This window comes from Hetaerina americana, unplaced genomic scaffold, assembly GCF_022747635.1.
Source record: "Hetaerina americana unplaced genomic scaffold, ioHetAmer1.1.p SCAF_10, whole genome shotgun sequence".
Lineage (NCBI taxonomy): Eukaryota > Metazoa > Arthropoda > Insecta > Odonata > Calopterygidae > Hetaerina > Hetaerina americana.
In genome coordinates this window covers 62012711-62084799 of record NW_027286070.1, presented here as the reverse complement: position 1 = coordinate 62084799, position 72089 = coordinate 62012711, and the positions used below count along the sequence as shown (strand labels likewise).

The 72089-nt window shown below is 36.2% G+C and overlaps 2 protein-coding genes and 1 non-coding gene across 3 annotated transcripts; 1 reads left to right on the top strand and 2 right to left on the bottom strand.

Annotated features, from left to right (window-relative positions):
- Positions 1–27872: 27872 nt before the first annotated feature.
- Positions 27873–49285, top strand: jhamt (juvenile hormone acid methyltransferase). Its single transcript, XM_071597866.1, has 5 exons — positions 27873–28055; positions 37034–37511; positions 38836–38968; positions 41604–41751; positions 49029–49285. Exons 2-5 carry the CDS (start codon positions 37147–37149, stop codon positions 49205–49207), a joined length of 825 nt encoding a protein of 274 aa, XP_071453967.1. The 5' UTR covers positions 27873–28055; positions 37034–37146; the 3' UTR covers positions 49208–49285.
- Positions 48807–48878, bottom strand: TRNAA-CGC (transfer RNA alanine (anticodon CGC)). The gene has a single exon. It is a non-coding gene; the product is annotated as a tRNA-Ala (tRNA).
- A 5719-nt stretch (positions 49286–55004) lies between the features above and the next one.
- On the bottom strand, positions 55005–67953 carry mRpS10 (mitochondrial ribosomal protein S10). Its single transcript, XM_071597854.1, has 5 exons — positions 67789–67953; positions 67492–67656; positions 66126–66259; positions 59089–59290; positions 55005–55227 (listed from the first exon to the last, which is right to left on the bottom strand). The coding sequence occupies exons 1-5, from the start codon at positions 67795–67797 to the stop codon at positions 55165–55167; spliced, it is 573 nt and encodes a 190-aa protein (XP_071453955.1). The 5' UTR covers positions 67798–67953; the 3' UTR covers positions 55005–55164.
- Between the last annotated feature and the right edge of the window lie 4136 nt (positions 67954–72089).

Below are 72089 nucleotides of genomic sequence, written 5' to 3'. Positions count from 1 at the left end.
ATATATATACCTAGTTAATATTTTCACTGCCTTCATAAATTTGAAGGATTTTCTTAAGCAGTTCGGATTTTTTAAAAGGAACTAATATTTATTTGTCAATATTTCCCATAATATTCGCTTTGAGGAAATAACATTCTGCCCACTCAGAGCTTATGGTAAATATTAGACCAATGTATATTATTAGTGCACCTCAATCTTCGTGATTTCACGTAAGTTATCCCTTTTCCGTCGCCAGTATGTTTACAAAACTTTGGAATTGTTATTGGCCACACTATCCATTCTATAATATGTACAACGCATATTACATAATAGGTGCATAATTAGTGTGTCTAAATTGCACATATCGTGTAAATATACCTGAAGGTTACTTCCATTATAAAATACAGAACTGCAACTAGAAACTATTGCATTCATAATTATGTATATCATAGCATGATATGATTTTGAAGTTATACATAAACGAAGTAACTGGAACAAGTGGTATACGAGTACCCAACATTTTGCCATAGCTAACAACGAGATATTATTGCAATCAATGCATATTTAGTGACGCCTGCGTTCATTTTTTCGCCAAAGAAAAATCTAGCTTAATCGAAAGCACGGGCATCTAAAAGAAACCGATAAAATAATAATAATAAAATAGAAATATTATGTATTTATAAATCGCAAATATTTCTACCGATACAATATTAGAATTTATTTAGGATTCTAGATTCAGCTGATTATAATTATGTCTTTAATCGCTCTAAGTTTGCTGTATATTTCATTCATTTCCATTTATTTGCTATTTTAAGCGAGAATGCTACGATGTCCTAGGTTACAAGCACTTTCCCATTAGTGGCCTACATTATTTTCCTCAAAAGATAATTTGAATCTAATGCACTGATGCCGAGATAATGCTATGTCATGGTAATGCAAAAGTCCTTTGTTAAGTGATAAATCACCGCATGATGCTGTTTCACGTGGTCCATTTATCTTAAGTAGGCTGAGAGACATTAATATGACTAGTGATTAGCGAAATTCCGCATTGAGAACCAATATATTAAGCAAAACATTGGGAACCTAATTGGATTCAATGATTCAATAAATCAACTCATAATCAATTCTTCAAGAAATTTCAGTGTAATTAACCTTCGCCAGAGCCAGGAAAATTACAGAGAAACGTAACAATATTACTGCTGAGTGCATTGACTCCATTATATTAGAAGCCACAACACTGAAAAGTCTACTTCAGTGACGAACAATCGAGCACGACGAAAGTGCTCACACTTATTTCGTTCCGATGTTAGCTATTTCTATTTAAGATGTCCATATTCTTATTAATTCCTGCAATTATTTATGAGTCCTTAAAAATAAATACACCTATACTGTATTCTTTAGGTGTATTTTATATATATATATATATATATATATATATATATATATAAATACACCTATACACCCACCTACACCAAATATATATATATATATATATATATATATATATATATATATATACAGAAACAGATATAAGGAAAAGGGATAGGAACACATATAAAGGACGAACACAATAAAGGTGGGGAAGGCGGAATCGAACGGATCACAAGAGTAAAAATATTTCCTTGACCGGGACTCGAACCTCGGATCTTTCCACTTGCCGGGCGGATGCTCTTAACCACTTGAGCTATCGAGGAAACTGAGATCCGTGGGTCTAATATGTCGCCAAGCGCCCCGATTCTTTAGCCAAGAGATGGCGTCAGGGGGCTGTTTCACCCACCAAAGGAGAAATAGACAATACACAAGAGGAAAGGACAGTGGTTTAGAATTCATACAACATCATACAGGAAAGGAAAAGTGCGTTTCGTGGCACGCATAGCCAGAAGAAAGAGATGAGCCACATTGGCCAAATACACATTCAAACACGAAATCCCGCCAAACGGCGAATAAATACTCATATATACAGAAACAGATATAAGGAAAAGGGATAGGAACACATATAAAGGACGAACACAATAAAGGTGGGGAAGGCGGAATCGAACGGATCATGAGTATTTATTTGCCGTTTGGCGGGATTTCGTGTTTGAATGTGTATATATATATATATATATATATATATATATATATATATATATATATATATATATATATATATATATATATATATATATATATATATATATATAGGAATAGCGTGTTCTAATCCTTACTAACTATCATAATTTTAGATAAAATAAGCATGCAAGTAAGTTCACTTTTCTTGATAAAAATAAAATGAAAATGCTTCCAATATCTGATCAAACGTATAATTTTATACCCACGTAGGCATATACCTTGGCCTTAAAATAAAACTTTTAGCAAAGAAATATTATCGTGACCATTTTTACCTGTTAAATTATTATGAGGCTTGTTTTTGCGAGGGATTTCTTTAAAAAGAGCAAGAGTTCAGGATTAAATGTGTTATAAAAACTTTCAGGCTGAGATTTTGTAGGCCGATGGGCAAATGATATCGGGAATTTTAAACTTTAAAATTAAATTATATAATTAACGATGTAAAGTGTAAGTTGAAATGAATAAAATATCCACGACAGAAATCAGTGGGAATTTAATGTACGTTCGACAAAAGAACAAATAAAATTCATCAAAATAAATATATTTTTCTAATTGGATGATTGTAATTTGTCATGAATAATTACAAGTAATAAAAATAAAAAAGTGTTAATGAATGAAAAATTAATTATTCAGTCATTTATGACGGGAAAAATCATAATTCAATACATGTATCAGTGTTAACTGTTCTTTTTAAATTATTGAAATAATCTTTAATAAATTATGAGCTTTTCCACGTATTTCAATACATACAATAAATATTAGAATTAATTTGTATTTATAAATATTTGAATAATATCTAATTTATCTAATCAAAAATAAATGAAACTTGAGTTTTAAGTGCCTCAATACGTTTAATATAATTTTTCCCTTATGCAAAATTTGGTATAAAATTTTTTAATACAGAAAACTCGAAAATACGAAATGTAAATTCAACTCAATATTTATAAAATTCCAAATATATTTTAATAATTTAGCTTTCTCATTTGCGTACATTTTGTCTCCTATGCATAAAACGGTACATATAAAGAGTCATTCTGAAAACAGATTTTACGCTGCTTTTTTCATTTTGAAACGGTGTTCAACTCTCAAAATTAGTAAACTCTAACGGCAGTTATCTCGTAAACTTATACAGTATACCCATATGTACCATAGTCATCCATTTACTACACGCGAGTTTTATAGGCTTCTATAAATTACTCTATTCGCAATTTCTAGGAACAGAATTAATTTCTTATTTTATAATTTATAATGAAATTTGTACATTGTAAATCTGAAGTCAGACTTCAGCCAATGGCAAAAGAATTTTTCTGCGAAGACTAGCTTTATTTATTGGTATGGCATTACGTTCAATTATAACGTTTTGAAAGTAGTGGAAATATATTATTTATTTATAGAATTTCTCACAATAGAAACTAGAACTCAATGGGACCCGACCAATGCAACATCCTTATTGTATATTTCTCTCACGACGAATTCAAAGGCGCCTTTTATCATTTAGATATCCAATTTAATATTCTCAGTCACTCCTCCATAAACTGGGTAAATCAGCAGAGATAATTCTTCATACATTAATAGCTTATTCGGAGAATTCATCATGAATTGCTTATTGTTAATAATTCATACATGATGAAATCTTCAGCGGTTATGCTTGTACGTCTATCATGTCCCATCTTTTGCCATTCATATAATGATCGACGGATATATTCTGTACAGAGGTTCTTTGGAAAATTTCATTTTTAATATGAAGACGAATTATTTTGAAAAATGGCATCAATAACTCAACTTTTCCGAATATTTTGTCGATTTTAAAGAAATGAAAACGACATAATAAAATGTTGAGCAGTGTGATAATGCAAACGAAATATCAGTAGCCTTTACTTTCATGTAAAAAATTGAATAAATTCAAAAAAACTACGCTCAATAAATTTCGGGAAGAGAAGCCTCTGGATTGCTGACAACAAGATTCGAATTCCGTTCCTTTCGCAAAGGATATATCAGCGCCATAATTCACCGGAAAAATATCAGCCAATGGATCCCGTATGAAAAATGAACGTGACGAGAAAATTTTTCGCCCGAGAGCATTAGAGCAGCCATTTGATAAGAAACACTCCGCGAGAGAATACTTTCGAAAACGACGCTCATTTTTTCTGAGGCCCTTTTTGGGAGCTATTGAAAGGGCGATGGGTGGGTACAAAAAAAAATAATCACGCGGTCGACGCAAATCACCAGCCACGCACGCGGACGGAGGGCGCTTTCTCAAAACTCGGATTCGCCAAATCGACCAATGAGAGAGATGGATCGCTCCGAGGGTCGAACTATTTGTGAAGGGATATGCATCTCCCGCCCGCCCCTTCCCCGCTCCCTCACCCTTTCTTCTCGAGGGTGAAAGATGAATGCTCTCGCTCTCCTCTGCTCCTCTCCACCAGAACAACGGTCCCCTTCACCTTTCCCAGCTTCCATCCTCTCACGCCCTTTCTTTCTTACTCTCTTTGTGCCCTCCGCACCCGCTTGTCACCTTTCACCAAAACGTTTCAAATGGCTTCGCTCTGCTCCGGTATTCTTTTTTCTTCGATGACTAAGTTTAAGCGATACTTCATTTTTTTAATTTGGATGGAGAAATCTGAACTTAAGGATAATCGCCCAAGGGTGATTTTATTATGAAATGAGGTTCCACATCTAATTTCTTAACCATGAAATACGGCAACGATTGTACGCATTACACGTACATTATGTAAGCACGAAGTCATGAAACAGGTCATCTTCCCTTATATCAACGAATATTGAAGAAATTAATGACGCAAACCAATCACATCTCCAAATTTTTGGTTATTGGTAAATGAGTCCAAGGCCATTTGCTGAAAACCTACAATGCATGGAATCATGCATTGAAAATAGATAATGGATCTTTGGTGGTAGTTCATTTCCCAGAGTCTGTTATCGTTTTCCAGACAAATAATAACCAGAAAATCACCCATTTAGGGTTTTTTTTGAATGCGTACTAAAATTAGAGATCACCTATGTCATTTATTAGCATATATACCGACTGTACCAAACGATCATTGCATCATAATTAATGTTTCAGTTGAATCGTTAATACACGATTCTAGCATAAAGTTGAATTTTAGCTTTTTAGTACATTCGTCCATAATTAGTATCTGAATCCGTAATTAGCTCTAAATTTCATGGAAAAGAGTATTTTGATTTCCGAAAATTAAATCAATTGCACTCCGAAAGTGGTTGGAAAACTACAATCCTTATATTCGATGTTTCCAGGCTTAACTTTGTAGAAATCCACTATGCTATATGCTATATACAATGCATATTTCCAACAAAATTGGTGGAAAGCATTGTGTGTTTTCACTTCAGTTAATCATAATTCCATAATGCTCACTAATCTAAAACGTATCCTTCTCTGAGGATTATTACAAATATTGTTATTAATTATAACAATTTCCTATTTATTTACTCTATGGTTCAGTGAAAGCTACGCTGAGGCGGTGGCCAATTCATTACTTCCTAAGGTAAGCAAATCCTGCAATAGAGTTCAATCCATGAATAGAACACAAACAGAGCATTAGATAATGAATTGATGCGTCAATAATACTCACACCCTTTTGAACGAGGACAAAAAACCCTTGAGATTGTGTTTGTAATATATTCCGAATGAATGTCATGCTGCCTATGAATATCAGATAGGTTTTATGTTATTAAATAATTTAAGTAAAGTTCTATGATTTTTTTCAAATTCCTTCTACAAAAGGACTTACATATTTCGTATATCAGTGGTATTTATTTATTATTTCCTCAGTGTTTTCACCATTATAACTCACAAGACACTTGCTCGACGCTCGAGTACTACAAGACGACTTGAAGACTAAAAGAGTAAAACCATTGGATAGCCATGAAGCTGGACTCATTCGAAACATTGGAAAGGATCAAATGTCTGTGAGGGAGCCACGAAGGAGAAGACGAGGGTGAACAGTGGGTGCATCCCGATGCTTTGGAATATCTTGCATGGCGATTCTCGATCGATGTGAGCTAGAAGTGGGTTGGAATTGAGATGAACGTGAGGAGGCCATCGAAGCATCGAAATTTTTCTAAAGGAGAATGAAAAGGAGTCTTAGCCGCGCTCAAATATACATCAGGGCGTGGCTGCAAGTTCGATTTGGAGTAAGGCACCGTCCACTTATGCTTACATATAACCCACGTAGTGAATTTAGGTGAGCCACCCATACAACAGCTTTTAGCACGGAATAAAGGGGTAGGTCAGAGTGCTACGTTACAGGGATCCATTGGGAATAAATTTCAATATTTGCCTGATGAAATAATCTGGGGTGGGAATTTTTCTGAGTTAGGAGTCAAATAATATTATTGCCTCCAGCCACTTTCTTTTTACTGTCCTAAACCTACGTCAATAATAGAGTGTGGCCTACAAGCGAAAATAAGACGTCTTCACTTACTTTGACCCTTAAAAACTACCCGATCTCCTTAACATATCCATTGCATAGAAGGAGAGAACGATTAAGTGTAACGTGAGTTGTATGATGGGATACTACACGGTGGAAAGGAAAGGAAGACGGAAGAGGAGAGAGATGGAAAAAAAGCGAAATAGGGTTGCTAGGATGTATAGAAATTGCTATTCCTGAATCACACCATCTCGAATATAGCATTCGAGACAGCCGCTCTTGTTGTCATGTATACAACAAGAAGAAGCTTCACACAAGTTAATAAAGGTTTAATCATTGAATAAAGATATCATCACGGAAACGAAACGGACCCTAGGATCACCACCAATATTACTCAAGAAGTTTAAAATACAAGGATATTTCAGCGATAAATCAAGTAATGAAAAATCCATTATTCGTTAATAATTCCCTCTATAGTCTTTCAAGCTCTCATTTAGATTTGATAAATAAATCCTTAGGCTCCCACATTGAAGAATGCTTGTCACAATTAAATCTTCCGAGGTCTAGAGACAAAGGGAATTCAGGGTTCCAGTGATCGACTATTTTGGGAAATGAAAGGCTTAATCACGGTAATAAACTTCCAGATATGGGCTACTTTATATTTCCAAAAAACACAGGAACCTTTCAAAAAACTACATATATTTTTTAAAATATATGTGCATACGTACTTAAATCGCAAAAAATGTCATACCTTAGTAGGGGGCCTTGTCAAACTATGCCCGCGCGCCACTTGTGCATTGTTGGTTTCGAGATCTATTGGCATCACTTTTGGCTTCTCAAACCTTCATACCATGCAAGAGCAGGGAAGAGTACGGCATGAAACTAGTTAAGAATATGTACCAGCAGCGAAGTCACGCTAACTAAGCTGTTAGACCATAAGTTCACGGGTATTCAAGTTTTTCGAACACCAAGTGGTGGTGGAATTAAAAGTTAAAGCTGTAACAGTGAAATGACTTTTGAATTAAGCATTCATTATGCATGTAATATACACGTGATAGGCTAATAAGTATGAGTTAGACTAATGAAGGGATGGTACAAGTTCGATTCCCGGGCTCGCTCACCTTCACCCAAAATGTGCATTTTTCTGGTACGGGCGAATGTAATAATACCCTCGTGCATATAATGATGATAATGTACGTGTGTAAGGTAAAATATGCATGTGTTTACTTGATATTTAGATTGAACACAGTAATAACAATATTTCAATATCTTCAATATTTCAACTAGGGATACCGACACCGACTGGTGTTTAATTTTGGACTGAAATGACTACCGGCAATACGATGTCACTGGAAGTAATATTTTAATTCAGGCATGTGAGAACATTCGTGAAACAATACAGTAAACGTACGCAGTGTCTCCTTGTATAATTTACATTCACATCCATGAGATTCTCCTTCAAGACATATATATCCCTCCTACAAGATTTATATAAACCATAAACACAGTAATCAACCCGAAGGTCGGTTTGGTATGTGATGGTAGAGTTCACCCAGTACTAAGCCCTATACGGCGTGTGAAATTCACACATCAGGGTAGGGGGGCCAGTTCCTTTCCCTGTGGCGGTTATGGTTTCCCAGGATGACCTGGTACCCTAACAATCACTTTAGCTTGGGTGCAGCTGCAGGTGCCCAGAGTGCCTTGCCCGGGAATCGAACCCGGGACCCTACGGTCAGCAATCCAACGATCTACCCCCTGGACTACCGCGACCCATATATATATATATATATATATATATATATATATATATATATATATATATAGAGAGAGAGAGAGAGAGAGAAAGGAATATATATTTATATATATATATAAGTACAGGTGGTTATATGTGTGTGTGTATATATATATATATATATATATATATATATATATTCATAATTATAAATCTAATAATGCAATTTTCAACTAAATTTAAAAGTTTTCATCGAGTTTTATCGAGTCCACCAGCTGATTGATTCATAATATGCCTTAGTCATACATAAATATCCATAATTCCATAGTGAACAATAAAATTGTTCACCATGGAATAAATTAATGAGGTTAATTCAAACTCACTATTCATAAAGTCCGTGCAACAAATGAACAGCATTTAAAGATTTTTTTCTTGTGTTGGCTATTTACATATTTCATATGAAACTAAACGCATTGATGAAAAGTTTTATAAATAAATATTTTGTTCATTTTGATCAAGTTTAGCACACGTAAGGAATACCCAGAGAGCTATATATAGTAATACAGAATATTAGGCATGTTTTGTTCTTTATGTGAGGTCACTCCGCTCCGAATTAATATGCATATTACGCATGCATGGCCGGAGGTATAAAGAGGCAAGAACCTTGTGACCAAAGTGAGACATTACATTGGCATATTAGATTCAATGCGTTGGCATTTTTTCTTACTCTACGGTTGTTTCAGTCGAAGATTTCATCGATTACGCTGGAAGAAATATATAATAATAAAATGTAATTTCAAAGCTCATCTCAAGTGTTTATCATAATTTTTAATTTCACCGAATGATCAAACTTCTTACATTTTCAGAATTAATTTATTAAGGGACTACCAGTTTCCACATTATCACATATTACCTGATGATGTCACTAATATGTTGCAGCCAATAGTACGGTAATATACGAGGGTCATCCGGAAAGTAGTACCCGTTCGTGAAATAAAGACACAAAAGTAAATATTAACAAACATAAAAAATTTTATTTGAAAGAGGATACTTTAAACTACTTCTCAACATAATCTCCAAGCAAATTAAGGCATTTGTCATAACGTGTGACAAGTTTCTGTATTCCTGCTGCATAGTCCTTCGCCGCCAGCTCATTGAGATACGCGAGGGACCCATCTTGCACAAATTTTTGCATAATGCAGATGGTGTTTAACAATTTCATGAACAATTGTTCGAGAAACATTGGGAAAATGCTCACAGATGTCATCAATTGTGACGCGCCGATCGTTCCTCACGAATTCGTCAACTGAGCTCACCAGTTGGTCTGTAATGACAGACGGTCTCTCCGAACGCTCATCGTCGTGTGTGTTCCCCCTCCCCATGTTGAAGTTGCGACACCACCGCCGAACAGACGACTCGTCCATTACATTGTCTCCATACACCTCCTTTAATTGGCGATGAATATCACATGGGCGAACGTTTCTTGCATTGAGGAATTTAATCACTGCCCTCACTTCACAACTGGCGGCGTTCTCAATTTTTTTAAACATTGTAAACAATCACAGAAACAACACAGGCAATGCTAGCGTCACGCAACTTGGCTCAGAGAAGGCAGACAAGCCACTGAAGCTATCTGACCTCGTCCAGCGGCTACTCGCGTCGTCAGCACTTAATGCGGCACGAACGGGTACTACTTTCCGGATCACCCTCGTATTTCCCGTGAAAACATGCTAAGTTTACTCATTCAGTGCTCATGAATTTTCATAATAAAAAGCGTAAAACCGATGTATAATTTAGGATTTAATTAATTAGTACGAAAGCTTGATTAGCAGACAATTAATGCTATTCATCATTTCAATGCATTGTTTGGATCATAGTCTCGAATGGAGTGTATTACATAATAATAAAAATTTGTTCTTTTCCAGTAAAGTATAATTTTCACAGCATGCAGTTTGGAACCATTCACTATTAACGAAAAATACATCCGATTTCTTTTCATACCGGTGTAAATAGTAGTTTCAGGCAAGATTATATAAGCATCATTTCAAAAATCAACCGATGAAATATTAAAAGGCAAATATAAAAATTGTGACATTTAGTAAAAGATTGGAAATCTAGCTCTTAAATAAATGTGGACCAATTCATTGATTTAGTTTTCAAAATAACGGTGTGGCTTAACTTTATTTTTTTAATTTTTTTGATCTGACTAATTGCTTCATATCACTCGCATTAATTGAAATTGTATCGTACTTTTATAAATAATATGTGACATTGAACAGTGACATTCTGCAAGAAAAAAATATTATCTCTCCCTGCAGCAGCTAGCGTACTAATTATATGTATTAATAGTAGCATTGTTTAATTTTATTTTCTGCATGCATATTGCCTGAATTTAATTTAATGTAGTGCATAATGATGGAACTGGAAATAAAATATAATAATCCAAAAATCACTACCCGCAGAAGTCCTATTCAGTAATCAGCAAAGAGAGTTTTTTTTAGAAATATGTTACTTTAACTAAAGTTAAACACTTTTCACAGTTCTTACTGTGTGCACTTACTTCTTTAACTTTTAATCTTGGAGTATATCTGGGAATAGTCATTAGTCGGAGGACATTAAATGCAATTTGCGCCGCAATCAAAGCTAAATCCCTTTGAGTACGTGGGTGCATTAGAGCCCTGGAAAAAGTTAAAGAGTTCTCCGCCAAGCTTTTCGGGGCGCCACGTGCCGGAGTCATATCTAAGAGTAGAAAGAAGGAAAAAATCCAGTCCCCAATGAGGAAGCACTCATGGCAAGTTTTTAACGGCCAGATTCAATTAATTTAAAATACGTCCGATCTTTTATTCGGTGACCAAGCGATAAACGAAATATTAATCCGAAATGGCGGCCAAAAGAGTGGAATTACTATCATTGCGGAGAGCGTTAAAAGGTGTTACCGAACATAAAATTCAGAGCACTGCGAAGAGTCATCAAAGATAATGCGAAATGAAAGAAATAAAAATTCGTAAATACACCATGCCTCGGAAAATGACCTCTAACATCTGACCAAAAGTTTACCAATTACAGCGAAAATGGGGCAGTCGTTAAACGAAACAAAAATTTACAGAAATACGTGCATCAAAAAATAAAGAAAATTATATAAGGTTCAATACTGAGAATGAAACTAATCAGTAAATTATTTATAATACACAAGAAAACACTTCTATGATCTGCATGTATCAACCGTTATTCTAATATCTAAGGAGCCACTGATTGCGCCGAAGATTCGAGTAAAAACTCTATTTCTTTCATAAAAAGCGATCGTGAAAATACACGATCCTAAATCGCTGATGTAAACTACACCAGTTCATAGAAATATGACAAAAAATATAGCACAAAAAAATTACTCATATTTTCTATAACTCTTACGCGAACATACTTGTATATTCAAATTTAAATTATGATAGTCTTTTAAATCTCAGTTCGGGTTTGAACATATTTATGGATCTAATACTTTTACATGAATAACATTCATACTTATCAGTTAGATCTAATATAATTGCTAGAATAGTTATTGATATGTTAATTATGCTACTTTAAATTTTGAGGCAATTATTAGTCAATGGTTTGGCTCTTTGGCACATATGTGACATATGTTCCAAAAGGTTTCCTGAGAGGTAATAGGATGCTGACAGAGAGGAGAATGATGCGAATGGCAGGGAGAGGGATGAAATGATTAGGAATTTTTGACTGAAAATCAATCCGGTATTAATAATGTACAGCTAAAGAATCTGTTACTTTAATATCTAGTATGGGTTTTAAGAATATTTTTTGCCAGCTTAGTCTGGGCTTCAGACCACAGCAATGTGTAATGCTAGGATCCATCGAAAACCTACCTCGACCCGAAAGACTATTAATAATAGCATTGATGAAAGTTCAGCATGAAAATTCTATTTTAGAATATTTTCTGACATGTGATATTGCTATCAATGATACCAATGTCATTTGGCAAAAGCTATGGCCAGATTCAAAGTTAATATTAGTGAATTTCAAAAGAGCAGTTTCTCAAGGATTGATTAAAGAGCATTCTAATAGCAAACATGGGTTCCATAATGACTCCAAGAAAGTCCTCCACCATAGTTTCTAGTTACTTTGAACCCATGAACCATCTGGAGCAGAAAAAACTAAGAAAATTGGCAAGTACAGTACACTTTTAAACACAATAATAGAACAAATATTACTTGGATCACCTGCTATGTATATTTGCATCTAAATAATCCAAGGAATTTTTGTTGCATACATACCACGGACGATATTTTTCATAAATGCGAGCAACGTCTCTAAATTTATTATATTAACATAATATTGTACACCGAAGTAAACACAATTATATTTTTAGAAATAAATATCCATCACATGAAAAAAATATTGTTGCAGAATGGGATGTGTCCCATACCTTAGTAGTTTGTAATGTATGAAAATGTTGTAGCTTGTGCAGGTTTTAGTTTTCCCTTCTTAAATATGAACCAAATATCGAAACGATAGACAAAACTTGGTTCTTTTCTATCATTTCAAATTAAGTTTCAAAGGAAAATTCTAAGAAACTGCGGGATGTGCCGCAGTAGTAACTTTAAACGGAGTCATCCGCTAATATGCATTTCAATGCAACAACTTCAGAGTGTAAAAATCATTCAAGGCGAATGATTGTTGTAATAAGTTTCAAATGGTTAAGATTCAGAGGGCATGTTAACACAAGTACGTATTAAAAAGATAAAAATCAGTGGTCGAACAGATAAGTTTTCAAACAAAATTGTACGAAAAGACTTAATATTGTAACGCTCCCGATTTAATCCACATTTTTGGATTGTTTACCGTACTTTTTGCATTGTATTTAATTGGAAGCGACGGCATATGACTTAGTCGATATTCCTAATGGAACCATTTTTCCAGAATAACAACTCTCTATAGAACAGGAATGGTGATTTGTTTAGCATGTACCCTGTATTTTGATCCACCCAGCTGCTCGAATTTTTGATACTGATACGATCTTTATATTGGTGTTGCGTGAAGTGCGCTTGGAACTCCACAGTCCGTCGGAGATAACATGAAAGTTTGTTCGAGCCCTCCGTTAAAAGCAGGCAAAAAGAGGCGGACGTGTGTCCGCCCTTCATAATCAACCTCATTACTTCACTTGACTTGCTATCCTGTTGTTTTTCGCATGCACTGAATTTCAAAATAGACCGTGCAAACCGCCTACTTTAGAAAAAATCCTATAATAAAGAAACTGAAGCTCTTTCATCAAAATTTTGTAATCGGCAGTTTCTTTCCAGATTTCATAACAAAACGAATAAATTAGCTCAAGATGAACTTAATCCGACTTTTCCACAAGAATTGCCTGCAATTAATTTAGTTTTACAAGCATGCATCCAAAATCAATTCAGCAAGTATTTTTCACGCCAGATTGATCACCAATCACGCTGACTTCGATAGCTGGCATTGATTTATCATACTCTACCGCACCCCAGCTACCCTTCAAATAAAACATCGACACCTACCAGTAACTAGGTTTTTTGGTACAACGGCTGTTTTTATTCGACTACAACAGCTTAAAGCAAAGAATGTAAAATCCATTGTAGGCATAAATATATTGTATCCAAGAGAAAACGCATCATAAATATCTATGAGCGATGCTAACAAGCATTATTTGGATAGTATTATATTCTCTTAATGGAAAATATGAAACATCGTTGACAGTATCTCTCCTTTAACGTAGATACATTAGCTAAGTAATATTAATTATCACATCTGACAATTCGATAATATATTCCCATCATAAATGTTATTGCAAATAAAATGAATTGCATAAGCTTGTATTATTGTGTATGTAAAATATAAATGAGTATTAAGGGTTTTCATGAACTCAATAAATGTCTGCCAACTTTATAAATGAAATGTCACCGATTAATAATGCCTTTTTTACTCTAGATTCGTTGCATATTTAGCTTCATTACAGCAAATATATTCTTGGGATGGACTGCTCACATTGCAGGGTGCATACCAAAAGTAATGCTTTTATTTTTTAAGTAATTTATTGAATATATTTGCACAAACACTTAAAATTCCTCAAAGTACTGTTCCTGGGCCTCCACACATTTTCCAACGACCCTGCCATGACCGGTACGCGCCCTGAAAGGCGTCTTCGGAGACCTCTCTCAAGGTCTTCGTCACGGCTGATCGGATTTCTTCTATGGGCGAAAAACGGGTTCCTTGCAGGGCAGCCTTCATCCGAGGGAACTAAACTAAGTCTGCTGGGGCGATATCAGGACTATAGGGGGGTGGGGCAGCTTGGTTGGCACCTAGTGTTAGGCCAGGAATTCGCGGACTCGTAGCATGTTGTGGTAAGGCGCGTTGTCGTGAGGGAGTTACCAGGTAGCGGAGATGTCTTTTCTCATCCTGATGACCCTTTTCCAGAGTCTTTCCAGCACATCCACGTCGTAGGCTGCGTTACCTGTCTGTCCTTGAGGAACAAACTCCTTATGAACCACTCCTTTACAGTCGAAAAAGACAATGAGCATTGTTTTCACTTTTGATTTGCTCATTCCTGCCTTTTTGGGCTTGGGGAACTGGTCAGTGTGTCACTCAGAGCTTTGGCGTTTTATTTCTGGATCGTATTCAAAAACCCAGTGTTCACCACCAGTGATGACGTTGTTCATATAATCAGGTTCATTTTCAATACATTTCAAGAGTTCACTTGAAATTTCCGCTTGGTTTGTCTTTCGTGACTCGATCGGCGCGCAGAGGTTTACAATAATTGATGTCCTACCGCTTCCACAGCTTGGAGAGCACTGAGACTGATTTTTTGGTAAAGCTTAGCGTCCCCCCACCTATCTTAAGTTGTTCGATGCCACTTCGACCAATAGGAGCAGCGCGGGAAATTTAATTGCATAACTTTTGGAAGGCGCGCGATATTTGTAGAAATGTCGAGATTTATCCGATACATCTTAAGCAAAGAGGAATAATGGCAAAATATGGCCACAAGACATTAACAAATAAGATTGGTACCTCTTATGAAGCACCCGAAACCTCCATCTTTCCATTCCCTTAACTCTTTCCCCTTCTTTTCAACCACAAATAAACAAGTAAACAACGATTCATTCATGGTAAAACGGAGTAAATTAATACGCATTTTGGACAGCATTCGTAAGATGTGGAAAGTATGAGGAGATCAAGAAGGAAATATTATCAGGATAAAATTGTTTGCAGGACAATAAAGATTTCTGTAAAAATGTAATAATGTAATCATTACTTTTTAAATAATTAATGATTGAATTATTTTCCTAGTGAACTAATCGACTACTTCTTCATGACATGCAATGCAAGGCAAATTACATTCTTTTATACATTTAATAAAAACAATTATTTATATACTCTGATTTCTGATGACTTTTGATAAAATAACAGAAGAAAGCTAAGAAGGAAATCGCAATATATTGAAACAAAGCGTACTTATAAACGTATTTCGTTTCAAGGCAAAAACATTCCCATTTTACTCAAACTTCTTTTATCACAATGATGTTCCAAGCATTCCAATCATTGATTGCACCGCAGTAGCAACGATCTACTTACTTTAAATAAATGCTTGTTACAATAGTTACATTTGTTTTGTGTTTTTGAATTGTCAGCAAAATCCCTTTCCCATTGATATCGAGGCAAGGTTAAATAAGTGTTCTTAAAATGCTAATGATTTTTTCAAAATACATTAATTATCTTCTTTTTCTTTGTTTGAAAAATTACGCACACCTCTAAAATACACCAAATGCACGATTTAAGGGAAAATCATCCGTTCTTCTATGAGAGAGATACGCACCAACGAAAGCTCAACCTCGCTTCTCAGAAAACTACGAATCAAACACAAAATTATGAATGCAAATACATGATTATGATAAACACAGTTTGAAAGTTCTTTCACAAGCTTAATTATTTTGGCACTAAGTGGAGACACTTCAAAATCGGTCTCCCTTCCCATCCAAACCGAGCGATTTGGTCAAAATAATCGAGTTCACTTGGATACTAATTAGGAACTCGGCAACTCCATCATGGAACCATGCTGGCCACATTCAATAGTGAGTTCTTACAAGATTGAGTATGATGCACGGAAAATTCAGTCTTCCACGTCGACTCCTACGATTCAACTCCTGTGTGTATTCTCGGCTTCTCTTTCGATGATGCATCGAAGGATATACGAGTACTCGTACTATGGAGATATCGAATGTCTTTGTCTAATAACAAACGATAGAGCCCTAAGGCCGTAGTCTTTGCAAGTATTCAAATATACTTCTGGGCTGTCATTCGTCTAATATAATAAGTAACATATACCTAATGATAATACTAAAATTTGAGAAAAATTTTTCAAGTACTCATTCATGTAATCAAAACACATTTTAATGTGATTGTAGCTGACTACTTGGAAAATACCATTAGAATTTGACACTTAGTAATCCTGACTACTGCTCTACTGGCATAATCTAATTACAATCTGATTATATTATTTTCAGATTTGATCTGAAAAGAGTGAGGACAATAATTACGCAGAGTGAGGAAACTCGTCACGTTGGGTAATTATTATCATGCTCAGTTCTAAACACAATGGTTCTGGCTGGCATATTACTTTGGACTTATTAAATTAGACATCTCGAGGCAGTTTTGAATTTTGTTATATCTTAATAAATTAACAATATGTGAACACAAAATTACCGAATATATGGATGATCATAACGGCGGATTCCTAATTATGTTACATTTCTCGATCAACTTCAGTGGAAAATCAGAATGCGTTTAAATTGAAATTATACTGTGAATGATGTTAAAATTATTCTGACCAATATGTACAGTTGACCAATGTGTCCTTGAGTAATATCACTGATGGAATCACTAAATACTACAGAATAAACCAGGGAAATAATTTGTTTCAAAATAATTTCATAGAAAAGCATGATAAAACTGGTCAAAATAAAATATTCCAAACATTTTCCAATGCACTGGCGAAAGAGAAGGTAAACTCGAAGGAGATAAGAAGGTAAACTCGCAGTGAGCCGAAATTGATTTGCTTATGAATGGAATAACGGAGGTGAGAACTTCACCCCCATTCGCCAAACGGATTCCTACTCAGATACCGAACCCAAAAATACTCTCTCCATATCTCCGATTTTTGAAACACTTTTAACTTGTGATGACGTAGTCGCCTGTCTCCACTGCCTCCCGGTGGCTCCCCCGCCTCTCGCTCACCTCTACCCTCCCCCTACCTCCATCCCCTCTCTCTGACCCACCATTCTCTCGACCCCAACCTACGACCACCTCCCTCCCTCCGCCCAAACACACCACCGAATTCTCCTCCCTTTCCACCCTCTCTCCCGCTCAACCATCCCATTTCCATAGCTACCCGCTCCGCCCTCTCCCCTCCCACAACCCTTCTTCCCATATGCCCATACACATGTAGATGCACAACAGGCTCTCCAACGGTTATTCCTGACCGGGGTCAACCAAAAACACAAAGAGGATGATGGGAAGAGATGGGATGGGGGTCCTTTTATTTTTAAAGAAAAACGAATACAAAAAAAATTGGAGGAACGCCCGAGCAAGAAAAGAGGAGTAGGCGAGTGGGGTGGGAAGAGGGTCGGGGGGGTCGGTCTTCGTCTTGTTGGATCGCGGGTGACCTTGAGGGAGGTCAACGCCGCTGGGTCGCCCGTTTCGTTGGGGATCTCGGGGGGGAGGGAGAGGGAGGGAGGCCGAGACCAGTGTTTCGGATGCGGGGCTGGACCGAAAGGGTTGAGATCGTCGATGGTGGTGTGAGGGGGAGGGTGTGGGGAAATAGGAGATAGGTTGGATGCGAGGGGAGGGAGCGAAGGAGGATATCCACCGGGTGGGTGTGGAGGGAAAGGAGACGCGAGGTTGATGGAGAAAATGCTCCGGGCCGGGCTGCGGAAGAACTCCCGAGGTCCAGTGAATCTGGTTAAAATGCCACGAGACGAGTGGACGTTATGATTTATGCAACAGAATCCGTGGAGAAAGTACTGCTCGACCAGCTGGCATGATAGATCGTACAATAGTAAGTAAAAAACCGATGATTCGGAAGGGGTGGATAGCGAGAGGATGGGTAGTGATTGGAAAAATATGATGCTTTAAAAAATAAACGACGTTGGTTGGATTTCCTTGAACCTTATGCATGACTGGCTTAAGAGTTTATTTTGTAGGCCATTACTACCGCTTCCGACCTATATCATCGAAATTATTTTCAAAATTAGGACAGCCTCTCTAGAATTAATGGATTCTCTTCCTAAGGATATAAAGTTGATATACGAATATTTAATGGATTTAAGCATGAATCACTAAATTGGGATTCATCCAATTCTCTGGTCTTACAGTGTAATAAAATATTTTATAAGACCTTGCACGTTTCAACTGCGAAGAATATAAAAACCTTAACTAGTCAAAATAATAGTAATATTATTGAAACAAACGAATTTAATGTCATAATAAATATATTCCATAATTATTATCAAATTTAAAAATGAATACGGTCATAGGGTCTTTCTTCATATTTTGAATTGTTAACAAGGATCACATGAAATAAAAGAATGATTAAAGTGATGTTCAATAAAAACTTAAATGCCCGAATTTGTTGAAATTTTGCTAACGACTAAATAGTAAATTAATTAAACCAGCCTCAGAAACTCCTTTAGAATGAATAGGTAGTTTCTGATTACGGCCGTAATCGAGGGAAGCATGTGCCCAGATATGTTATGCCTATATACAGATGATAATAAAACATAACCATAATATAATTACACATAGGGTATTAAACTGAGGCTTATTGTATCCTCCCTCTCTTTACTAGTTTACTGAACGTAGCTGCTCTCATGTTAATGCCAACATATATACTGTACCCTTCCATTCAAAACTTTTTATAGGAATGATATCAAGAAAAAACTACCATTAAGGCTTATTAGTAAAAAATATGTAGTACTTTCGGCAAGTAAAATCTTGTAGTCGTTTTCCTTAAGAAAAACTTTAGAAATTATAATGTCTAAAACTATTCGAAAGTTACAGGTTTTTGTTCAACTTTCACGATCATTTCATTTTAAATCTTTCGTTGTCATCTAAATGTAACCATTCTTCAATCTATTTAGCAATGAACCCAACCCAATTATAGTTTGTTTTTTATATGAATTCACAGAATATATCCAAATTGACTTTAAATCAGGCAAAATTACGTATTTTTACCAATTTTATAATAGATGGAGCATCAATTTTGCCTAAGTTCAGTAATAAAATTATTTCCCATGAATTTTTTAAGAAATGCACATTTAAAATTTTTTGCTGATCAAATGAAATAGCTATGAGAGGTCAGCATACTTTTACTCGATTTCCGACTATCACTGTTTTTAAGCATATTAACGCCCGAGAATTTCATTCTTTCGACAAAAAATTGATGCCACATCATTAGGGAAGAAGATTCAAAACTTGCAGGCATTCAAGCAGTGATTGTTTTAGGGACAATATGACCTAAACTCTTATGTGTTTACTTTTACGGCTCCTCAATATGCATCGAAAATAATTCATCGGCATTTTTGTATCCAAAGTCGAACGCCCAAGCCGCTAGTGCCGCTTCGTTAGGACATAACGCTCTCGCTAACAAAACCGGTGTCTTCCCTTCAGGGTTTTTTGACCTAGGGTACACAGGTGAGGGGAATGAAAGGCCTGAGAGGTGGATGGGTCCGGGGAGAAGTTGGATAAAAAAATAAAAAAGAAAGATGAAAGCGATGTGAATGCACCGGCGGAGAGTGGGGGAGAAGTGAAGGGGAAGGATGATGGGGAGGTGGGAGTTGGTGGCTCGGGGGAGGAGGGCGAGTAAGAAGCAGGCCTGCATAGCGGTAGAGACATATGGGGGATGGCGGGGGTGAGATAAAGGTTGGAGAAGGAGTCGAGGGAGAGGACGGACAAGAGAGCGAAGAGACTCCGGCAGATGGAGATATGACAACTGTTTAAAAACAGTGCAAGTGGCTACGAATCTCTGATGATGAACCGTGTTGTGTTAAGGAAATGAGACAGAGAGTGAGAGAGAGAGGAAGCGGTAATAAAAACTGGCTTCTTCCCATTCCCTTCTCTCTCTCTGTCATTTTCAATAAATAAACTATTAAATTTATTCACCGATTGATTATTGGGTTTGCGGCCCATAAACAGATGATTTTTTAACGACAATACGCCCCTCAGTATTTCAGGTTCTCAGTTACTAAAAAGTGTATAAAACATGAAATAAATATTGTGTTAATGAACCAATACTACTCAGTCACGCATTAGCATTGTAGTAAAAATATAGCTGATATGAAAATGAAAGCAACTGCAGACTGGCGTTCAGTTTGCAAGGCATTTTCAGATCCCATCATTAAAAATTTAAGCTCAAAAACAGGTCAACACAACGACATTCACATACATATCATCTTCAAAAACAAACAAGAATGGCTCTAGGATATGGAATATCGTCCTCCACGGGTCAAAGGTGTACGCATTGTCAGGATGTTACTGTCCTTCAATGAGCATGCTTATGCTTCTTCCTTCCCCATCTACATATACTGTGATTGGTGAAAAACATTCTCCCTGTGCGACGCTTATAGGATAATAATTTAAATTTAAAGATTTTAATTTAAATTTAAAGATTTTAATTCTAATTTAAAATTTTTGAATAATTTTAAAAAGATAAAAATTAAAGGATAGTTTCAGAATAAATCCCCAAGAGTTCGGGAGGTAATGGTTCTCAATTGATATCGTTAGTGTAATTAAATATTGTGCAAGCTAACTACTCGGAAAGGCTGAGAGAAATGAGCCATTACTCTTAAATTTCTTGAGTCCTAAGAATCAATTTCATCAGCTTCTTACCGAAACCTTCCAGTAAGTTATGAACACTTCTCATATCAGAGTTAACCTCCCACACTCATTTTAACGCATTATAAGTAGTACTGCATTCATTTCTTGGCACATTGTCATTAAATGCATTTTGAGGTTGGCCCTTCAACAGCTTCCCCAACACATGCGATTCCATTTCACAGCATTCAAATGGAGTATTACCATTGATTTTCATCAAAGGCAAAGTTACAAGGTATACTCACAGGAAAGAAAGGAAACTTAGCTAACATTTTAACTAGGAAAGGCAGAAGTTACATCTAGTGAAACTACGGAATACTTGTCTTTATACTAAGGCTGGTGTCAGAGGACGAGATAAAAGTTAAATAAAATAAAACTAACCTGAAAGCTTAGTTTAAGTTGTCCATTTCGTTACACCTTGATATTTAAACCTTAATATTATAAAAATACAAAAGCATTACATATTAACTTGCTATGCATTGGAAAGAGATGGTCTTCGACCGATTTTTGATATAACTCTCTAATCACAAATTCATTACCACGTAATACATGACTGAGTAGCCTTGAAATATTTATATACGGAGTTAAATATGGAGTGACCATTTATATATTTTGACTTGAATGCGTATGACAAATGCCTAACTTGTTTCTTGGCGATAAAGTTATGCAAACGAACACTGCAACTACGTTCTCCTTGCTAAGACCTTATGCGAGATACATTATCTTTACCAACAACCTGAAGAAGCGGCTCATTACGCAAACTTCCACTTGCAGTTCTCATGGTAATGTTCATCAATGTGATTGGAAAGTACGTCGCTGCGCTGAAATAGAGCTACAGAAGGTTAGAAGTCCTGCCAATACTTTCAACGCGTGTATAGAAAACTTCCTAACGAGAGTAGTGAGGAAGGGGAAACGAAAAATTTCGCCCTTATTCCACTGTTTCCTCTTCATTTTTTGGCTCAACCTAAATTTGAGATGTTTGGTTATATATGGATGTTTTTCAAGTTCCATGCCTTTCTTTTTACCTTCTTTCCATATTTTCCCATGCTTGTAAGATATGACTTTAACCTGCCCACTTTTCGAAAAACGCTTGCATAGTCGGAACATCTTTTGGCGGCTGAAATGAGATAAACTAGTAAATGAATGGTTAGTTATCATACAACGTAAAGGTTTCAGCAACGTATGAGTTATAAATAGCAATGTCACAGATGTTTATAAAAAGGGAGAAATCTTACGTCTACCTAATGTTAGATATGTGGAAACTCCACGGCGGACATCAAGGTTAAAGTTTCTTTTAAGTCATCAAATATCCCGGGGATGATACCTTTTTATGTTCAACCGTCATGCGCGTGATTTATTGAAAACTTTCTCTCGCTTTTCATTTATTTCACACTTACCCATCCCTTTGCCATTATTCAGGGGTTATGAAACATCCATTATTTTTAGAAATTAAGGAACATGCATTAATGAAACAAGGCAATGCAAAAGTATATACGCGTATGTCCATTTATTGAAAGGAACTCTATAAGCATGGCCATCAGAACAAAACAAACCAAGGCTGTCATTAACACCCGACGTCAAAACACGAAACTGTTTAAAGTGCTCTTATGCAAAAATATATTTCATATCTTCTGAAAGATTTTTACCTTCTAAAATAATTGAATAGGATAAAAAAACCCGAACCCCTATCATCTTGCATGATTAGGTCTCTCCGAAAATATTTGTTCTTTGAAACGATTATCAAGCGAAAAACATGACAAATTTAATAGACAAAAAGGTAAGGAGAAAAATACCGCCTACTCAAGCATGAATCGCTGTAGTAAATGCTTCAATTTACTGCGGGGAAATAAAAATTACAGGGGAAACGAAATGTGCATCAATACAACCCATTTCAAAAACGCTTTCTCCAATTGGGCAAGAAATGAGCATTTGTCACGACAGGGCTCTGCAGCTAAATGGGATTCGGAGGAGGGTCAGAAAACTCAATAGGATATCAGATATGAAAAGGAGACGGGATTGGAAGGGGCGTGTGAGAAGAAAGTGGGAGGAAAAGAGAGAGCGATAGGGAGGCTCGCTGCTGGAAAGGGGGCAGGATACAAATGAGGGGGTGGTTCGGGGATACGCGATGGGGGCGGGAGTGGTGGGAGGAAATGGAGACCGGTGGGAGGGTTGTGGAGGCGAGAGGAAATGAGGGAAGGAGGCAAGGAATGAGAAGGGGGAGATCAGGGCCATCTCAAGCAGGGAAATGGAAAGAGACCGCGTATCAAGAAGTTTCATGGGTCGATAGAAATCATGAAGGCTTATCCGAGAAAGGGCAAAGAGAAAAGGGGGAGGGGTTGTAGCTATTTTTAGAACGAACCCCCAGAGGTAAGAGAAAATGAAAGGAAACGCGAAGAGAATTACTACACGAATATAATTCCAGGTTCGAAATAGGTCAATGGCGTTTTTAACATGCTGGAAAATTGATTAAATCATTTCCTTTTGTTATTCACCGAGCAAACTCAAATAGAATGAACAGTTGAGTTTACGATTGGGGAATTGGGGATTCAAATCACCATCATAGGTCAATGGTAAATGATTGATTCGTAGTGACACCCTCCAATTCAACTTGTTCCATGGAGTCATTAAATTCTTCCATTCTATCTTCTTTCATTGCGTACGCCCTAACTTGTCTTTTCACCTCGGTCTCCCCTGGCCTTTCTTCCTTTTCAGGTTTCCTTTCCTTGGGACTTCAACAAATTTAGGGGTGTCTTAAGGTAGCCAATTAGTTTACTCACTTCTCTACAGTATGCTTCATGGAATTTACTCCTATTAGGATGTTCATTGGTCAATCGGTCACTTTCATCTTTACTTTGGAATAAACATTTCCATTGCTTCTAATTTTCGTGCGGACCAATTTTCAATTACTGAAAAGTGAGTTGCGGACAAAGTTTTCTTTGGCCATGTCCTGATAATTTCAACTCCAAACCTGGATAGATTTTGAGTTAACATTATTGATACAAATTATTAACTGACATGAAGTCCGGTTCAGCTATATATGTATATGTTTACTTTGCCCTCTTTCTTTATCGCATGTACGAGTAATACTACTTCTTAAGAAAAAAAACACCTCTTCTTATCCTAGTGATTCCTTGCTAGTTAAATTTTAAGTAGATTTCCTCCCTTCGGCCAGAGACTATTACCTTCATCTTTACTTTATTTTGATGCAGTATTTTTTCATTTCGTTCCTCACTCAGACCAATATCCTTATTACATACTTTGTTCTGTATGCTATGCAATACACAAAATGTAACTTTATAATACTTTTCTCAAATAAACGGAGTGTCCTACTGATTTTTACTTCATCAATCCTGTTAATGACCTTCCCCAAGTGCGAGGATGGTCTGAAAAGTTTCCGACCTCAAAAATTTCAGGAAGTTTCAGAAAAAAATGTCTTGTATCTTTGTTAGGTCGGAAACATTTCAGACCACCCATGTACATGATCCAAGATAAAGAGCAATGACACAGATAACTCCCAGAATCCTTCCGCAATATTAATATCTCTCATAATTTTACCTCATACTTATGGCCATAAATGGCTTATATAATATTACCACACATATTTATGACAGCTTCATATTTATGGTTTGCATCTATTTCTTGGCATACATTATGATCCAGTTCACAGTATCAGTGCTTATGCATCTAATCGTTTTGGCGTGATTTTCCTGTGCAGCAGAAATGATTCACGTACCAAAATCACTTTCATTATTTTATTCCTATAATTGATCAAATATGCTGATGGATTTCTCACACAATAAATGTACCTTTGGATGCATGATGATTTTTATTTTATCGCATAATATCTTAATCATCTTCTTATGTGGACAAATAGATGATAATTAAGTAGAAACTGAATCCCAGCCATATTCTGAAAAATAATATAAACCAACCGTTCAAGGTGGACTAATTCATTCCCAATTTCCTATGTTTTTGTACGATTTATTGCGATTCTTTGGCACCGCTGATATGTTTCCCCGCATGCAACTATCCCGAGGCATTCAGTCCACCACTGCCATTGCGACAAAGGCCGACCTTATCTTGAATCGATTTACTCGAAAAGTAATCATATCGACATCTAGGATCAAATTCGACTTCTTTAATGATTTAAGTTAAGACCAAATAATGAAGTAGATTAACCCATAGATGAATACTCAATGATCACGCAATATTTACATTACTTCAGACTTCATTAAAGACTAAATTAAAGCAACAAATGGCCAAGTGTAAATGTTTTCCCCAGGCAAAACAAAAAATGAGCAAAAAAATAGTTTTAATCGTTTATGCCCGTTTTCCTCTTTCAAAAATTCCCACTTCGGAGAAATCCCAAGCGGGTTGCGTTCGTCTCGTGGAAGATGGAGGCATTTTAACGTTCCGCCACGGTGATCTGAAGTGGATGCACTGGGGAAGAATGGGAGAGAAAAGGGAGGAATTCCAAGGTGGGATGTGGGGATGGGAATGGTGATAGAAGGATGGAGGGAGTGAGAGAGAAGGAAGAAGGGAATCAGGGAGAGAGAGAAGAGAGATAGAAGAAGGAAGGGAAAGAGAGCGGGGTTTAAATGGAAGGCATGCGGAGGAAGTCTTGAAAAGAAGAAGAAAAAAAAGAGGCGGGATTCGTGATGGGTACAGCGGTGAGATCGTGGGGCTGAGGACGTCGATGGACTAGGAAATAAGAGTTGGGGTAGGGTTTTCGACGAGGTAGTAGTGGAAGAAGAGGTGAGGGGGAGGGAGGAGATACTTAGGCAAGGATGGAGCCCAGGGAGACTGCCGAGGAGCCTCACATGGAGACCACATGAAAGGAAGCATGCTGTAAGCAAAGGCGTTCAACTTTTGAGCCTCTAGACTGGAATGAACATAGGGTCCAATGCGTACTGCCCTGAACGTTCGGCTTTCCTTCGCTGCGGGCCTCGTCAGGGACAGGGGCGGCGGAATCTGTATTAGTAAGATCACCTGAGACTTCCTGCTTTCCCGTCCTCTTCTGCCGATATGTCCTCCGAGGGGAGTTCGGGAGCCCGTGTCAGCAGCAGCGCAGGAGGAAGGGATAAGTACGGGGAGGGAAGGAAGTCTTACGAGCGGCAGTAGAATTCGGAGTCGGGGAGTTGGGATGCATATAATCAATGATGGAAGGCGATCAAAATAAATCGAGCATTTTGAAAATGATTTGTGGATTTTTAACGGAAATTATGCAGAATGCTTTAAAATCGTAGTGTTATACTCTGCCGAAATGTTTGCAATGCCAAAAGGTTTTTTTTAATTTTCTCATTCAAAATTATCAAAAATTAATTAAAATAAGGGAAGTACCATTCAATTATACTGCTCCTTTGAACTTAGGCTCGCAAAATCAGTCGAGAACCAAAAGCAACTGCCCTTACCTGGACAGATAAAGGGATTCATAGCTTTTGGCATGAGTTGATATTAAAGGAGAAAATTAATATCAAACCATGAAAATGGCGTAATTATCCACTTTCAACCAATCGGATTTTGCATTAAGATTGGAACGTGTACTTTGTGGAGCATTTGAAATCACGCATACTCCTACAGTTAATATAGCTCGGCTCATCCTAATTTAAAATTCTAAGGATTCGAAACCTTTGCAGACCAATTTAACTTCCGAAGAGTAGAGTTCTCTTTTCTTAATAACACATGCACCTTTTGTTTCGAGGATTATATCCTAGATTTTCTATTAATGATGGGTACTGAGTACGATAGATCTTTGGTTTCAAATAGGTAGCAAAAACCAATCTTGAAATAAAGTGAGCACACATGTAAAAAACGCTATTTAACAAACAACTTATGCTCGGATTACATTTTTCATAACAGAATATTCATATATTTAGATTTTTTCGAGCAAAATTATTCAAATGACATAGAAGACGATGGCAAAATAAAAATTCAATGTTATTTAGACGACTGGAAATAACACAGGAGTAATGTCCAGTCAGTGGTTGAAGGTCGAAATTTGAAGAAAAAATACACCTTATTTAGAGATTTCATTTTCAGCCATTGTTGCGACATAGACGTAGTCCCGTTTCTCTTCGTGTTTGCAACGGTATGCACATATTTAGCCCGAAGGCGTCAGCCGTATTCTACTTAAATCCACACAAAAACTATCTTGGCAAGGAATTTAAAATTTCAGAGGATCCTTTTGCACTTTCAAATTAAGGGTATCTTCTGACCTCTGTCGGGAAAAAATTAAATCTTTCCAGTAACCTCTGTTCAGATTATTGTTATGCATTCGGTGACTCCTTCGGTCTGGAGAGAGAGAGAGAGAGAGAAGAGTGAAAATAGTTGCAGGGGGAGGAATGAGGTTGATGCGGCGAGTGGGATGAGCATTTGGAGATGGAGTGTCGGAGACTATGGAAATGGAGGTACCAACCGGTGGAGGAAGAGGAGGGCGGCGAGGGTTTTGGTTTGGGGAGGAGTTGAAGCGAACAAATGAAAGAAAAACAAAATGAGGACCAGAAGCGTCTCTCTTCCTCTCTCTTGGACTCGAAATAAGGTTATCTTGAGGTGGGGAGCACACGGAAGACCACGGTGGGTGTTGTCGGGAATTGGTGCATGTGTGTGTGTGTACGTGTGGGGGCATAAGAGAAAGAAGAAAGGGGGTGGAATGAGTGTGAAAAAAGACCGAAAAAACCCGCGAGACAAAACGTTAGAGGTGTGGGAATAGGTGTGTATATAGAGGTAAGGATGAAAAGGGGTCAGCCTGAATCTGAAGACGAGAGGGAGCGGACATCAGCCCGACGACCACTGCCAAGTTTTCTAGGAGAGGACTACTACCTATCGCGCGCCTCACACAGCGTGCACGGAGATTGCGGCGGCCGTGTCGGCGACTCGAAGCGAACGTTCAAGAAGTGAATGGACAATTAAGGACACAAAAAGGAAAATCACAGGTACGTAAATGTGTCTTGTGATATTCATATAGAGCATTTGTAGCTTTTTATAAGTGAAATCATAAAGAGCAGATAATAATTAATCGTACCATCAAATTAATTTTAAAATAAGAGCTATTTACAAGAAAGATATACTGCTATTTTCTTTGATTTTTAAACTGTAGAAAATAAGATATGTTTGGGAACTCAGTATGGATAACCTTTCAGTTCACTTGTATATCTAACCTTTCAAAGTTACAAAAAAATTATCCAAAAATGTATCTTAAAATGTCAAATATACACTTCATTCTACTGCGAAAACATGAGCCAAACCTTCTCGTATTTTAAAAATTGCTGCTGGCACTACTCCCCCTTTATATTGCCTGATAACCTGAAGACAATTCGTATAACTGTTTACGGAAATATTGCTATTATTGTAAAAGTTTTATTTTAAATATATACATATTGTAATCAAACCATACATAGATATATAGTCAGGTTACAATAACAATGAAAACAAATTATTCTAAAATGCTAGGATTTCGCTTCATTCATAAGGATTATCCATACATTTTGTATACAAAGGAGATCCCTCCCCTGCTGTATAAGTAGATGATGGGGATATTTTGAAGGGGATTCAATGGAATAGCTTCATACACAGAGAAATGACACTCGCATATCTAGTTCAGATTCTGAAAATGACGACCGTGCCATCGAAACGTCAAAACTAGATACATGAGTGTCCTTCCTCTGTGTCTCTGTTTATAAATGCTTTGATCAAAGTTTTATACATTTTATGTCGTCGCTGAAGAGTGTTCTTTTTCGAAGATATAAATATACATATACATACATTATATATATATATATATATATATATATATATATATATATATATATATATGATTTCGTCGACGTAACACGGAAGTGTTGAATAATAAATTGGAAAGCAACAAACAATACATAAACACATAAAAAGAACACTCACACGTTATTTCTTGATAATTTCGATGGAATTCTGCTCCGTCTTCATCGGAAGATAGAGAAGTCATTATCTTCTCTATCTTCCGATGAAGACGGAGCAGAATTCCGTCGAAATTATCAAGAAATAACGTGTGAGTGTTCTTTTTATGTGTTTCTATATTGTTTGTTGCTCTCCAATTTATTATATATATATATTTATGTATACTGGAACTAAACACTTGGCAGAACAGGAGCTCTTAAAGCTCTGATTACCCATTCACATGTAAAACTTTACATAATCTGAAGAAACAATTTATTCCTGGGACAATGAATAAGTGATCGTTCTCCAGAGCAACCAAGAGGATAATTTCAAATATAAATGGGGTATCTCAAAGTATATAATCTTCCTGGTTAGACCCACTTAAATGATTTAAAATGTCATGGAGCCGTGGTTTCAATAAGGTAGGGCAAAGGTTTTAGTACTTCGCCCAACATGAGAGGGTAGGATTTACAACTCTTTACCTATTCTGTTGCATCGTAAAATCATGATTTCCATGTCACATTTCTATTGATTTGTTTAAGTCAAATCAGTACTTTATAGAATAAATGATTTAAACAAAATAGTTTCAACTTCCCCAAAATATGTAGAGGAAGTCATATCACCTAGTAAACCCGCTATTTTTAAGACGAACGCCAATATCTCGAATAAAATTAGCTTTGCTTCTACCAGATATTAATTGTAACTTTCTGGTCTTTATAAAACTCATATATTACACTCTATTTCATAGGATATAAAAATATTATTTATAGTTTAAATTTTCAACCTTTAATAATTTAAAATCCGTACCAGTTTTCTAATCCAATCGTAACGGTGTTTTAGGAGCTGTTTTCAATGTGTTTAGTTATCGAGATTATTTCCAACAACAGCGAATCCCAAAATACCAATCCATGACAATTCATACATCCCCACACGGCTGGAATCGAATACGCTGAGTTTGGTTCGGTCGGATCGGGATCCAATTGTATCAATCGTTTTGTGTTTGAGAAATTGGATGATCTGAAAAAGTCGAATGAGATATTCGATGTTCTCAGGCTTAACCTCGTGGTAATCCATTATCACTGAATTGTGAAATCGTAAGAGATTTTACACGTAATTCTCCACGGAGGCTTTCAAAATTAGCGGTAAAATTAAAAGAGCCTCTTTACACAGCAAATAATATTTTTATGTGCTGTGCAAAGACCCACTGTAAAGAAAACAGGAAAAGCGAACTATAAGTTTGCTTCGCCATGGGAAAATAACAAGGCATAAAATAAATAACGATATGTTCGAAGGAAATTCGTTATCGCGTTCATTCTTCGAAGCGGAATTCAAATCGTGATGCTGAATTCGATTTTCCAAAATAGCATTGGATTTCCAGGATTTTAATCATTATGAATGAGCCATCAAATAAATAAAAAAACCATAAACACAGTAATCAACCCGAAGGTCGGTTTGGTAGGTGATGGTAGAGTTCACCCAGTACTAAGCTCGACGGCGTGTGAAATTCATAAGTCAGGGTAAGGGGGCCAGTTCCTTTCCCTGAGCTGGTTATGGTTTCCCGGAAGATCTGACCCTCCAAAAAATCACATAGCTTGGGTGGAGCTGCAGGTGCCCAGAGTCCGGGAATCGAACCCGGGCCCTCCGGTCAGTAGTCCAACGCTCTACCCCCTGGACTAACGCGACATGAATTACAACGAAAAAATATATTTTTGAATTAGGATGGCACTTAAGGATTAAACGGTTTTGCAACAGACTGCGAGAAAGTTTAATAGTTCAGATACCTATATCTCGAAAAATTTAAATCCCAAAATATTTTTCAAGAATACAATAATGATTTAGATCTTTGGAATATTCACTTTCACTCGAGGAAAGTCACAAATAGAGGAGCCCTCTCGTGGTTAGGCATGAATTAGGTGAAAGTAAAACAGCTTGAAAACAAAAAAAAGAGAAACTGTGAGTTATTAATCATGTTACTGGAGAAAGTTGGACTGTATAGAATTACTACCCATAGGTATGTCAAGTGACAATAGAATTCGAAGATCCGACATAATCTTTGCTTCCGTCGGCAGCTAGATGATAGCGAGTTCCTGGGAAATACGATAGATTGGAACCGATTTAAAACGAGGGCCCTAAATCACAAATTCAGTGGCGTTTCACCGCTTATCATTTTGATCGGAAATATTGCAATGTTGAAATTCAGTTTTTCATACGAAAAACTATCTTAAAATATGTTAACGATTGTAACAGATTATTGATCAATTTCAAGAAAACTTCACATAAAATAGAACGTTCTAAATGTTTATTTTATAGGCTTCAGTGTCACTGAGATTTTAAGATGTAATCTTCTGCGTTTTTCGCTGTCTTCTATTGTACTATCGGTAATACTTTTGTACAGGGTGGAGTAAACGCAACCATTTCCTTCACTCCTAGATGACCTCGTGTCAAAACATAGCGCCAAGAAATTTTATAAGAACTGCTAACTCCAAAGGTTTACGTAACATGTTTCAATTTTGTAACACACATGTAATAATAAGTGTCACATATGAACTATTTTTAGTTTAGGACGATGCGTGCACAGAAATAAATATCAAAAATCCGTTGAAACCAGAGCATTAATCTCTCCGCACTAGTGATATCCCTTAATTAACAATCAATTAATCAACCGAAATTAGTTATATTTCTTTGGTTAAATTTCAATCTGATTGATTCAACAATTGGTTTCTAAATAAGTGAAAAATATTCCTGAGGCATCATTGAGGAAACTAATTTTAATCAACTAAAAGACAGGAAAATTCTAGAAACAAGTCACGCATTATAGTCATCCCGGATTGGGAAAGCCCCATCTTGAATACACTTAAAACATTTTGGATCCAGCGAGGAATAATTTAATTTTTTAATTAAACATAATACGAGTAATACTTTTTGAATCAAGCATAATACGTATACACAGAAAGGCTCTCTATCGTAAACTTTGCTATGAAGTTATGGAAACCAACGATAACCGATCATACAGGATCCTGTATGCAAGATTCTACTAGATGAGTGAAACTCGTTAGTTATTATGTAGACACCTATGGAATCCTCACAGTCCCACCATTTATATGCATATCCTCGTCTCACAGGCGAGATGAAAATGAGAATTTAATGGAAATAAACTGCCAAACTGACCGACACAAGAAGTCCTTTTACACAATTCACAATCACAATCGCAGAAAATATTGTCTTAAAACAACTCATTTAAGGAACTACTGTTAAGATTGATTATCAAATCAACAAATTTCCCTGATTTAACTTTTCCGTATTTGAACTCCCCTTGCCTGACACCCGTGACGACTTACAGGGTAATAAGTGCAGGACTAGGGTAAGGAAAATTGATTTCACTATTTTATTCGAGTACGTTCACACGACGACGGGTTTTCTGCGACCGATACCCTCATTATCATACATTCTGGAAAAATACATATTTTATAGAAAAAAGAAATAAATTAGAATTTAATCGAAAAAATAATTACAAAAAAACTATCACTGCCAACAAGATCGTTTATCTTGACTCTCCAGTCCATATCTATGACGTGAGTTTATAAAATAGGGAATTAACAGACATACTCGAAGTTGCATGCAAAGGTCGCATAGGGGAAAATCGAATGTTTTGACAAATTTCTATAATTTCGGCCTGAAATCCACGATAAACAGAACGTGACGATAGATGCATGAATAAATTACAAATATTTCATTATTAATAAATGGCAGAAATAACAACTCCATTATTTTTTAAATCTCAGTTCTTACAAATTCATCGAAGAAAGGACATTATTCCAATGAGAATTCCAATTAAAAAAATATGGTAATATAATTATCCACCATTATAACAAAAACCAAGTATTCGAGGTAAATATGGGGTGTTTTGTTTAGGTATAACGAAGGTAATTGGATATCCATTGGCAAATGTGAAGAGGGAGAGGTAGCGACGGGCGAGGGAGCAAAGGATCTCGGAATAACCTCGACAGATACAAGATAGATTGTACGAGATGGACCCCATTGGCTTAGGGTTGGAGGAAAAAAGCCGCAGAGCTTATTTGCATCCACATTTTTCGCTTGATTAATCATAGCAGCATTTCATAAACTCTCCACTTTAGCAAATGTTTACAGTGGGCAGAACGCTCTCTGGCTGTTTTCGAAAGGAACTCATTTTGAAGAGCTTGATATCAGTTGAAATCCCTGAGTAAACATGAAGGAAATATACTATAAATTATATATTATGATCTTCTGCAAAACCACCGTCTACTCCATTTCCTATTTACATCCCCTAGAGCTTAAATTTGTTATTCTCATGGCAACTGAAATTCCGAATTATCTCTCCTAATCCCTTTCACTCACAAACGGCTTTATTTCCTCAAGAGGGAAAATTGAAAGTGGTTGGGTAAGATTTAACATACTCCCTTGGAAATAACTGTTTGTATGAGTAAGGTTAGGATCTCTTGTCTTCAATCCCCAAAGAGGAAATGAGAAATAAAAGTCAAAAACGAATAAGGCATTCTCATAGAACACGCTTTCCACTAGGCCCAAGAAGCATTTGACGCCTCATTTACAGAAATCCATCGTTCGTGACTAAAGCTTGATTACTATATCCGAAAGCAACTTTACTTCTCCCCAGTGCCATTCCACGGCTTTATGGTGGAAACTGATTTTCATTTTCACAACTAATAAATAATTTAATTTTGATGGAGAAATGTTTGCAGGTGATCCACCTTGCACGCCAATAAGCGCTAATGGTGAAAATAGTTTTTCGGTGAAATGTAATTACACGAGGAGTTAAAATGATGATTAATAAAACATCTTCAAAGGAGAGAACGTGGAATTAATAAATAACATTGAGCATTGAACAGGTCCCCTTAAATATTAATTTTGTGTAGCGGCAGTGTTATGTTGGCTGTCGCTTTGAGTATGTATAACAATACGTAGATTGACACACTTTTCATATCCGTAACTTTCATGTTTAACCAGTCACAAATTTCGACGGAATTCAACTCCGTCTTCATCGGAAGAGATAGAAGTAATGAATTCATTACTTCTATTTCTTCCGATGAAGACGGAGTTGAATTCCGTCGAAATGATCAAGAAATAACGTGTGAGTGATCTTTTTACAGGTATGTGTTCTTATATTGTTTGTTGCTGTCAAAGCTTGTTATTCAACACTTCCGTGTTACTTCGACGAAATCATATATATATATACATATATATATATATATATATATATATATATATATATATATATATATATATATATATACACACACATATATATATGTACACTATAATATGTACACTACATTTGGCATTCTTAAATCCGCAAACATGAGCCCTCAGGTCACCTTTCCAATCAAAATTTTATTTTAACATCGGCCAATGGCACCAGGCATTAATTCAGTTAACTTCGGGAAATATGCCCGGGTGAATTTTCGGAAATTCAGTATAAGTTCACGGTTGGTCAGAAACGTCGTTACCACTAACTGCACGCGCAAGGTTAGTGGAAGGTGGTATAGTCCCTTAAACGGATTATCCAACTCCCGAGCTGTTTGGTATATACGCCTCCGCTAATTACCGCCACGATGTCGACTATCTTCCCTACCCGACCTTACTCCTCGCCGTCCTTATACAAACACGTTCTTCAAATCTGTGATCCTCCTTCCCGCGGCGGGTAAACAAACCCTCCTTGCTCTTACTTCTCCTGCCTTGCGATATCCAACCGCCCCTTGGTCCCTTCCTCGCGCAACCCCTTTTACCACCGTTTCGGCATCGAATTCCTCTTTCCTGGTTATTGTTTTATATATCTTTCCCAGCACGCCCTTCTCCCAAGACGCACGAGCAAAGCCACAAACCATTCCCCGCTAGGAGGACTTGAGCATTATTTTCTAGTGGCGAGATTTTTTCTCATAGAGAGACAAAAAAACAGTGAACAAACTAATATTCACTCAGAATACATAAATCCTGGCATATTAGAAAGAATTCAAAGTTAAAAATATTTAAATATAACATTAGTAAGAATACTTTGACCCATACACATTAAATAAGTATAAATGTGAAGGAATTATTAGTAAAGAATTTCATACGGAGCGGGCTTTATGGATGTGAAACCTGGCCTTTTTAGTCAAGAGAATCAGCGTAGACTAGAGGCTATGTGAAAGTGACTATGGTGGAGAATGGAGAAAATAAGTTAGACATAGAGAAGAACGACGCGGAAGTTTAAAATAGGGTGGGCGAAGAGAGTAAGTTAATGGGGGAAATCCGAAAAAGGCAGAGGTAGTGGATGGAGAAAATATTGTAAGTTACTGAGATGTTGAAGGTATTGATAGAGGGGAGAATGTTGGATGAGCAATATAATGGAAGCTAGAGTATAAGGTTTCTAGACAACATGAAAGCAGGCAGAAATTACGAATAAACGGAAACAGAAACGATATAGCGCAAAAAGAGTAGTTTCTCGTGATGCGTAGAAGTAAATGCCCGCTAGGGACCGACCAAAATCTAACCCAAATAGGTAGGTTATCTTTAATTGAAGAATAATTTTATATGAAACGTGCTCCAGTGAAACGGGTATCTTTTAAGTGCATTATTATAAATATTGTGACCATGATTTGATGGTAACCATATTGATAAAAGAGATAATTTTCTCAATTAAGTGAATTCGACTCTGCCCACAAAAAAAACAAAACACCGGCAATAATATGTTTATAGGAGCGGAAAATGAAAGTATCGAAAATTATATGTAACTCTGAAAAATTAATTTAACGAATCTTAATTGGGGATCATTAAAATAAACTTGTATGACAATATCTTTTAAAGACAAGCCTCAATCATGAGAATTAAATCCCTCTAAATAAGCGCCAAATTTAAACAGGAAATATCAACCTGAAGTGATTAGGGAAAAGGTTTTCTTGTCTCGAGAAAAATATTCGAGACAATTAAGTATGAATCTCCGAATTGTGTTTACAAAATTTGTTTAACCAACGAAACTCTATATATGAATGCATGTCTGAGCACCCATAATCCTGTAAAACGTAAAAATCGTTAAATAAACAATAAACAATTTTATTTTATAGATTCTCCTCTGTTCTATTCTCTCTCTATCTTTCATAATAGAAACACTCAAAGTCAGTCCCCTAAATATTCAGGATCGTGAACAAAAGATAGAGATGAAATCAAGCGCTGGATTTATTCGAAAGAAGAAAAAGCTAGTGGACTATGATAACCTAACGGCGTTAACTTGATCGTGATCAGCAGAAGCATTCTGATACAAACGATATTCGGTACGTTCTACTATCCATCCATCGCCCTTGTTCTTGATATCAGTAATTTTTTTCTTAAGCTTGTAATTTAACAAAATGGTAATGATGATTCAATAAAAATTTTCATTAAAATTATATAGTATACCAGAGGTGAGATTGAAGCATCATTATGAATACTGAAACGGATTCAAAGGCTACAGCAAACACAATAGACAGATAATGCCGCATTAATGAGAATCGAGCTGACTTTTGACTGATTTTAGAATGCTGTTCCTACAGTTAAACTCAACTGATGAAAATTTACCTGAAATATTATATTATTTTTAAAGTCATCAAAGTGACGCGCACAACTCCTAAGTGTTGACAGTTTCGAATAACCTCAGCTGAATTGCGATGTTCTCTACAGATGGTTTGAGTCAACCACTAGTATGCGCCATGCACTTTTATTGTACGCTCAAAAGTTAAAAAATAATTTTGAATAAAACTTCAGACTTAAGCAAACATCCGTTATGAACTCAATACGAATGTACAAGTACGATGCCATATGAATTTTCAGTTGAATTCAGGTGAATTATCACTACTCTTAAGAGCTTTCTATAACCATAAATTTGTTCAATTGCCTTAGTCCAGCGAACGATTTTTTTACGCGGAAATTTAAGCGTCCCACGGCTTGATAACGACGAAAAGTAAGTAATTTCATTGATTCCATTAATTAGGGCTCCCTCAATCCGGCCTCTTAAAATCAAGGAGTCGCCTGAAATTCCCCAAGAGAGAACCGACCTCCTCGCCACGGAGGGGAGCTCGCTGAACTACGACACCGAGGTCGGGGATGAACCGCGCCAAGCTTTATTCGTCCGCGTCTGAGATGCAGCACCGAGACGCGGCGGAGGCCCTGTCCCGACACGTGGGTTCCATGACGTGGCTGGATGACGGCTCCGAGTCCGTCCTGGACGTCGGGTGCGGCAGTGGGGAGGTCACCCGCCGGCTGCTCCTCCCCGTCGTGCCCGCGACTGGGCGCGTGGTCGCCGTCGACGCCTCCGAATCCATGATCCGCTTCGCCTCGGTGAGGCACCGACATCCCAGGCTGTGTTTCCGAGCGATAGACATCCTGGATCCCGACATGAGGGGGAAATTCCCGCTCGGCTTCCGGAAGGTGTTCTCCTTCTTCTGCTTGCACTGGGTGCGGGAACAGAGGTGAGGGCCACCACGAAGAGGAGGGAGATACAAGATGCGGACGAACCCGAGTTTCGAAGGGCCTCGATCGGTGTGAACACTAAGGGTTGAGAGAGTGACCACTTGCGCTGTTAGGGATAAAGACCTCCTCGGAACTGCGAATAGCTATCCTTACGTGTTAATAGGCGAAGCAAAAACAGGAATTCCCCAGAACCGTTTCTTTGACATCCGCTGCCCTCAAAAAAACTTCCTCACATCCTGTATCGCACTACATTAGGTCCTTAACTATTCGAGTCGACTGTTTCGAAAGAGCTATTAACAATTGTAAAGCGCTGGTCAACATAATCCTGCACTCCATAAGTAATCTAATGGTTTTAAAAAAAACCAAGCTCTGCTTCCACCATTTTCATTTCATTTTTAAAACGGCAACAAAAGAAATTAAAATAAAATTAGCTGTTGTCTTTCTACGCAATTACCTTTACAATATTTTCAACGGTAAAAATATAATAAATATAAAAAATTTAAGACAGAAGGGTATCCTTTGGATATTTTTCTTACGCAATAAATTATTAGCAGAAGCAGTTACAAGTTGGTTTCAGAAATATTCGACGATAAGTAGAGGCATACTGTTTAACTGTCGATAGCACTGATTTTACCGTCGAGGGTTGGGATTGATTTCTGGAAAATTTTAACACAAGGAGCTATTCCCTATATTTATTCCATTCCTCCACCTAGAAGAAGACCTGGAACATAATGCCTCACATATTCCTGATTAAATGTTCTCACATTTGGTCGTCAAAATATTATATATTGATATTTTTATTTTATCATGCGCTGTGCTTACTGAAACTTATTAGGGAAAATGACATTATCTTCCCTCTGGCATGATTTCTCTGTTGCCTTATCTATTAATAAGTATAAAACGCATATAATTGCAATTAATGGCGCTGTGAAAGATGCCAAAAATCTCAGTTTGGATATGCATAACACAACCCACTATCTCGATACCATTTGAGAGAATAATGATAGGTTACAGTCCGGAGCGCAGACTTCCAAATAAAGTCAATTATACGGCAAATACCAAAAAATCTCTTATTTTCTCTATGAATCAAAATACTGCCGATATGAATCCACAAAATGTGCACATCTTAATATTCATTAAGTGGTAATAATAACCAAATGTACTGTAATGCACAATTCATGTACCACAAGTATTATAATGTACCACATGGATGTATAATATTTCATGATGAATGTCGTTCGTTGGGAGTAAACTGTCTTTGCACCAACAACCAGTAATAAAACACTCAAGTCACACTGAGATTTCTTCTTATTTTGCATTAAGAATAGCAATGAAGAATATATACGATCTACTAGTTCCTGGCGGAGAAGCTTTGCTGGTATTTCTAGCATCCAGCCCTATCTTCGATGTATATCAACAGATGGCTGCCGTTTCCCGATGGAGCAAGTATACAAAGGTGATAATTATTTCGTTTTCCTAATAAAATATCTTTCAGACGAGCCTAAAAATTGTTAACAACTTCTGTGCATGTAAGATCATCGATATAGAAATACAAATGGCCTGGTACTGCGGTAGCTTCAAACATTTCATGCCCTGAAAAATTATCACGATTTTTCAACATAGAAGTATTTTTTCTATGGCATACCTTGAAAGCAAGCATCAGTAATTTTAGGTTTAAAATGAAATTTAAGATTATTAGTTACAAATAGGTTTGTAAGGGTTCACTTCTAGCACAAATCCTTAATGGTAGAATCATTTAGAAACTAATAGCAAAAAACACATCATTGCTTAATTCCTTAAATAACAATTCCATTGTAATGCAGGTTTTTCACGTACAAGCCAATTACTACTCACTGTCCAAATTAATTTTTCATTTTTAAAATACATGCGAATCGTGATATATAAAATAGGGATTTCATGTCCACCATTTATTCAATTTCCATTTCCAACATGTGAGTCGACCTCGTTCTAATTCAGCAAAATTAATGAACTGAAATCACAGTTTTTCCTGCATGCAAAGCTAGAGTTATTTAAACTCACGACCAGACTTGGCGAGGTTAACTATAAAAGTTCATCCCGCTAAGCTAAAGGTAATATGTTTCTAACCAAGTAAAAAGTTAAAACCCGATACAATTAGTTTTAGATTGTTTAAATCAGAATTGACATTTAAATTAATCCTTATGTTAGCGCAGGAAAATAGTTTTACTCCAGAGATATATCATGTCCAAAATCTTGTCAATTTATCCACAAAAAAATAATAATCACAGAAGCTGACGAACTTTTGTGTGAAGTAAAAGGGGATGGCTGAAGCTTAAGTCTTTTTATTTTATCTTTTACTCGCATTGGCACAAATTTAAAATTATTCTTATGGGAAGCCCCTTTTGTCTGACAAATCAAATTTCAGCAATTCAAGTTTTAACGACAGTTTTTTTTTCAGCAAATTAAACCAATAAAGAATAAAATTTAATAGAAAAATCTATTTACGAGTTAAGATTTACTCGAAAAAGTAACTTCTTCATTTAACATATTAACGTTTAACATATTCCTACCCGTGTCTGCCCAAAGCCTAATTTTAGTCACACATCGTCAATATTACTGTGGCAATAAATCAATCCTAATAATGATTATATAAATATGTAATATTTATGGATTTCACAGATTAGATACAAATTTTGGAATTATTAAACTGAAAGATCATGGCCCAGCGGGAAAGGAGAGAACATACGAAAGCAGAGCATGGCTTAGTTTCGAAGTCCCCTTAGCCATGGAAACACTCACTAAAGGTATCTCTTAATACATCATTTTGCCGTTAAAATGAACCCAATTCACCGCACTACTGTGATTCCCGACTTAAAGAACGGTCAAATTTAAACCAACAGAATTTGAAAGCATAATTGCCCCAAATTTTGATCTCCTTTTCCTACGCTGGGCACGACATAACAAGGCAGAGCTACGACCATTCAGTTTATTTAGAACTACGTGTACGTAAAGCAGCTGACCGATGCACTGTGATTGACATGGATTGCAGGCACCAATGAAAATGAATGGAGAATGAGAAAAAGAAGGAGAAGATTAAGAGTGGAGAACTTTAAAGCTATTTGCACGCTAAGCAAAGCTATGCGGGCTGTTCGCATAAAATAGGAATCCCTTCAGCACTATTTGGCAAGGAGAGAAATTAAAACATTAAGCTAAATATTTACATAAAAAAGAAGAAAATATTCCGCTTGATAAATGATTATATTTTCAGGAAATTTCTTTGGATAGGAAGGAGTGTTGCAACTGTTTCTTTTTTGCGACCGATTCATCAAGCCAATAAGTTTATTTCCCTTTCAAAATATGCATGTCCTTTTCGGTACTATGTGTATTGTTAGTCACCAATACGAAGAGATATGATCTTATTTGATATTAAACGAAGACTAACGTAAAAATTATCGATGGTCCTACTCCCCCGAGTAAATGCAGCAAATAAAGGAATAGAAGTAACTTATATTCCAGCTCAACGTGAGGAGATACATACTTTTCGAGACAAAAAGCGTTTTAAAAATGTATTCACGGTAACTGATTAGCATTGGCATTTCCGATAAGCTTGTTCTATGTTGACAAGACTGCGTTTTGATCAAAATAAATTTTCTATCCACAGCATTGCATCCCTTATTAAAGTCACACTAAATTGAACCCTATATTATGCTAAAACATTACATATATTGAATTTAAGTTGGGAGATCGTAACAGGAAATTAAAAAATTAAAAAAACCATGGGAAATTTAAAATTAAGAAAATTTCCAGTGCCATTTGAAGCTTATTGATATATGATGAGGGTTAAAAAGAAACTTTACACCTCCACAATAAAGATTTTATACTTATTGACCATGTTTTTGATGCTGCGCATCATCATCAGGTGATGCGTTCCATCGAAACCATGTACGTGAAATATTAAATCTTTATTGTGGACGTGTAAAGTTTCTTTTTTACCCTCATCATGAAGGAATTCCAAAGAGTTAAACCTGAAACTGCTATGCTTATAGATATAAATATCTCTAATTAACCACTGTAACCCCTAATTCCCTACACATACTCTTCGTGTAATCCAGGATTATGAGAACTACATCTCCCCATATCATCATTCCAAAACTCCCAGTCAAGATTTAAAGACTCTCCTGTCAGACGTCGGATTCCACGTGGCGTATTGCGAGACCCGGGAACGCATTTTCGTCTTTGATGGACTACCTCAACTCAAGGGTAAATATAAAGTTAATCTATTCACCAGCACTAAAAGTTTGGAATTAATAAGTGGCATGGTTTAATGTTGTTATCAGAGTTAATTATTACCAAACATTAAACGTGATTTTATACTAAATGCTCACATAAATCATTATACTTAAATTGCCAATATGCTGATAGAATTTAATACTATCATTATAAAAATTATTATTTATTTGTAGAATATTTCAATTATTTTTATAGTGAATCTATATGCGCAGTTAATTTTACGAGGGTCATCCGGAAAGTAGTACCCGTTCGTGCCGCATGAAGTGCTGACGACGCGAGTAGCCGCTGGACGAGGTCAGATAGCTTCAGTGGCTTGTCTGCCTTCTCTGAGCCAAGTTGCGTGACGCTAGCATTGCCTGTGTTGTTTCTGTGATTGTTTACAATGTTTAAAAAAATTGAGAACGCCGCCAGTTGTGAAGTGAGGGCAGTGATTAAATTCCTCAATGCAAGAAACGTTCGCCCATGTGATATTCATCGCCAATTAAAGGAGGTGTATGGAGACAATGTAATGGACGAGTCGTCTGTTCGGCGGTGGTGTCGCAACTTCAACATGGGGAGGGGGAACACACACGACGATGAGCGTTCGGGGAGACCGTCTGTCATTACAGACCAACTGGTGAGCTCAGTTGACGAATTCGTGAGGAACGATCGGCGCGTCACAATTGATGACATCTGTGAGCATTTTCCCAATGTTTCTCGAACAATTGTTCATGAAATTGTTAAACACCATCTGCATTATGCAAAAATTTGTGCAAGATGGGTCCCTCGCGTATCTCAATGAGCTGGCGGCGAAGGACTATGCAGCAGGAATACAGAAACTTGAAGAATTCTGCATGTCCGGGTTTTCACCGCGTTGTTGTTTGAAGCCGACAACAGTTTCGCCGAAGTTTCATCCGGCGTCTTCAGGTCGAAGATGAGGGACTCAGATTTTGGCCGTCCTTATATAGGTGGTCCCGTCCAAGTGCTGCTCTCTGATCTTCTTCGTCTGATCTGCTGTCCCTCATCTTCGACCTGAAGACGCCGGATGAAACTTCGGCGAAACTGTTGTCGGCTTCAAACAACAACGCGGTGAAAACCCGGACATGCAGAATTCTTCAAGCCACCGCCGCGAAAATCTACGCAGCCATATACAGAAACTTGTCACACGTTATGACAAATGCCTTAATTTGCTTGGAGATTATGTTGAGAAGTAGTTTAAAGTATCCTCTTTCAAATAAAATTTTTTATGTTTGTTAATATTTACTTTTGTGTCTTTATTTCACGAACCGGTACTACTTTCCGGATGACCCTCGTACCATTACGCTGCATCGCCTATAATTTGAAAGCATATAGCCATTTACTAATTGGATAATCATTATATTAGCCTATGAACATCCGTCTTTTCGCCTATATAGTCAAACATCTTGTGACTTGATTACATTTAATTGAAAACCAACATTGGTAATTTGTGAGCCTTAATCCTTTGTTTCACATTATTCAAGATACTACTGGAAAATTTACCAATACAATATTCAGGGTGGATGGATATAATGCATGGAGGTGCTATGCTTTCAAGATTTTAGAGCATTATGTTTATATACGGAAAGATATGACAACGACGAGGATATATAGGTCCAAGGATAATTGATTGCGTGATGGAAAAGGCATGAAGATAGTTGAATAAGTCTTGGGGATAAAGGACATCCTCGCCGAAAAACCTAAGGGTTTAAGAAAACGTGGAAGGTAGACTTTCATAAGTTTATTTAGGAGAAAGAAAATAGGCCGAAAAACTTGGTCAACTCAGTCCCAGCTCCCATCACCAAGAAGAGAAAAGCAACCATATGAGAGGACTACAGGGAAATAAGTTTGATTTCGCACGCAACATAGGAAAGGCAAGACATCATCAACAAGAGGATGGAGAAGGGAGCATATGCTACGAAGGTTTTTGTAGTAATGCACAGATGACACTGAGGTAATGCTCCGTGTAGATTAATTTGGTCCAAGCGACGCAGGAGAAACTCGATAACCCAGGCGCGTAGAAGGAAAATGATTACTTAGGGGAAGATCAGTTTTGTTTCAGAAAGGGAAGAGTTATGCGTTGTGCAGTAAGGTGTCAACAGATAAAACTGCAAAATATAAACAGAACATATTTATTTGCTTCGTGGATTTCGGGAATATATTAAATTTCGAAGTACAGAAGATAGAGTCAGCTGAAGCGATAGGCCACTTATCTAAAACCTGTAAATCTCAGAGCATACAGGTGAATGTAGTGGACGGAGAGTCTGGATGGGCAGTATTGAGCAGGGGTATAGGGCTGAAGGTATGAATTAAAGTAGGAAGGGAATTGATAAAAACAGGTTTGTAGACAACTAAGCTTTAATAAGAAAATCAATTGGATCGGTATGGAATCAGAATCAACATAAACAAAGTATATCAGGTTTTCTTCACATAGAAGTCTAAATTAAAAATTACGATTGGAGAGCAGATTCTAAACCAGGTGCGTTAGGCTAAGAAGCTTTCACAAGGAGGAGTTGATTAAGGATGTTAAGAAAAGATTAGTGAAAATTTTTATGCATTATTAAAACTTACCGTTGCGGCAATTTGCAGATGTGTAGCTCTTAAGGTGCGGTTGTGGAAAAATGATGAAAAAGTAAAATGCATGGAAATAAAAACAAAGGAAGTACTAAGCATGGTGGGGGAGGAGAGAGGATTGTTGGGAGAAATTCAAAAGAGGCAGTTAAGGTGGATGCCGAGCATTTTGATTTCCGATGGGATGCTGAACACTGTGATAGAGGGGAGAACGTTAGTCAAGCGAGGAAGGAAAAGGAATAAAATGGCCATGCTGGGTTGGACGAAGGGATGTGCAGTGTTTGCAAAATTGAAGGAGCGTTTATTATAATGCGATGTGCCACATTCTGTCGTATTGGGTTTGGCTTAGAAATGTAGCTGTGGTTAGTTTTATCATCCAAACCCTACCCTAAACGGTAGTCTAGCATTAATAATAACATTCTGTCTAGCTAAAGAAAGACGCACCGTTCATTTAAGTAGGTAGGGACCATTTTCTTCCTTTTCTACTTCAGCTCTTCCGTTTTTACACCACTGTTGAATGGAGGGCTACTTTTCCAAAATGTTCAGGGCCCGGTCACCATTGATTGAGTCGGACTATTCGCTTTTATATCTCTTTTGGATTTCTAGTGGTAATATTTTCTATGGTCGTTGACCAATCTAAGTTAATCTTTCTCGCAATGACAACTTAAAAAAGATCTCGAGATTGCGTTATTAATTTTTCATGTACGTATACAGAGGCAGTTTACCCACAAAAACAATAGAGCGGTAATAATGATCAAATGGTAAACATTTTCCACTGGATAATATCTATTATCGAGTGGAAGGCTGGTTCTGATGCACGGACTGCACCATCTTTAGGTCCTCATTCACCTGAATATGAAGCACATCGAAACAGGTCGTATAATAAATATTATCCAGTGGGAAATCATTGCCGCTTGGTCAATATTATGTTCGAATTCCACCTCATATCGCTCGAAACTACGCAACAGAGTGGCAAATAAAAATTTTAGCGGAGTCTCCAGGTTTATGGGCTCGATACAATTCTTTTGATCTCGGTGAAAGCTTACGGTTTTTTTTAGCATATCTCCCGTCCTCCTGCACACTACATATCTAACTAGAATGAATATAATATCCATGCAAAATGTATATCTTCGTATAAACGACGGTAATCACCCATTGTGGTAAAATTACGCGAGGAATAACTCCGAATTTTATGCAGTATTAATGGTTTCGATTAAGGTTGGTCAGTTATAGATTTGATCATACATCGTTGTAATATTCCTCCGTAGAAATTGAACGTGAGAAAATTACCAATCGAAAGGGGATGGGCCAAATATACAAATAATCTCTGAGTGTCAATAGCATTATATTATCCAAAGTCTGGAGAATGAGAATGGAAGCAACATAAATTATTAAAATTCAAATCTACCAAACTCATTTGAATGGATGAGTTATTAAAATAGGAAAAAATATAAACTTACCATAAAAAGAGTAAAGAAAACATATGATTACGTCAATATAAATTAAACCTAGCAATTATTTAAAATAAAATATACAAATGGGCATGATCATATGAAAATATACATTAAGTGTAAGTGCCCAAATTTGATAAAGGAAATATTGCAAGTTGCCGTCGTTCAGTTCAGTTCGATTTAATATGGAAAAAGTTCCCACTGAATGAAGATAAAGAATTATAACCCTAATAGATGTATATCATATTTGAACGTCTGGTATAAAATGCAATGGCGAATGGATTAAAATTATCACTCGTGTGACTCGTGACTTTTCGAATGAATTGTGTGACGCTATGCAATAAACTGTTACCGAGCACATTATTTTTATCTACAAAAAAGGGTTGACCTGATAAAATACATAGTAATCAAGTTTACTCTTGAATATTAGTATTCCCTCTGGAACCAAACTACGAGTCACTTGCACGGGTGGCCCATTCCTCGTATACATGCGGGACGGGCCACCAAGCTGAGAGTAAGAGAGATAATTTCCGAATTAATTTAATATATAATTTAAATTTCAAAATGTTCACTCGCTTTTCAATGAGATGTCTAGCGATATATTCAATATCTGGCACAGCAACTTCAGATGCGCTCAAATCAATGCTAGTATTCCATGTTTTTTTGTCTTTCCTTGTCTTAAATACTTCACTAAAAGTTCTCGACTTATTCCCTGATTGTCTAAATCCATAATTAATGGCTGACCTAATGACACACAGTCATACTTCATCTTTTTTAAGTATAATGTAAATGTTCAATGTAGAAAATCTTTTTAAAAAAATGTAGCAACAAAACATGTCGAAAACGTTATTTGGCTCGGGTTCGTAAATTTGATCTCGCTTACAATTTGCAATTTTTTTTATAAATTATGAGTTATTATGCGGCATCCGTCATCGAGGTAGAAGTAAAAATTGGAGGCAATGACTTTAAAAATGTAAACAATATGAGATACATACACGTACAGTCATGTCTCCCAATTTTCATTTAAATCTATATCTTTTATGAGGATGCTGATGAAGCAAACTTTCTTTTGCCGTATTTTAATAAATTCAGCACGCGCATGCTCCATTTTAATGCATTTGAGGAAAAATTTAGACAAAGAAAAAATCGGCAAAAAATTTGAGTGAGGTACAGCTGAACCGCACTCCTAAACCTTCCTCTCCTCTGACCCCATTCCTTCCCGGCCCTGAACGCATCTCTCGCCCATCTGGAGGAAAATTGTAAAAAATCTAATACTTGATTATCCTATTTATCGAAGCGGGTCGCAAATAATAAATATATTTTGTGGAAGAAAAACTTTTGTCTTCTTACTTGGCATCAAGTAGTTCCACCGGGTTAAGCATCGCACTATCGAATATAATATTCAAATTCTGTTTATTCCAAGAAATTAATAATATCAAAATAAAACTTTGCAATTCCACAGAGGAAAATATACTTCAAAGTAGCAAAAGGCTGATTATACTGCACCGCAGTGAAACTTCGCATTGAAATAGTCTAGTGTGTAAATATCTTATGGCAAATATCACTAAATGTCTCGTTGAAAAAAGAGAGAACATTTTTAAATTTCAATGATATATTATATGAATTCGGAAATTATATCTCTTTCTCTTACCAGGTTAGCCCGAGTGGTGCACGTGGAATGGGTCACTCGTGCAAGTAACTCGCAGTTTATTGTCAGAGGGAAAACTAATATTCAAGAGTAATCCCACACCTTCCCACAAACCCTAGCGGTGGCTGCACAGAGCAGAGTAAATAATAAGTAAATTATCCATGCGAAATCAAAAAGTTTTATTTTGATGTTATTCATCATGGAGGAATTTCACAAAGTTAAGTTTGAAACGATTAATTATATCTGTTTATTTTACTGTTACTAAGTTACACAACGCTCAGGATGTCAATAAAATACACGGATCGTTTATCTTTCCTCACTTACGACTCGCGGTATAATTATAGGCATGCAATGCCCATGAGTAGTAGAAATTCACTTGGAATAATGCTAACGCACGGAGATACACCAGTACGCTAAGCTAGGAAAAAATACGACACAAAAATAGTCGTCTCCGAGTGTCTAAGATAGAGAAAGCCAATGTGATGCCCATATTCTAAGGAATATGAATAAAAGAGCACATTACAATAAATATGTCATAAACGGCACAATATTTCAGTTTCGTCAGATTTGAATAACTTTCACACGTTTTATCGATGGGATCATATTAAATTTAAATACTCCATGTTGCAATAGAGCTAAAAAGAATTAAGCAATTCAATATTATGGGGCATCAAATAAGTTCCTCAATCCTCCAAAATCCCTCTAGCTATGGTGACAACATTACAGTTATGAGAGTACCTTTTGCGAAGCAGGTTGGTGCGAACACCACATTCAAATGTGGTTGTAAGATTGCAAAAATGAATTACTCCCCAATGGTCTCTTTCACACTAAAACCCTGCAGAGCCCCGACTAAATGGAATGAAATTTACAATCATAAATAATTTTCTTCCATTGCCTGAATTTCAAGGATCCTAATCGAGATTTTACATTTCATTTGTCCCATCCATCCTTGCAGGAATCTCCTTAGATTACCCGTTCCCAGTCATTTTAGTTTTATTATCAATTATTCTTTATTTAAATAGCGCAAATGATCAAATTTTAGCCAAATATAATGACTCTTTTGTATAGAGATATGAGCTCCAGCTCTGAGGTCTCAAACAGTAGCTTATTTAGCGAATGTATACAAAACTTCGCCACGTGCACTCCTTAACGTTAATAATATAAGTTTAAAAATAATGCGGGAATCAAATGCTAGTTTCTGCTAAATCAGGCAATTCATCGATGGAGTTTATTTCTATAACAAATTTTCATTATAATTTTATTGGTACGAGAAAGGATATCACCATAATTCTCTCATTAAGAGCCATAAAAATCCGATAGCAAATGAAACAATAAGTTAACACAGTCGAAAAAAAAAGTGGAGGTGCTGGGGTTCGAACCCAGGACTTTCTGCATGCGAAGCAGACACTCTACCACTGAGTTACACCCCCCGACGGTCCACTTCGTTCAAATGTTAGGTATATATATTTGATTTTAAAAGTCGAACTACGGCTAAATTATTGCCTTAATTGTGCTTAGATTTACCTTCTCACAATGCTTGCTTTACATTTCGACTACATATTATCTTTTTCATTTTTCAGACGCCATCAAAGCCGTGAATCCATTCCTGGATCGTGTTCCGAAAGATATGCACGAGGATTACTTGTCAGATTTCCTTCACGAATCAAAGAAGCTAAAGGCAAAAGTTCAAATAAGTAATGGCAAGTTATCAACAAAATATGAACTGTTTGAAGTGTTAGTAAAACGAGTGAAGCAATGACATTTTGTTTAGAAACCGGCTTTCCGTGTATCGTTGACCAAGTATACTTTCATGTATAGATCGTTACATAAACACTGTTATTCTCTGTACATGGTTTTAAAAAAATCTTGTTTTTTGATACTGACTCACTTCATTTAGATTTTTTTATAAATTATCTGTACTTTATAAAAATGTTATGGACAAATTCCCCGAGCCATGGCTGAGAAAAATTGTAACTACTGCGTCGCTTGACCAAAGTGAGATACAGCTTAAGCCAACAGCGCAGTAGGACCACAGTAGGAAATAAGTTTTCAAATTCCTATGATTGGAGAATCCCTTCCAGAAAAGAGATCCTTTACGGTCAACTTAAAGAGAATTTCATGGATTCATATATGTTACAATGAGCTGACCAGTGGGAGTTTACATCATCGATGAGAATCCCTTAATAGGAAATGCATTATCAAGTGGCCAAGCAAGATACCTACAATAGTGTACACTGGCTGCAGGACAAATATATTATCATTATTACCAATTATTTCTGGTCGCCACTTCATCAAATTGTTCATCATTTTCTTCACTCATCTAATCTACATTCATTCACACCTTGCCCATTCCCTGTCACATTACAGTGCCAAAAAACTTTTTATTCATGGGTATTTATAAGTACTTATTTCAAACATGGCATTCATTCCACATACAGGTACTTGGCTATAAATTTTCTCTTAATCTACTTCTTTTCCTATATCTGTCCTAAATTCAGTCTCATTTATACTTAAGTGGTCATATGTCATCAAAACTTCTCTAAATGACTGTTAGTACCATACTATAAAAAAATTTCGGCAACTTGTATAACTGTTCGCAACTTTTTCTGTTTTATCTTATTCAGCAAGGGAATCAAAACTTATACGAAAATCTCGTGAACACTTCCGCATTCTATTCCCTAAACTTTATTCCCAGTTTCATATTTTGAATCATGTGACACTTTATATGTTCTGCACCACTCCTGGGAGATTGTGTGATTTAATCACTATGTCACTAACTCTGCCAAAACATAATAGCGTAACTGATATCTTCTGGAGTCTCTAGTCATTTTCCATGAATACATAGGGGCTGATGTGGTTTTTGAACCAAGTGTTTGTCATGCAGGAACCCTTCCTTAATAACTCTATCACTTTCTCCCTGTGGTCATTCCTTATTCCTAAACCATAGCATCCTACCTCACTCGACAAACCAACCACCACATCTCCCTTTACCAACAATCACATTCCAAACCCCCATCACTATCATATTTTTCCTCACTGGAACACCTACAATTATTCCCTAATTGATTTTATACACTATTTCTTCCTCCCTGATTGTTTGGGGACATGTAGGCTTGGACAATAATGAAGTTCATTGGCTCAGATTTTACTTCTACTAATAATATTCTATCGTTTGCTTGCTCTATTTTTTCCATACTTCTTCCCACCTTCTAGCTCAATATCAATGCCATCTCTCACTGACTCACTTCTCCTCCATTGTATCTTTCTCTACATAACTATCGCTCCAGTAATCCCCACTATTCTTTCATCTTACCTAACACAGTCCTTAAGTATCTGTATTTGCCCTACCCACCTCCCACTTTATATTTTCCAATTTCCCTGTCCTTAACATCATTCTTACATTCCAAGTCCATATTCCAACTGTTTCAGACCTCCTCAATACTGGTGCTGTATATTTTGCTTTGCAAGAATGTTAAGAGATGACAGCCACACAAGTCTTGTCTTTCCTGCTGCTGGGCAGGACACATGGCTAAGCGGGTCATGACCCATAGTTGCCAGTATTATTCTTAAATCTATATTGATAATTGTTGCATGGGGCAATTAATTGATAGGGCTTCCCATTTCCTTTCTCATTAGTATTTTTAATGTGTTGCTATCACTGAAATGGCTGCCCCACTGAGTTTATGCCTTCAAAGCCACCTCACTGATAAGTAGACTCTTCACGGACTACCTTTTATCTGGCTCCTAACCTTTGATCTATCTGGCCTGGATGACCCTACTATGAACAATTATCATAGCTCCCACCAGCACAACTCCAGGTGTCATCAGAACTCACACGCCATTCAAACATGTCAAAGCTGTAGTCCCAGCAGGACCATCAAAACCCACCTTTAAATAGGTTGAATATCTATGAATGAGCAGTTTTATAAATAAATGTATAATTTTCACGAGCACATTGAGACCACAAATACAGGGGAAACAGAAACCTTCCACAGGACCATACTCATTTTCGTATCAACTAAAGCCATAAACTCCTTTTAATACTGGAAATCCTTCAGCACAGGGCCTATCACAATTTTTGATCCTTCATAAAAACTGAACAGAAATGAAACTGTTTCTCAACTAAGAGTAGTAGCGTGGTAGTTAATGATACTCTAATAAAATTCCACTAAGGGTCAATTAAGAAGCATACATCAAATTTCAAAACTTTTCCCAACTACTTAGTAAAGATTTACTAACTTGAAAAAAGAATTCGACAGCAGGCCCTGCTTAAGGATGGCAAACACGACTGCCCCAATTGTTGTTGAAATAGTAACATGGACAGACAAATATGCATGCCACATTTTGCCAACACTGTAACTAAGTAGCAATATGATTTGTCTGCTTCTTTACTTTGATCTCAGTTTCCTTGAGAGTAATAGTAAAAAAATATTCACTGGTCCACTAACAATCCATCCCATCAAAAATAAAGGATTTCTTAAACAGCAGAGCAACCCCTTTTTCAGGCCTACCCCATCCTGAGGTGATTACAACCTTCGAGGTTGAAATTGCAAAAGTATATCTAATTGTATGCAAACAACCCATTTTTATAGATAAAAATACATAAAATATAAAAAACACAAAATATTGTTCAATATCATGACACAGATGATTTGGTATGAATGTCTGATCAAATTTTAAGATGACAGCAGGTGAATATTTCACACTAGTACATGCATTTAAGATTCAACAACTTAAAAGTAAAAACAACAACACCCTCTATCTGTTATGACTTCTTAATGCAGTGAATATTTGTTTACACCTCAGAGATATATCCAATATCCATAAACCATTGTCTCACTGGTAATTAACAGATTAAACCACAGTTGTCCAGAGCATGCAAATGGTTTCACAGCAGATACCTGTCACCTTTAAGGTGCATTGATGGGGCAAGAATACAGCAAATAGGAGTGAATATGAAACAGAGATGGGTAATTGAATATCTAACTGCCTAACTATTGCGTCCATTCATATCCAGCATCGTTTGTAAGGAGAAGATACAGTGCATGTTAGCACAGTGTGGTAATGGGTAATTCATTTCAACAGAGCTGAAAGAGATTTTTATGACAAACTATGCATCCTCGCTCATCTGGCACTCCTCACAATGAACAGTTCCTTGATCAGCTCATCCTTATGCACCAGTCAATTATGACCAGAGAACTGGGTATACGTCTTGTTGTTGGCAGCAATGTATCGGTATTGTTGTCAAAGCTGGGTTACTGCAAAGTTTGTCCAGCGTGCTCTTGTGGATCCTTACACAAGACCAGAACAACCATCTAACCAAAGTCTGTCAGGACCTACTGCATCAGTTTTGAGGCTAAAGGTGAGAATTTTCTGCACAGCACCATACCAGGAAAAGTGAATATAGAAGACTTAACAGAGGCAAAAAGGAAGGAATATCTGGAGGCAGTCCATAAGATTCTGAGTAAGGATGAGGGGTTGGGTACAGAAGAAAAAAGATGGGAATATCTCCAACAAAAATAATGAAAATAGCAAATGAAACAGTACACATGGTGAGGAATAAGACAAACATGGTAAATTCAAATTAAGGTTGAGCCCAACACCATTGAAAAGTACACATGGTAAATAGAAAAAGGGTTAGGAAATCTTGGACTACAGAAGATATGATTAGGAAGGTTATTGCACAAAGGAAACTGAAGATGGCGAACAGAAAATTAAGGAGAAGAAGGTACAAAGTACTAAACAATAGTCTGAGAAAATAAACTAAAATACCAAAGGAAAAGTGGTAGAAAGGGCAGTGAAAGGATATGGAGAGTCAACAAAGACAGGGAAAAATGGGCACACTATGAAGGAAGATCAGGTTCTAAGAAAGGAAATTCAATTTACAATATTACAGATGTAATAATAATAATACATCAAAAATAATATTGAAAGAAGTTCTAATAAGAAGAAAGGGTACACAGAGAAACTTTATATTAAAGATAATACACCAGGTAGTTTGGGTTTCGAAAGGGAATATGATGCTGATAATGATAGCATAGGACCAGGAATATTTGACAGCAAGATAGAAAAGGCATTACAAAAACAACATTGAAGAAAGCTTCATGAACAGATGACATACCTGCAAAAGTACTTCATAATTTAGAAAAACAGGGAAGGAAGAATTTTATGGGCTTATTCATAGCTTTTAAGAGGGAGGAATGTAACATGAACACTTATGTCAGTATTGATACCAAATCCAAAAAAAAGGAAGAGAATCAGGGGTATGTGAGGACTAGAGGTTAGATTTCATGCGTGGCAAAAGTAATAGTTAGAACCATCAACCAAAGGATGGAGAAGAGAATAGATGAATACTTATCATGGATGCAGAAGATCTGTTTAGAGTTAGAAAGAGGGTAGTATGGTTGATGCCATAGCAATAATGAGATCATAAGCAGAAAGGAACATAAGAGTATAAACATGATATATTAATACTGAGTAGATTTTGAGAAGGTATTCAACAGAATAATCTGGGCACAATGAATGAACATTTTGCAGAAGATTGAAGTAGACTGAGAGATAGACAATTTAACTAGAACCTGTGCATGTCTCAGACTGTAATAATGTGAAGAAATGGGCTAATAGTATGGATGGGCAATACTTGACAGGGGAGTATGACCATCGAATGAGTCTATTATCACCTGTTTTTTTTTTTAATACATATGTTGAGGAAATGGTAAGAGAGGCATGGAAAGGGCTGGTACTTTAAGTAGGAGTGGAACTCTTCTACTCAGATTTATGAATAATCAATCATTCTTTGGCAAGTAAACCAAAAAGTTACAATCATTACTTAGTGCATTGCATAATCAACATGATAGGTATGGAATGAAAAGTAATCATAAGAAAATGAAGCCCATGAGATTGCCAAGAAATAGGAAGGCTAATATAAACATTAAAATAGGGAGACATAAACTGGGACACATAAAACAGTTCACCTATTTGGATAGTGCTTAGGATTGGGGTGGGAAAAGTGGTGGGGACATTTGAAGTATTCCATTATGTAAGAAGCATTTACATAGAAGTCGGAGTTGATGGCAGTCAACTTAAATAAAGAATTAGAGAAAAGACTAGTGAAAACTTTAATATGGAGTGTAGTTTTGTATGGCTCAGAAACTAGGTCTGTGATGGTGGAGGATAAGCATAGATTGGAGGCCTTTGAGATCTGGGTTTGGAGAAGAGTGGAAAAATAAAATAGTCACAAGAGAAAGCTACAATGAAGTTCAAGGTATGGTAGGGGAAGAGAGAAGGTGCAAAGAGGTGCAGGAGAAATTTGCAAAAGGAAGTGCAAGCGGGTGCCGGAGTAGTAGTTATTTAGGGGAGGCGACCACCAACTGAATTTGTGCCAAAGGGGATGGACAGGAAAGGATGAAGGGTGGAGAGAAACCTGGCATCAGCATTAGCCTACTCTTAACGAAAAACACCAAGGGGTCCACAGCTTAACATCCCAAAGAATATTCAAGGATATAAAGTAACTAGTAATGGTTCTGATAAACAGAATTTGTATTTGCAAACACAACAATACAAAAAAGCTATAAAACAGCTTCTAGTAATACATTCTCCTCATTTCCAAGGTTATCACTACATACACATTTCAATCACACATATATAAGAATTTAATTTTTAAGCCCTGCGAAGGGTCCTCTGATACCATCAAATTATAGCATCAGTGATTAACTATCACTGTTCTAACTGCATAGGAGTGGGTGCTTTAATGTGATCAGGAAGTCTCTCAATGGCCACCTAAAAATAGATTAAAAAAACATTCTCTTACACTAAATACTCTATCCTGAGGACATTTTAGAAGCATGCACATATCTTACTCTTCCCCAGAATATTTCTCTGTCATTATTAAGTCATCTCCCAGCTCTGAGGACCCCCAAGGAGTATCCTTCAACAATATTTCCTATGTGGCATCCCACTCCTTAAGTCTCCTACATCAAAAAATGACATCGAAAATTTTGCCATAGGGTGCTTCTCTGAGTCCCTCAGAGCTGCAAAATGACCATCAATAGTATGCACATGAAAGTATAGTTTGCATCATTTTATTTCAAATTCATCCACTATATTTTGAAAGGGAATTGTCACAACATGGTGAGCGACCAATATATGTTAAAACAAGTCTAATGCTTATAAATCAAGCTTGTATTGAAATGTATTAGTATTAAACTCAATACACTTTATTAATGAAACAATTAGCCATAAAATTACATTACCATGCAATTTGAATCAACAGTCATAATTATTAGTCAACATTATAACAATATTAATAATATCTGTAATTAAAACTTGCATAAAACCATCACTCTTACTCAAAAAGATATTAATAAAGTTGTCAGTAAACTAGAGGCTTTTATAGTAACTAATATTTATCAACTATTCAATTGGAAGATTCCCATCTTTTTGTACCATGAAATACAAACCCTGCCCATATACAGAAACTTACAGGACAAATAATAGATAAATTTTAAGCATACATATTATTATGTGTTTTCCACGGCCCCAGTGACAGTTAATACCATGTTCTTTTTTGACTGAAATTAGGAGATTTGAGGTATCCTACAAATACACAAACCTTGATAATAAAAGAGAAAATAATGCCTCAGTGCTCAAGTAGGCAAGCAGTTCCCATAGGGTGCATGGCCTACCTTCAGCCTAACAGAATCATATTAATGGCAAGGATTTCACTCTCTGAAGAGGCAATTAGTGATCAGCTTTCAGACCAACCTCTCGACAAGGTACATTAAACAAATATTTCTGCATCCCCCAACTGCAGCCATCAAGAAAAAAAAGGGTCATCAAAATTCATAGTAATAAATAACACAGTCCAAGCCACTTCTATGACAACTTTGATTTAGCTATCATAAAATAGCCAATTAGCTTGAAAAAATTCCGATAAGATGAGTAAATAATATGTCTGGTCGTATATTACTGGGTTTGGTCAATACAATTTAATTACAACCCTATACTGATTACACAGTTAATAGAAAGCCAATTCGGCAAGAAAAAACTTTCTATTAAGTTTTTTCTCCCTTCAGGCATAGGTCTTCTTTACAAATTTCAATAATAACACTGTATTGTCTCAGTGGCAAACTGGGAATCAACAGGCACTCAATCATAAGTAATATGATAGCAACGTTCATTGTATAATATGTACATTCCTTTCTATTTAGTGTGAACATCTGCTTTCACACACATACATTGAGTGTAACATAACAACTTAAAATTAGAATAACCTCATGAGATCAAAAGAGAGAAGAATGCCATACAGTATAGCATTTAAACTTGGAAGTCATGAATTATGCTTCAAAACACGGAAAGAGGCCAGCAGAAAGACATTTTGGCTCACCTCCAACTGAGAAGAAGACATGGGAATGGAGGACACAGAAAATTGATTTAGTAAATGCAAATAAGAATAAAACAACATTAGGATCACATTACCGAAATGGCCAAAGCTTGAGAAATATGTTAAGAACTGAATAATAAATCACAGGAAGAACAGGATTACAGTTTGAACAAAAATGATTTTAACCGAAGTAAAAAAGTAGCAATAGGTATGTCTACTGCCAATTCTTCTGGGACAACATTGGAGTGTAGGACATTCATGAAGAGAAATGGTCGGTGCAGGCATACCGGAACTACAATGGGACAAACACTGTCATTCATATATGAAAGAATTAAAAAGTTATAAATTCCACAAATACATCAGAAACTTGAGAAAAAGGATGCGTTTTGAGATTAGACAAATAGAGAACATGGATGAGGAACCCTTGATATTTGAGGAGCCATCAAATATCACAGGATATCTTAAAGGTGCTAAGACAGTTACGACAAAGACTTCTGGTAACGAGAAGACTAATTATACTGTTGTTATTATGTATTGCACTGACCATTCAAAACTCCCTCCTTTGTTAATCTTTCTATGAAAAACATTGCCCAAATGCACAACTCTAAATGGACTTTATATTTGTGTTTATCCCACAGGATGGATGGATGGAGAGAGTATGAAGCTGTGGTTACGGATGGTGTGGTCCTCGCATCCACGTCTTATCAAGAAATCATCTTTATTAGTTGCAGCCAGTTTAAGGCCCATATAAACAGCATAAAGCCTTGCTACTGAACTGACGATACATCTTCATGCAATTGCTGGTGGATTAACTTGCCAATTGCAGCCTCTGGACGTTTCAGTCAATAAACCGTTCAAGGTTAGAAGGCATGAATAGTGGATAAAGTGGATAGAGGCACCAATTCATGACATCACACTGATGGAAAGAATGAAATGGTCAATTTCTTGCACTTGGAGTGGGTGAAAAACTCCAGGCAGAAAGTTAAAAGTCAGACAATCATGAAGTGTTTTAAAAATATGTGGAATTATCAATGTGCTAGATAGAAGTGAAGATGACATTGAGTATGAGGAAAGTGACTACTCCGGAGAAACTATCTGCAGAAATGATTTAGCAGCAGAGATGACAAATTTTTTGGATACTAAGATGAATAAACGTTGATATAGCTGCTAATTTTTGAATTTGACACTTCCATTTTCTTTGCATAAAGTGTTAACATTAAAATACTTGGATCCATTTGGGTCTAATCCAAGAATTTCTCATAAATTCTAACCTAAAAAATCATTGAGTAGTATCTAATGGGTCTGGAAATAGTTATTAACTTTCCCAGAATTAATACTGTGTTTTAACATTATACAGTTTTCAAAGAAACTACACTCTGAAACTGTTGCATTGATTATACAGGTTATTTTATTATACCAGTATTATCCGAAGCAAAACATGCTACAGAAAAATAAATATTTGTGGAGTGGGTAATCCATAGGGCACAGGGATTAACCCCTTGAATCTGGATGAGAAAAGATGAAAGAAGATTGTAAATATTTTATAGCCCCTTTTGAATATGAATTACCATGGGATATATTTGTCAACGTATTGAGACACATATACGCCAATCATCAAACAACATTACTTTGATCAATTTTGATTTGGAGTATTTGAGAAACGTTATTTAATGATAATATTAAATGAGAATTTCAAGCAAATTAAAAATTCTCATTAATTACTCCTTATATTTCCTTAGTTCGAGTTTAATGTTAAAGTGAGCTTTGACCCATGGCTCTTACACACTTTGTGGTTGAGTTATAAATGAAAACATGATGCAATGCATCAATTTTCAACAAAATAGGAGACATTTATAAAAACCATATACATTCATTCAAGAAAGTTTTAGCTCATCTCGATCTCAATGAACCACTTTATTAAACGATTTTGAATTAAATTACCCATATTCTTGATATTTTACCTCAATTTCTTTCGGATATTTTTCAGCTAGTCACTCTGTTCTAGTCAAAAGAGTAAATTATACATTTCACCTAAATAATGAGAAATTCTGCATACCACCATGCCTCAAGCAACAAATAAATATGAAATTAGGTAGTAACAGATTGATATATGATTAGTCACACTATTATAAGATTCCTTCATTCGTAATTCCTTTATAAAGATGGACAGGTTACAACCTCAGAAAAAAAACATGAACACACTATTCCATTACATCCTAATGCATACATACTTTCTATGTCATACATGGGAATCTCACCTTGGTAACTTTCAATCCTACTCCCTCTGGCAAATTTCTTTCAATGTATTCAAGGAATGTATCCGCCGTTGATGATGTTAGACAATGAAATTTAGCAAAACGGAAGTATGTTCGGACTTCGTATTGGACTTGATGCTTCTTGTATATATGGATTGATTTCAGCAATGAAAATCTATCATGATCAGGTTTCTTGACAGCCCAGCTGCAATACAGATAGAAATAATGAAAGCTTAAAATTTGAATGATTTTCCCAGTACATTTTATACACAATATCTGTGTGGCCCAGTAGTGAATATATTTAAGAATGAAAACTGTAAAAAGGTAGCTAAAACTCACATGACATGCATGTCCCCCTAAAAATCAGGTTGCAAGTAAAATTGCATCCAGGCCAGCTAGGAAAATGTAACTATAGCCAAAATAAGTACAGGAGATGCATGCACAGTGTCATATGCTTGGAATTGCACGTTTCATAATTTATAAACACCATACATGTTACAACCATGGCATTGTAAGCCATTACATCACAAGTCAATGACTATCTGTCACCTACATGTACCAAATTAAACCACAGAAATCAGCATAAGGGTGAATAATGATACATGCTTAAGTTTTTGGCATTATTAAAGTTCTCCTGATAAGACTAAAAGTACGTGAAATTCAAACAACATGAGAGTGTACGGAAGGTGGTTCCTTTAAATGTGCCACGTGCTTTTCCACTCAGTTCTAATTGAGAGAAAATCAGACCTGCTGATTTTAGTCAGGGCTGCCCAAATGCATCACCAACCGCAGATTAAAACCTGTGACTCTTCAGTCAGCAGTCCACCATTTTCCTCCTAGACTACCCCACCATTTCAAGTGAACCAATTATTATTATTTGATATATTCCCAATCAAGGTAGGTTTTGGACAGAGAGAGAGGTAGACATTGATAAGACAATACTTCTCTTTGCCTCTCCTAACAAAACACATCCTAAAATCTTTGAGAGCTTGCATTGTCATGATGAAGAATGATCCTTTGTTGCCACTTTTTTTTACAAATTTTACCATGCACTTCTGGCAAAAATATGCTCGTTTACCATTCAGAATTCATGGTCCTGCATTGCTCTAACTGTACGGTTGCCAGATATCCAGTTATTCCGAAGAAACAGACGATCATTCGCTTCGATGTACTTTGTGCACGAATCACTTTTGTCAGATTTGGCTCGTCTTGGAAGACACATACAGTGGATTGCTGTTTTGTTTCATGCTCATACGAATAGATCCAAGATTTACCACCTATGTAGATGCTATACACAGCTTTTGATACACCGCGACTGTATTTTTGAGCATTTCTTTGCACCAATCTGCATGAGCATCTTTTTGAGCTTTTTTCAAATTATCCAGGATCACCAATCTGCATGAGCATCTTTTTGAGCTTTTTTCAAATTATCCAGGATCCAACGCAAACAAATTTTTTTCACAACTAACCATTCAGGCAATCTCTTATTGAAGCTCGTCATACTAATCCCCAAAGATGCCTCATTCTCACGATCAGTCACATGACTTATCTTGCTTTACCAGTTTTTGCAAGGCATCAATTTTTTCTGGTACAACAACTGATTTTGGACGACCTTTAACACTTTTGTCGCCAAGGAAATGGTGGCCATGTTGGAATTCGTTATACCAGTGTTTCACTGTGGCAAAGAATGGAGCTTCACCTCCAAAAGTGGAAGTATGTTGATTGATGCACTCCTGTCTTGATAATCCACGTCGAAAGTCATGTAAAATCATTGCACAAAAGTGTTCACGAGTTCCATTTTTTGCTAAGACAAAAAGTTTCAAGTCACTGTCAACAACACAAGTTATGTCAAATGACAAAATTCACAGAAGAAAGTTAGTGTTAAAAGGGTCAAACTCTCCGATGGAAACATCAGATTTCGCCTAAAGCACTTAGTGATGCCAAGGCTCAAAATATAAATTGCAACCCTCGTATATAATGATGGAAACAAACCCAAGATTATGGTATCCTGCCGTAAGAAAGTTTGCTTTGGCATAAAGAAACACCTCGTTAAAGGATGCTATTCAATTGTGGTTAAGAGTTATCATTAACAGTATCAAAAAAGTAAAGATTGAAGTGTTAGAACAATGAGTACGATAGAATGGAGAAAAACACCATTGAAGAAGTCTTATTAGGATTAGAAGTACTGTAAGGAAGAAGCACATAGGACTTACTCCAATAGACAGTAGTTCTCCAGAGACAATAATAAGGAAAACATAATGGAAAGAATTTCACAGGAATTCTATGAATGCACTACATCAATGTTTAATTGCGGAGTTAAAATCAAGAAATAATTTAGACTAGCCAGAAAAAGTATCAGAGTGGTGGGCTACATAAAACAATTTTTGAGTTGATAGCGGCTGATGCTGATCAATATGAAATTTCAAAGTTATGTTTATTTACGATAGAAAACTTCTGAAACTGGAAGTAAAATATCACACAGATGCACCTGTATGCACAGGTATTTAGGCATTAAAAAAGTATTTATTTTAAACCGCAGTGAAAAATATGCAGATATTATTTCTATAGTATTTATAACTATCCAGGAAATATGCTCATTTAGTTTTAGTACAATGGTCTATGCCTGGAAAGAGAATAAAAAATAGGGACTGCAAAGAGTCAGAGAAAAACATTTTAGGTGTTCTCAGATCGTGTCAGCTGGTTTCGTCTTTTTCTTTCACCTTTTATGTCATAACAAATTAGCAATGATTTTCAATAAATGGCCTATATTCTTTCAGTTTGTAATGTTAAATGGTAGGTTCACTTGAAACAGAAAGATCATAGGCATATAGGTACTTATTACAAAATGGCATTTGATTTTGATCACATCATAAGTGTGTGAACCAAGAACTACACGCAAACGTTAGATGTAATTTTCCTGAAAAGATGATTCCCAAAATTGATCCTCTGTAGGTTTATGATCTTCGATTTCTAGGTCGGAGTACAAGCATTTCAACAACTATCATCACAAACTACACGAGTAATTCATACACTTCAGTGCTGAAAAATTATGTTGGCTATTCTTGGCTCTCTCAGATGACTATGAGAATATTCAGATACAATTCGCATTCTTATTCTAGGGGAAGCATCTCAGGTCAATAAGGAGGCATACATTAACAGTGCCTTTGATCTACCGTAGAATTAGAGCTGAAATATTGACATGAATAACAAAGGAAAACATGATAAACTTTAACATCTCTCAAATGCTTCAAAGGGAAGCTAGCTGAATGTCTAAGGTTAGCCTCAATCTAATCAAGTAAAGGTCAAAGACACTGACTGGGCATGCTACCACTTTGAATGAAAGCATTTTTCATAGACCAAGAGCATGTATTGAACTGAACATATAAAGGAAGCTTGATAATTTAATAATCCCTTTTTCTTGTGTTTACAATTGTTTTCTTAAAATATGGATGATGGAAAGAGCCCCTCTTTTCAAGGCATCTCCATAATAAAGAAAAGATAGTAACAATTTTCCACTATATAAGTTTAATAATGCAACCGGATTTCAATGTATTACATCAATTTCAGGTAATACATCGACACCCAGTCATACTATTAAACTTATCTAGCGGAAAATTGTAACTATGTTTTTTTATTATGTTTGAACTCCACCCCATCACACCCGAAACTACTCAATTTGTTTTTCAGATATCTCCAACCCAGTGGCCTCCATCTGTGGACATGGTGAGTACTGTAATTAAAATGCTTCAAATTGATGAGAACACAAAAACTTTGCAGCACCCGAGATGAAAAATTACTTAAATCATTATTCTTCATTGATTAAGAATCTTTTCAGCCATTAACGTATTTTTCTTGACTATCGGTCACATCAGACAAATTTGGAAGAAAATTTACAACAACTAATGATAATAAATAAGGATGCATCTAAGTGCTTCCCTTAGGAATTAATATGATGGATATTAGGTTGCAATCCTCAATTATGTGAAAATAGTTTCATCATGACAAAAAGATCAAGGAATATAATCAAAGGTGGTCAAACAACTGATTTTTTTAAAAAGATAAAACATATGCAACAATGTTAAAAATTTATTTTTGTTTTTGTGATTTCATATTTATTTAAATATATTTATGGAGTTTTTGGGACCTGAATTGAGATGAGAAAGAAATAGGGTTTAAAACCTCCAGCTATCAAACCCACTATCCATTATCAAACGTTCCATGACTATGTAAGTCAAGAAATGTTCAAAAGGAATAATATTTTAAACACTTATGATAATAAAAGTGATATGGTGAACTTTCCCAGTTGGCAGGTGAAACGCCTAATTTGAAATACTGGGTAGCCACAATTCAGCATTGGGTGGATATACCCTAAAGCCAGCATCCTGTTATATATTATTTTCAATCTCGCGTGTAATGCTTCTTAAGACGCTCAATAACTTCAATGGAACATGGCTGAATGATAATTCCTCAATTTGCTAATCACTGCAATACAGTACAAATAATAACTACTATTAAAATCAAATGTTTCAAAGAATGAAAATATAAATTTCACTGCTTCACTGAACATCCCTAAAACTCACTACGATAACAACAAGAAAAAGGGAAGTTTCCTTGTAAACCAGAAAAACAAAATCCTTGACAATCTTAGTCAGTACATAATCTCCTCCATTATTTCATTTTCTTTTCTCATAGCCATACATCAATGGTATTGTTTTGATAAAAATAAGCATTCTCACAGATGGAAAAGTTCACAAAGGCTAATCACTGACATTAGGCAAGCTTCCCTAAAATTATTAAGAGACCTCTATCGTATTTTGTGCAATTTGTTATCTCATCGTCTATTCATTCATTTCTATGTTTACTATTATCATCTAAGATTGAAGACACTTCCTGGCTATGTCACCATAATTACCAGAGTTACCTCTCAATGAAAAGAATATACAATAAACTCTCGATTATCCATGCTAATGGATCTATGATTAAGCATTGATAATTGATAAAAAACAGATAACTGAAATACACAGGAAACATGGCCGTGATATATACAGGTACATAAGAAAACTCTTCTGATTCCAAGTGATCAAATTGAATTTTTAATAATAGCATGAACAATTATTTTTCTGTTTTTCAGCCAATTTTATAAGGTTGGAAACACAGTTTTACAAGATCACAGAAATACCATAAAGTGAATAGCGGATGGTATTTTCCTCAGAAAGCTAAACCAATCGCATAGCCAGGAAAACAAGTGATTGCCAAGGGCAAATAATTGCTGATATGGATTCATATTGGTCATGTGACATCAATTAAAATAAAAATGCATAGATAGTTAATGACACATTTGGGGCATAGTAATACACCTTAAAAGAGAATAAGGAATTCTCAGGGCTAATGAATGTGAGGGAAACAAAAATGGTAGTGTAATGATAGTACAAAGATGTTTCAATTCAAATATTAAGTACTAATGAAAACTTTTGATTGTGGGAAATAAAAACCTTTTAAGAAAGCAGGGCAAGCATTTCAAACTTTTATTTTCCAAAATTACATCAAAGTTTCAAAGTATTTAATTATCTTTGCAATTGTAATTTTATTTCGATTTTGAGGTGCTGGGAAGAGAACAGCAGGGCTAATCCACATATGGATAATCAGGAGTTAATTATACATTGCATTTTAATATTTTCATAGAGGGAGGAGAGAGAAAGCCAGGGGTAGCCAAATAACTTGAGTTTATGGCACTAACCATTAAAAACCACTACGCAAGTTGGCCATGATAGTTATTAGAATGCCTAAACATTTATATTCAAAATACTGGCATTCCATAGGAGTATCAAGAGTTTCCCTTATTGCTACATTTCCAACATCCTCAGCCAATTCAATGACATTCATTGCATTTGTGGCCTTGTCTTCTGGTATTTTTGTAAAATCTGTTTCAACGCAGTACACTACTTTAAAATTATTTAAAAATTTTGAAAAAATTAGCGTTATGACTAATATAAGTCCAGGTGAGCATGCACTCAACTCCGTTTACCTAACATGACTGAATATGAACCTGAAGATAATAACTGATGGAAATGTCAGTGGAGAGAACTACGGTGGAATATGTGTATCAGATAATGGGAGATGTAAAATTCAAAAATGAAAGAAAACTAACAAAGAGCAGAGTGGTGAAATGTAGAAAATCAATGTTCAGGTAGATTACTACAGATCACAGAGAGCATTCAAACATCTATCTATATGCAACAGAAAGCTTTGAGATTAGAGGATGTTATAGGTGAACATAAGGTCATGATAGTCCAGTGGGTTGAGGGCTGGGCTGCTCTCTGGTGGGCCTAGGTTCAATCCAAAGTGATGACTCTCGGCATCCACAGCTGTACTCAGGGTGAATGATTTTCCAAGTACCACATCTAACAGAGAAACCACAGGTAGCTAAGGGAAAGAAATTGGCACCCATGCTCTGAATGTGTGAATTTCACCAACTCCATTCGGCTTAGTATTGGGTAGACTCCATCCTTGCCTATCAAAACATTCAACATTCAAGTTGACTGGCATTGTTGAGAGGTGACTGAATATACCCTACAAGGTATATTTATCATTATTACTTGGTTTTCCTACATTATCATCATTTAAATTGAATTTATTTTAATTACACTTGATGAATGCTTAATTTTCCTTATATTGCAATATTATGTAATTAAATTGTCCCGAAATAAAATTATATAATAATACCTAACATAGATACTGTCCCTTTGGGTTGTGCCATATTTGTTTTGAGATTAAAATAAAGTATGACAATGTATACTCGTACAATACATCATAACATATTAAAAAAAGTTAAAGATATCAAAGCCAACTATTTACAATTGTTAAAAGTTTGCTAAATATAAGATAAACTAGTATTTATTTTAATATGAACTAAATTATTTGATTTTTCAATGATCCAAAATAAAAGATTCAAAAGACTTTCCATGTCATAAAAAATATAAATATACTGAATCTACTTAGGAGCTGGAGAACCTTGATGACAGCCAAAACAAGTAACTTACCACTCTCCAACTTTGATACCTAATTCTTTAGCCGCAGTTGTGGTAAACCATGAGTAACTTTTTAATACTGATGGTTCATATGCTCTCATTTCTAGCTCCACTGTCTTGTAGAGCTTATCAAACTCTTCAGATGCCTAAAAATAAAGTTCATATTTGATAAATCAAAATATCAGTCACATAAAAAAGAAATGCCTATACTATCATTTAAGATTAAAAGTATTCAAACTCAGACACCACTTAAAAAAGTAAAAATTAGGTATAGAAGAAAGTAAAATAAATGGAAAATAATGATTCGCTTCACTAATCCTGGAGTTTTGAAATACCCAATGTTAAATACAGTTATGAGAAAACAACCAATTCAATTCCATTTTTGCAAACATGGCTATCACACCCAAGGATTTGACTTTTACTTGCATAAATACATATTGAAATACCTTTAAAAAAATTTAAATGACATAAATTTATTCAATCTGATAATTATACCTGTGTTATCATTCGACCCTTTTCTCTTTTTGAAAGTGAAAAATTTAAGAAATTCACTACTCCATCAGCTCATTGCAACTTTAAAAATGCAAGTTTAATGGCAGATCTGGAAGCAGATAAGGTAATAGTTCCTTCAATGCTACTCGAGACAATAAAAACCCAAAAAATCAAATAATTAATTTCTAAATAAAGCCGGCAAGTTCTGAATCGCATCCTAACCATCTGAAACTGCAGCTAGTAAATGGAGGTGTCTGCATTACATTGCTGCATATTCACTTGTTTTGCTACATCATATTAACTCATAGAAAACTAATGAACAACTAAGATTTCCAAGACTTATTGCTTGGATTATTTTAAATTTTACTAAGTTAAATAGGTACAAGAAGAAAGCAAAGCAACGGAAATATATTGGCAATAACCTTCTTTTACTCCCTTAAATAAGTTTATCTTCATGCTTTTAACATATAAGCTATCATATTATTATGGTAACTGAGGGCAAAATACATCTACAAATTTATATTCTATCATTATAATATCCTATCTGTATTTACATATTTGAGACATTGATCACTTTTCACATGAAACAAACTCCACATGTTTATCTGAGCAAAGGTCCCATTTCAACGCTACATTTTGTATCTCTAAGGTATACCAGTAAGTTCTTTCAAAAGGTATGGCATAACGATTGTTACAAACGAGCTGTTAGAGTTGCGTGCAATGGAAGGTCATTAAGTAGAGTCACACAAAACAAAATAAGGCTAGAATATACCCAACGTTTTTAATCAGAGGTGGAAAACAATACTGGATGTAGCTTCACTACGATACTGAAAACATCTCCCTAGCGTTGAAAAAACTCGTATTAACATTCAAATTAAACACATACTGCTGGAGGACTTTCTTGAAATGGAGCTGTCTCCGACGGAGGGCCTTCATCTTTCTTTACAACAGAATTATCACTTAATCTCCTTGTAAGTGATATTAATGGTGTTGGAAAGGTTTTCGTAGAAGGTGCCCACTGCACGATTCCATTGGTAATATGCCTTAAACTCTGAAAAAATACATTTTTTAAAGTTCAATTTTAAATTGAACAGTGTTATTTGCTACAAGACTCAGACTGAAAAAGCAACACATTATTTGGAAAGATACTAAGTGATGTTAACTCATAACGGCATAACCTTACCTGCAACATTTTAGCGGCTAAAATAAGCGCAAGTTCAACGTCTTCAATCTATAACCTTTAGGAAGAAAACTAATACTCATTCACAATGTTTAAAAATTTATGAAATAGCTTTCCATGTTTTCAAATAAAGTAAACACGCATGTGAACTCCCTGAATTGCATTCGATTTTCGTTTTTCATGTTTCGTTTCGCAGGCGTTAGCTTTTGGCGCCCTTTTAGAACCACGACTGGGGAATAGGCTGTAGAATTTTAACGCTAAAAATACACTCTTTTTCTAACAAAAGGTTCCGTTTTTGAGGAAAAAACCTACAAAATAAAATTTGATAAGAATTTTGAGCAGCTGAACTTAATCTGGAACCAGTTTGGAACTAATTAGGTCAAGGTAAATCAATATTACTCAAGAGAAAATGAATGCAAGGTTAATACGAAAATATCTATATCATGATACAGGAGATCGGATTCAGGTAAAGGATTACCGTATCAATGGCTTGTATCGTGAATTGCATGGTACTAAGGTGTTTATCATTGTTGTGCGACCATTATTTCATAATACCATTGATGCTAGGAGAAACTCACACAGTTCCAGATGATTGCCTTCATTTTTGGCTAATTTTTCTGCCCAGGGTATTCAAAAGCATTTATGACTGTCATAAAAATAGCCGACTCTTAAACTTAGGGCGAGATGAAAAAATATCTATAGACAAACATGCCCAGAAGCTGAAGAAAATTAGGATCCATTGACTAAAAATATTTATGATTGTCTAAAAAGGGCAATTTTAACGTTTACGACAACTACAGAAATTCATCCGCGTATCTTAGAACTAGCAGTCCTGTATCATAATATAGCATAGTACGTTCTACATATATCATGAAACCTACCTAAATGTATGCATCATAAATACTATAATCATTCCAAATTTTTTGCATCTTGCTCTATAATTTTTTCTCTTGGCACTTCTTATCAAATGGACCTTAGATGATCGATGTGTATGTTAACTTTCTTATAACCCACCATGTACATTAAAATCATGCTTGTCTCTTTAAATAAGACATTTGGGATAATTTATCCTTAGCCATTCAGAGATTAGCTTCAAAGTTCTCAAAGACTCAATTTAATGTCTTTATCTCCAGACAAATAAATGAATACATAAAAATTAATATAAAATAAATAAATAATATCATTACTATTGCAGACCACTATATTTCTATTCCACACCCAACATGACACACTGTAACTCCTAATACACTACAGTCAACCCTTCTTCAATTCTGCTTACTTCCAGCCTACCTAAATTCTATTCAACATGCCTATTATATTTCTCTCTGGCCGAACTTGCATGACACTACTTTTATAAATAAATGTAAAAATTCTGAACATACACATAAATAACTGAAAGACGTGCAACAACAAGCTAGTGAATGGTACTCAGCTAATAAACCATTTTTAAATTGTGAAAAAACACAATATTTTCTATGTGACCTTCTAGAAGTGCTGGTAAAACTCAAGCTCCTAGGGTTTTTTATTGACTCTAATCTTTCCTGGAAAGTCATGTAACTTCAATCTCCAAAAAACTTTCCAAGAATCTCTTCCTCATAAGGAGACTTAAAAGCTGTGTTCCCCAGAAACATTTGAGTCTGGCCTCTTTTGACTTTTTTCAAAGTCACTTACGTTATGGCCTAAGGCTTTGGGGGCATGCAAGTGACACAAAAGCTCTGCTAATGTTACAAAAGAAAGCAGTCAGGACCAAAACATGCTCTGGCCTTTATATCGCCGTCATCCACTTTATGTCAGGCTAAGAGTGATGACAGTCTTTAAAATGCACATTTACCAGTGCATGTGTTGAGTGCATGTATTATGTATTAAGAGGCAATATACACAGCCATAATACAAGGCCAAGAAACATGTTAGACAAAACCCAATGCAGATTGTCCTACATCTTCAGTGAGTCAGATAACCTTGCCTTAAAATTCTATGACAAACTTCCCCATACTGCAAGACAGACCAGCTGTAATAGGTTCAAAAACGCTGTTGAGGCTTGGTTGATTTTAAATCCCTTGTATTCTTTAAGAGGATATTTTGAACTGGACTTCTCAAGAGTGAAATTATAATATATGAGCATCTCTTCACCACAGTAATGAATATATGTATTCATATGTTTTTCTTGTGATGGCATCTGTAGTGACAAGTGCTGCTCTTTGATGAATAAAGATTGATTTGATTAACATTCTTCCCTCCATCATAGACTTTGGTAGTCCATCACCAGTCAAAATGCCCTGCTTTTGCTGGTCATCATCTAATCATCCTTTCTCCTCCTCCAGCATTCCTGCTATCTCTTCATTTGTTTTCCTTTCCTCTCATTTTAATTTTTCTGTTTTCCTTCGCATCACATCTTAAATTCCTCCAATCTATGCTCATCCTCCCCTTTTTTGACAGTTTCTATGCTGTTACCACTATGCTCAACATTGAAGTTTTTATTGATCTTTTCATTACATCCTCACTCAACGGTTGTATCATAAACTCCATCCTCTGCGTAAAACCATCTTTACCTAATTCAAATTTTCTTCTGTTATCTTTACTACTTTTCTCACTTTTTCCCAAAACACTTCAACCATAGATTAACTGTTTGACCTGCTTTAGTCAATGACCTACAGTTTTATTTTTTAATTCAGCCTTCCTATTTCACTATAGAAGACTTTGTGAGATCAGTTTTAGTTCCTATTCCGAAAAAGGTAAAGGCTACATCTTGTGAGGATTACAGGACGATAAGTTTGATATCCGACGCAGCTAAAGTTGTTCTCAGGATCATAAACAAAAGGATAGAGAGTAGGGCAAATGATTACTTAGGCGATGGGTTTAAGAAGGATGATCAGTTTGGGTTCAGGAAGGGGAGAGGTACGCGTGATGCCATTGTAGTAATAAGATTATTAATCGAGAGGAATATAGAACACAACCAGGAGGTATTTGCCTATTTCATAGATTTCGAAAGAGCATTTGATAGAGTGAATTGGGAAAAACTAATGAGTATTCTGCAGAAAATAGGAATAGATTGGAGGGAAAGGAGGCTAATCCACAACCTGTACATGTCTTAGACTGCTCAGGTGCGGGTCGGAAACGGGGAGTCCGGATGGGCAGTGTTAGGAAGGGGTGTAAGGCAGGGTTACCCATTATCACCGTTGCTGTTCAACCTGCATGGGAAATGATCAAAGAGGCATGGGAAGAACTTGAGGTAGGAATGAAAGTGGGCGGGGAATTCGTAAAATCAGTTAGGTTTGCTGATGACCAAGCTTTAGTTTGTCAGTCAGCCAAGGGGCTGCAAGCATTGCTGAGTGAATTAGAAATTCAGTGCGACAGGTATGGGATGAGAATCAATATTAATAAAACAAAGGTTATGCGATTTTCTAGAAAGAAAAAGTCTAAGCTAAACATTTAAATAGGAGGGCAAAAACTAGAGCAGATAGAACACTTTACGTATCTCGGCAGTTTTTTGGACCAACACAGTCAAAGTAGTAGGGACGTAAGGAGAAGAATTGCGCTAGGAAAAGAGGCCTTCACAAGGAGGAGGGAGTTGATGATGGGGACGTTGAGTAAGGATGTTAAGAAAAGACTCGTAAAAACTTTGATATGGAGCGCAGCTATGTACGGCGCAGAAACGTGGTCATTGAAGCAGGAGGATAGATGTAGATTGGAGTCTTTTGAAATGTGGGTGTGGAGAAGAATGGAGATGGTAAAATGGACAGAGAAGAAAACAAATGAGGAAGTACTTGGTATGGTGGGCGAAGAGAGGGGTTTGTTGGGAGCAATCCTATGGAGGAAGGAAAAGTGGATGAAGGGGGTGTTGACCGGCAGTGGGATGTTGAAGACTGTGATAGAGGGTAGAATGTTGGGCAAAAGAGGAAAGGGAAGGAACATGATGGGGATGTTGGACGGGATGAAGGGAGGAAGAAAGTACTCAGAGATGAAGAGGGACCTGTTATGAGTAGGATGATGGATTTTGTGTTTTGTTAGGAGCAATAAAATGCTTGTTTGGTAGTTGTGTCCATCCAAAAACCTACCTTAACCGGTAGATTACCTTAAAAAAAAATTCTCTATAATGTCATTACCTTTTTTTGTTTTAATTGATTCTCATCCCATACCATCATACTGATTTTGTATTGTGCTCAGCGACAGTTTTAGTCCTTTTTCGGGGTAGCTAATGCTTGGCCATCCACATATTTAATTCATTTTATGAATTCTCCCCATAATTTCATTCAACAATCATTTTTCTTATGCTTCTCTTACTCATGTATACCCATATCTTCAAT

What these genes read in the sequence shown, in the direction of transcription:
- jhamt (XM_071597866.1), top strand. Translation starts at nt 37,147, where the DNA reads ATGAACCGCGCCAAGCTTTATTCGTCCGCGTCTGAGATGCAGCACCGA. An exon ending in CACTGGGTGCGGGAACAGAG is followed by an intron (nt 37,512 to 38,835) that starts GTGAGGGCCACC and finishes TTTTGCATTAAG; the next exon opens with AATAGCAATGAAGAATATAT. An exon ending in TGGACTACCTCAACTCAAGG is followed by an intron (nt 41,752 to 49,028) that starts GTAAATATAAAG and finishes TTCATTTTTCAG; the next exon opens with ACGCCATCAAAGCCGTGAAT.
- mRpS10 (XM_071597854.1), bottom strand. An exon ending in TTCAAGAAAGTCCTCCAGCA is followed by an intron (nt 66,260 to 67,491) that starts GTATGTGTTTAA and finishes CTTTATTTTTAG; the next exon opens with GCATCTGAAGAGTTTGATAA. An exon ending in TAGGATTGAAAGTTACCAAG is followed by an intron (nt 55,228 to 59,088) that starts GTGAGATTCCCA and finishes ATCTATTTTTAG; the next exon opens with GTGGCCATTGAGAGACTTCC.